General features: G+C 45.5%; 1 protein-coding gene across 4 annotated transcripts; it reads left to right on the top strand.

The window, feature by feature from the left end:
• The first annotated feature begins 29,982 nt into the window (after positions 1–29,982).
• Positions 29,983–54,005, top strand: RNF19B (ring finger protein 19B). 4 transcript variants are annotated; one of them, XM_082616376.1, is made up of 9 exons: positions 29,983–30,775; positions 42,694–42,899; positions 44,476–44,620; positions 45,988–46,150; positions 46,601–46,715; positions 47,731–47,871; positions 48,814–49,021; positions 52,033–52,164; positions 53,144–53,332. In XM_082616376.1, exons 1-9 carry the CDS (start codon positions 30,144–30,146, stop codon positions 53,163–53,165), a joined length of 1,764 nt encoding a protein of 587 aa, XP_082472502.1. In that variant the 5' UTR covers positions 29,983–30,143; the 3' UTR covers positions 53,166–53,332. The 4 variants fall into 4 exon arrangements, with proteins under 4 accessions (XP_082472502.1, XP_082472501.1, XP_082472499.1 ...); XM_082616373.1 differs by having other exon boundaries at positions 29,986–30,775; positions 53,194–54,005; XM_082616374.1 differs by having other exon boundaries at positions 29,988–30,775; positions 44,479–44,620; positions 53,194–54,005.
• Positions 54,006–67,245: the final 13,240 nt, after the last annotated feature.

Raw genomic sequence — 67,245 nt, 5'->3', positions numbered from 1 at the left:
GTTGAATGAATGAGTAAAGTCAGAGAAGTTTATTGCTACCAACTCTCACAACTAGTCTTAGCACTCTCAACTCAAGGAAATCCCAGGCTTATGTTTCTCCAGTTAAGTGACCCCTGGCAGAAGTACTGGACCTTTTTTTAAAGTTTGCAGTCCCAGAGCTGACTCTTGTGCCCATTACTGAATGAATCGCTGTGGCCAGGGGCGTGGAATATGCCAGTCAGCCAGGCCTAGGTCAGTTGATCAGCCCTTTAGATGGTGTCCAAAGAAAAGTCAGAGTTCTACGATCCAAAGGAGTGGGGATGGATGCTAAGCAGGTTAAATACAACATCAGAGTCAGCTCCCAAAGCAGTCATTCAAATCCCTGATTCTTTCCACCAGACTATAAACTTGAGGAGGGTAGGTCCACATCAGTACTGTTCATTGCTAAATCCCTAACAGCTAGCATAGCACTTGGTATGTAGCAGGGGCCTAATCAATATGTAAGTGAATAAATACATCTCTTGGTAAACAAAATTGTTCAACTAGATGGTGTTTGAATCAGAATGATTGTAGTTGCAAATAACAGAAAACTGGCTTTAAAAAGGAAATTTGTTTCTTGCAACTGAAAAGTCTAGAGGAGCGTGATGGGCATGATTTGATCAGGACTCTATATCTGCTAGTCCCCTAGCTCTGTACTCTCAGTATCATCCTCAGGCTGGCTTCTCTCATGGCAGCAAAATGGCTGCAGCAGTTCCAGACCATACCATCTGGAGCCAGAGAGAGAATATGTATCCCAGAATTTCCAGCAAGATTCACTGTGGACTGAATAAGGTCATCGGCCCACTTGTGAATCGGCCATTAGGGGCAGGGGTTATTTATTGGCTTAGCTTAGATCGTGTGCCTTACTCTTAGAACGGGGGGCAGGAGGGAGTAGAATCAGCTTCCCTGAAACCATATGTATTCCCAGTGGGTATTGAGACTTTGGAGAAAGGGAAAGCGGTCTACATCCTGGAGAGGTAACAAACAGGAATCTGACTCAATCGCTGAATTGTGTGGCATAGACAAGGGCTGCAGAAGTTAACAGAAGGCAGTGAGTGAGGGTTGCAGCAGCCAGGGAAGAGAGGCTTCACCGAGGAGGAGAAGAGACGGAACTAAACCCTGAGATGAACGATTTAAGCAATGGGGAGTAATGGGGTGGGTGAAGAGGAGGGAAGGACCTCCCATGAAGATGTGATGAGCATTTCCATGTGCCAGACTTCATGCTAAACCCTCTGTAGGCATTATCTCAATTAATCCCCACAGCGATGTGCAAGGTTAGTGTCTTCATCATCTCCATTTTACAGATGAGAAGCTGAAGCCCAGAGGACACACAGTAAGTGTTGAAGTTGGGACTTGGACCCAGCTTGTCTGGCTCTGGAGCCATGATACAGGTGAGTGAAAAGGACCAAGTCACCTGAGAACCCTGTGCACTAGTGGAGTGGCCTGACCTCAAAGGTCATCATAGAAGTAGTGAAGAGTGTAAAGCTAGGCTCCAGAGTCTCATCTCCCAGCCTGTGTTCACGCTGTCTCCTCTACCTGGAATTCCTTCTCCACCTACCTTTTCAAATCCTACTTCTTCATGGCCCAGTTCAAGGCCTGAGCCCCATAATACATGATAATGCCTAGCCATGTGAATTGCATGAGACTGTCTTCCCACTAGGCTTCTGTGAGCTCCTTACAAAAACTGCACTTCATCTTCGTTTTTGGGAGGCTTGACACAGTGAACTGCCCTTTACAGTTGCCATGGTGACCTCCTCTGACGGCTGGAGGGACATCATAGACACAGAATGATAGAGCTCTCTGATTTGCCTTATCTAATCCTCTCACTTTATAGGAAGAGAAACAGGCCAGAGAGGTTGGGACTTGCCCAAGGAAGCAGTTGAGTATAGAACCCAGGAGGCTGGGATTCCAAAATGATATGACTTGAAGAACATTGTTAGCTCTGGAGCCAGACTGAGCTCAAATCCCAGCTTCTCTGTGCCCAGGCTGTGTGAGCTGGGCAAGTCACTTTACCTCTCTGAGCTTCATTTCTCTCAGCTGTGTAGTGGGGTTGTAATGGAGCCTACCTCCCAGGGCTGTTGTGAGAAATAAATTAGACAGCCCTAATAGTTTCCAGCACAGAATCTGGCACATGATGGCTCTGCAGGAACTGAGGGCTTTTATTATAGGAGTTATGAGACATGGTGACACCAACCCCACCCAGCAGGGCCTTTGGAGTTCTCTCCTCTTCCACATCCTAGTCCACGCGTCTTCCCTTCAGAGCAGCTGAGAGACAAAAAGGAAGTCGCTGTAACTTTGGGGTGGGGGTGGGCCAGAGTCCCCTCCCTTGGGATGCTGGCTTGGGCTACTACGACCCCCTTGTAGGTCAGAGCCCTCCCCTGCCCCTTGCTGCCCCACTGGCCTGAGGCCACCCAAGCCAGGCCCTGAGCCTCCGCTGCTTTGGCCTCAGGCTGGCACAGGTGTGGGGAAGTGGCAGATCTGGGCAGGCTTGGGCTGGAGCCGGACCGGAGTTGCAGCCTGCAGCGGCAGCAGTGTGGTCCCTCACATGCTCTGCTTCAGACCAGCAGGACAATAGGAATGACAGCACTGGGCAGACACCCAGAGTGCGAGGTCCTTTGTCTCTGGGGTGGAGGTGCTCCCAGGGCCAGAGAGCACAATCCCAGGACTGGACCACCCCCACTCCCATCCAAAAGACATACCAGGTAATCCCCTTTGAGAGTCCCCACCCAACCCCTGCTCCTGCGCATATGAGCCCCTGACCCCCCCAGGTTCTGCTTCTCCCTGACTGGGGGATGGTAGACAAGTCATTTCACCCCTGTGCGCTTCCTCCCCTGTACCATGGGAATAATGATGCCTTCTTCAGAATTAAATAGAATCCCATATGTGAGAGTGTCCCATGCTAGGTCTTCACACAGTGGATGCTCAATTTCTCTTCTCCCCTCTCAGCTGTGCCGTTGCCAGGGCAGCAGGGATCAGAACCAAGGCATGATTCCTTTGAAAGCTTGCCAAGCTCTGACCACGGCTGTCTGAAGTCATGGACTCCCAACACCTGGGCTTGGTCCTGGTTCTGCCCCTTACTAGGCAGCCTTTATGTATCATTCACATTCTATGAGCCTCAGTTTCCTCATCTGCAAAATAGACACATTCATTGATTTGACAAATTTACTCTTGTCTGTACTGGGCTCTGGGGACCAAGAAACAAAGATGAATGAGACTGCTTGCCTTCAAGGACCTCATAATCTAGTAGGGGAGACCAATGTAAAATCAGCGACACATGGCAGGAGCAGTAAGAAAACAGCAGGGAGTGACCAGCTTAGCTCAGGTGGATTGGGGAAGCCCTCAGAGGAGGGGACATCTGAGTCACACCTTGAAAGATGAGTAGAAATTTGCCACGCAGCCACTGGGGACAGGTTTTATGTCAAATGTGTTTTATTATTTGGGCTGCCTTTCCCTACTAGCTCCTACCTCAGCCCACCTTGCTCATAGGGGGAAACAAAGAAATGCCCTAGAAACTCATCTCCAGGTCAAGAGTTCCTAGCACTAGGGGCAGGGGAGGCATATCACCTGCAGGGCAAAGTCTAGACTCACCAGCCTGTCACACAGAGGCCCGTGCACCTTCATCTTCCCCTTGTATTTTACACTCTGGCACAACAGAACCACTTAGAGGTCCCTGAAATCAGCACCACCCTATTTCTCCTCTCTGAGTCTCCTCCCTCTCCACACCCATCTGGCAACCTCCAGTTCATCTCCTGGAAACGTGATTGGGCCCAGAAGCCACCTAGGCACCTTTTTATTTATAAATACATGGACTCATCCTACCTCCCCAAACGACTGGCCCTCTCCAAGGACAAAAAGTAGGTCTCAGTCTCCTCTGCTCTCCCAGTGCCTAGCACGGGGATTGATCCAGAGCTGCATTTCTGGATGGATGGTTCAAAGTCCACTTTTTCAGCAAACACTGGGCTCCTGCCTCTGGCCCGCTGGTGCTGAGCAAGGCATAGAGGATACAAGAAGCACAGGGTACAGTCCAGGGAGAAACACATGTCAACAGGTAATTACAGTGTTAGGTGACATGGTGGGAACACAGGTGAGAGCAACTGTAGGTTTCCCCTGCTGTCCGAAAGCAGAGCATTCCACTGCAACCTTTCATAAGCTAAAACAGCATAAGGTAAAGAAGCAATTACCTTAGGACACAAGGATGCACAGAATAAATCAAAATAAAGCACAGATGCCCACAGACACAGTTCAAAGCTATGGCGGCTTGATGCTGAGATGCTGAGTGTAGTTCCCAGGGAAGGAGCTTGGCAGTGTTACTTCACTGCTCTGCTCAGGATGCACACTGCCTCTACAGCTGGATGCAAAACAAACGCTGAATGTTATTTTCGCTTTTTGCCTTGTAAAAGCAAAAATCCCCTATGGATTTCTCTTGGTTCGAAAAACAGGTACTAATGTAATGTAGGTCTTTTGTAAAAAGCAAAGTGGTGTAAAGCAAACTTTTGAAAAGCAGGGGATACCTGTAACTTTGGGTGCACTGGGGAAGTTTTGTGGGAGTCAACTTGGAACTGGGCCTTGAAAGTGGAGCAGGAATTTCCTGGGTGGTGAAAGAAGAAAAAAAATTGTACAAGGCACAGAGGCATGAAAAAGCACAGCATGCTCCAGGGACAGCAAGTATTCGTCATGGCTGGGGCCTGGGAGGAATGGCCGGGGGCTGGGAGATGGGGCGAGGAGAGCAGGCAGGGGCCAAGGAGCAGCACAACTTACCTTCATGCCAGGGAGTTTGGACACATACATGTCCTAGATCCAGTTATTGAAGATTTTCAAACAGGAACGGAATGATGTGGTCAGTTTGAATTTTAATGTAGAGGGGAGAAGGGATAGAGAGGCCAGGGAGGAGCCTGCTCTGTTAGTCCAGGGATTTGGGCCACTTAATAACAATGGTTAACACTCAGTGATCACTCTGTATGGGCCCCATTCTAATTACCTCATACAAGTCAACTGATTTAATTCTCCAAGGACCCTATTTTAAAGATTGAAAAACTGAGGCATAAAGAAGTTAAGTACCTTGCTTTACTTGGTAAGTGGTGAAGCCTGGATTTGCACCCTGGCTGGCACACTTCAGGGCCTGTGCTTTTAGCTTCTGTGCTATATGGGTTCTCACTATCATCATAGTAATAACAATAATGCTATGCTAACGAGTGTTTGTTGAGTGCATATTCAGTGCCAGGCTCTGCTCTGTGCACTTCGTACTCTTACCTCAGGTTTAATCAAGTTCTAATCAGGTTGGCAAGGACGATACTGTCCAGCTGGAAGGCCATCCCCAGAGCCCATAGTCCAGGCCTTGCTGTGACTGAGCCACTCAGAGGACCTGGCCACCTCCCCAAATTGCTGACAGCGACCTTTGGCAGAGGCATCCAGAGCCTCGTGCTGCAGTTGGCTGAGAGCCCAGCCAGAAGGGCTGAGCCAGTATGGAGTGGGCAGCTGCAGCGCCTGGGCCCCAGGGGCCCCCAGGAGCCCTGGCTTAAAGCCAGGACACTGTGCAAGGCTGCTACAGCCCATAAATGGGGACCAGGCATCAGGACCCCTGGGTGTGGGCCCAGCTTGGTCACTGATGTGTTATGGGATCTTGGGCAAATCCCTACCCCTCCATGGGCCTCAGTTTCCTGGAGGGTGAATGAATAAGCTTGCCCCTGTCCTTGACCTTCCTTCCTTATATGGCCTGCGATGGGCAGGGCACTGGGAGTACCACAAAGTCGTCTCTCCTGCCAGGAAAGCCAAGCCCCACGTTATTTAGGATCTCTCCTTTGTGCCAGGCCCTGTGCTGTGTACCTAAGCCACAGAGCAGGGCTGAGCTGATCCCGGCCTCCAAGTAGTTCCCAGTCAGTTGTGGGGTTGGGGCACAGATGGGAAAACCAATCACAGCCCAGTGTGGTAGGTACTGCACTGCATAGAGAGAAGGGTACCCATGGAGGGGTCTGTGGGGCTCCAAGGAGGAAGCAACTGACTCTGCCTGCAGTGACCTGGAAGGCCTCCAAATAGGAAGTCCACGGAGCTGGACTGTGTCTTGCATCTTCCAGGTGGAGAAGCGGGGGTGGTGCATTCCTGTTCAGGGAACAACCTATGCAAAGACCTGGAGGCAGAAAAGCCTGGGTCTGTTGAGGAAAGGGTGAGAGCCATGTGGCAGGCGGTGGAGATGGCAGTGTGTATGTGTTCGAGGAATGGGGCTGAACGGGCAGGTGGGAGCAGCAAGGGGCCGCATTGAGCACCAAGTTGCCAAGGCACAGCTGAAGCCTCCTCAGCCAGAAAGAGCAGGGCCCACACACAGGCTTTGTGGGCAGCTGGGAGGGCCAGGAGCCTCTGGAGTCCCAGGTGGCCCATACCACCTCCTCGCTTCCCGAGGCCAAAGGCCATCCTGCCTTCCTGTTCGGGGCACTCCATCCCCTCCAATCTGAGATAAAGCCCTTCACAGAGCTGCCCATTCATCCCAAACACCTCATCTTTGTGTGCTTCATCCTCTAGCTTCTGAGTTTCTCCAGTAGTCCAGTGAGGTAGCTGAGGCTCAAAGAAGCCAGCCTCCAGGCGATGCAGAAACAGTTACTGAGCACCTGTGGGTCAGTCACCATGTTGACCTCTGGAGAACAGGCCAGACAGGATGCCTGCAAGGAGCCCACAGTCTGGCTGGGAGGACAAATGCTAAACAGGTGAGCATGCCACTAATTAATGATTTACTGTTGTTTGGGTTGTTTAGAAATATATACATAGCTGGAGAAGTTTATAATAGGGAGCTGACCTCTCTGGGAGACAGAGAAGGCATTCCTGAGGAAGTGATGTTGCAGTCCGAGCCTGAGGATGCAGAGTTGCTGTTTTACTCAGTGAAACATCAGGGGGAAGAATGTTACCAAGTCCCAGATGACTTGTCCCAGGTCATCTGGCCACAAGGGGGATCTGACTCCAGGCCCAATGCCTCACAGTCCCCTCCCGTCAGTATTTTTCTCACATTATTCAAATGTCAACAGCAAAGAATTTCCATATCTTTGATCTTGCTGGATCCTCCCTGAGGTAGGGCCCACCTGCCCATTTAAAGGCAAACTGAAACCTAGGAAGTCCAAATGACTCACCCACTTCCACACAGCAAGTCAGAGCTAGGACAAGAACCCACATGTCTGGGCTCTGAGATACCCAGTGAGATCATGGAGGAAAATCACTTCTGTCTTTCCCAGCATTGCCTTGGACCAGACCATCCCTGGGATGACAGACACCCAAGGGACTTTCCTGGGAAACAACTTCCTTGAGGGACATGAGAGCTGCCCAAGAGGGTGCCCAGGAACCCCTTACTGGTAGCCCAGAGCTCAGAGCAAACACTCAGACCATGGTTCTTTCTGCCCTTGATGTTGCAAACAGACTGCTTTTGAATGAAATGGAGCATAAGCAAGGGCTGGACAGGCCTCTAGGTGATGTGGGCACCATCCTCAGAAAGACCTGTGAACTGTAGGAAGCTCTAAGCCCTTGAGCACTGGGCCCTCAAGCCCTGAAGTGGGATGGGTATCTTTGGACCCCAAGGGGGTCTCATTCCCATTCAGGGGACTCTGAGTCCCAGTGCGAAGACCTGTAGGCCATTACGGAGAATATCTTTTGGGGGTTCTAATGAGGGGTCTTTGGATACTGTGGACCCCGGGGAGGGGGTTCAAACAATAACAGATCACTTGTCAGAAACATGGGAACAGGTGAAGGTTTGAATATATTTGTGTGTATATATTTGCTGTGTATCTATGGAGTTGCTTCATTCCCAGAGCACTCACTCGTCGATTATCTTATGTGTTCCACATTGGCCCTAAGAGCTTCATCTTACGGAGCAAAAGAGATTGAAGATGGAGAAATAAAGAGAGCTGACCAAATCCCCACAGAGAGGGACACATGGAGAATCAGACCTGACCCTCTCCTGTGGCCTCCATCTGCCTTGCACCCTCTGCCCACCCTCCGCCCACCCTCTCCCAACCCAGCTGGCCTTGCCTTTCCAGCCTCTGCTGAGCTGCAGGCCTTAGAAGCCAAAGAACCAATCCCCACTCCCCACCTGAGTTCTCCTTTCTGAAAAAGCCTTGTCTGGGGAGGTAGGATGAACCGGAGACCTTAATCCTGGTTCTGCCTCCTTCCCTGCATTGCGGTGAGTTTAAGTGAAATCATGGATCTGAAAGTGCTTCGTAAACTGAAAAATGTTGAACCAACACAAGAAGGGGAAATCACCACTCTGCTCCGTACAGAGATGGGTGGTTTGGAGTCGTGCCTCTGAGGGGCTCACCGTCTGGCTAGACAGACACAGAGACCCACAACTTCAACATGGCATGACTAGTGTGCCGGCCAAGGGATGTGCCGGGCACTGTGAGGGCACGGACAACTCCTAAGGAAGAAGGGGAAGGCCCTGAGCGGAGGACACCTTGGAGATGGGCCCTGAGGGATGTGTGAGAGTTTACCAAGTAGACAAAAGGGAAAACATGCATTTCAAAGGCAGGAACAGCTGGTGCAAAGGCAGGGGGCCCTGGAGAGGGAATGGTGTCCAGCTAGAGCCGGAGAGTGCAGTCAGCGATGGGGCAAAGGAGCCTTGGCAAGGCAGGCCAGGGCGGGGCAAAGAAGAGCGCTGAAGTGCTTACCAAGAAGATTTGGAGTCCTTTTCAGTAAATAATGGGACTTCTAAAGCAGGCAAGTGGAACTTATGCAAGAAACGGTTATTCGGTTTTTTTTTTACAAATTTCAAAATAGAGGCTCAGCGTGAGCAAGCAAATTGCCCCTGTATTCGTCAGGAAAACAGAACTAATAGGAGATATGTATATCTCCATACTTATATGTAGGTATGCACTTATATTTTATATATATTTATATTATACCTATAAAAGATTTATTATACATATATGTATAATAAATATGCATATATATATACACACATATATATAAAAGAGATTTTTTTATAAAGAATTGGCTTATGCGATTATGGCGGCCAGTGAGCCCCAGGATCTGCAGGGTGAGTCGGCAAACTGGAGGCCCAGGAGAGTGGATGGTTTAGTTCCAGTCCAAGTCTGAAGCTATCTGGACACTCTGTGAGCTGTCAATTTGACACATAAAATTATCACAGTCTCACAGCTAAATACTGGTAGAGCTAGGGTTCCATCCCAGGACTATCTGACTCGAGAACCCGTTGCTGCGGCAGCCTCTGGGCAGACATCCAGGGCTCTCCTTCCCCAGCCTGGTCTCCAGCCTCATGCCAGCTGGAAAGAAGCAGCCAGTCACCAGCCAGGTTAGGCCATGGGCCAGTCAGATAACCCAGCAGGACTTGGGGAAGGAAGGACTAAACAACAGCCTCTCTGTTTCAGGCAAGGCTTTACAAAGGGTTTTACACCCTCTTGGGAGGCAAGGTGAGGACAAGGGGGTTGGGGCTTCAGAGAAACTGCCCAGCAGGAGCAGGACCTGCTCCGCCCTAGTCAGGCGTCTGAGCAGCTATGCCTCTCTCTCCCGTCCCTCCCACCCCCACCCCCGACCCCCACCCCGGCTCCCTGGCCTGGAGAGCCATTGTTTTCAAGATTGCTGGAACTGGAAAAGCCCCCAAACTTCCCTTCTTCAAATCAATTCCACACCATTATGCAGATGGCAAAACAGAGGTCCAAAGGGCTTTCCCACTCAGCGAATCCAGTTCTTGTCAACCCATGTTTATAGGTCTCACTGTTTTCTATTGTGTAGGGGCTTAAATGGTAAAGGGATTGGATAGGCAAGTCCAGGAGTGTGCTTAAGTGACACTTTCCCCACCAGCCTGGAGCCCCTAAGGAATAAAAATGGACCCACCTCTGGGCCTCTGGTGTGAGTACAGGGCCTAGCGTAGAGAAGGTGTGGGACTATTCAGTAGTGTCCCCACATGTTCCACAAGGTCCTGAGGTACCTGTGAGAGACACAGAGAACAGAATCTACATGAGGTTAGTATAAATGTGGGTGGTAAGAGACAAGGAGTTGAGGATGATACATCCCAGGTTCCAGGCTTCAGCTTCTGGGTACATGGGGGTATCCTTCTCTAATTTTAAGGACAGTTGGAAGAAGTGCAGATCTAGAGGGAAGATGACAAGAACAGTTGGGACCTTGAACTCATGAGTAGAGGTCTGGAGAAGGAAAAGTAAGAAGCTTGTTTGGGGAAGGCTGTTGGTGTGTCTTGGAGAGCGGGAAGAATTAGGTATGAGTGGTAGAGGGTTTCGAATGGAGGATGAGGTTAGTCCTTGATTCCCTCGGGGCAGTGGAGGGCCACTGAAGGTCGGTAAGCAGATCCTCGGAGAGATGATTCCAAAGTGCACTTCCAGCAAGCACCATAGGAATAGCACCCTCAGATTCCTCAGGGAGTAGGGGGAGATGAAGCCAGGCTGTGCCCACATCAGTGTCCACTTTCTTTCCCATTCACCTCATTTGAGCTCAGCAACCCTGAGAGTGGGGAGGGGTAAATGCACATTGGGCAGATGAGAAACTAAGACGTAGAGAGGTGAAGTGTGTGCCCAGGGTCACAGCTGGGAAGAGAATCACTTGGAGCCCATCCCCCTCCTACTTTACAGAGAAAGAACGAGAGGCCCAGAGGGGAATATCCCCATTTTGCCCATGAAGTAGAAACACAGGAAGCTTGGGTCTTCTCCAAGCTGTTCAGTAAATAGTGGTCAAGCCCTCGAACTGTCCTAGGTAATTTTTCATCTTTCCAAAGAACTGGGCCTTTCTACGGTCCCCAAGCCCAGAGTTTACAAAATATTTGTCTTGGCCACTATATATTCAGTTCTAGATAATGCCACTGCGGAGCCAGATGCAACCTTACCCTCCGTACTGAGATCCAGGGAGGGGGAACAACCTCCCATGTCACCCAGAAAATCAGGTTCTAACTCCAACTATTTCCCTGGGCTGTCCCTTGGACTGGCAGAATAGAGGCTCGACTGGTGGTGGGACCAGCCTCTGGGTGGCCATGGGAAACCTCTCTGTGGAGAGGAAGGTTCTGAGGCCCGGAGATGGCAAGGGGCTGGCCTGAGGCTCCACGAGCTAAGAACTGTTGCTGCCCTATCACACCACTTGGCGAACACCAGGTACTTTCTGGCAGTGATGGAGGATGGGCTGGGCCCCAGTGCCTGACCCACATCCCACCATGAAAGCACACCAGGAGCGAGGGGCTTTCCACCCAGATCTCTGAGAGAAGTTGCTCCATCACGCTGTCTCACCACAACCATTTCCTTCTCTAAAAACTCCCTTCGCCACAGGCTCTGAGGCCAGCCAGGCTGTCAACATGGAGGATCCAGACTAGCTTCTCTAGCTGTAGCCACACCAGGCTCAGGAATGTCCCAGGAGGCCCTCTTGCCTCTGCTACTACCACAGCCTAGGGTGTGTACAGGGTTAGCCTCAGAGTAACACGCTCCCATTGTTGCAAAGCCATCACACACCACACACAACAGCTCACTTAATCCTCACAGCCATCCCGTGGGGGTGGGAACAGTTATTATCAATGGCCCTTTTACAGGTAAAGGAAACTGAAAGCAGGAAAGAGCTCCGAGTAACGACTTTTCCCTCTGACTGAGCAATCTGCTCCTCCTAAGGGTCTGCTCAGTACTGTCGAGTATCACGTTCTGAGTTTGTTTAGCTTTCGGAGGTTATTTTGGAGGTTGCCAGGGAAAGAGTTAAGCTTCGCAATGCGCCAAAGCGGAAGGGTCCCCCGGGGTTGGGGAAACTGGAGCGGGAAAGGAGACCTGACTTAGGGAAAGTCACACGGCAAGCGAACTAACTGGCTGGGGTGAGACTTGGCGGCGGGAAGCACCTGCCAGGCTTGCACCCTGACACCAGGGCTGCCGCCTCCCATCCCTAAGGCCTCAGCTTCTCGGCTCTCTAGGCGGGGAGCCCTTCCAGAGCTCATGCCTCCGGTGGCGCCGCAGACTGTGGGAGCTGCGTCTGCGGAAACCGTTTTATCTGCAGAGATTCTCGCCCCGCTCCCTTTGGCGCGGGCAATTCCTTCAGCCCCCTCTAGCTTCCCGGACCCCCTCCAGCCCTGCCCCCGCCCCGCCCCCTGTACCCCAAGCACCAGAGGACTTGAAAGGCTCCGCACCCAGCGATGCGCCAGGTGTTAAGGGGCGGAGCCTCTCGTCCCAGCGGGGCCAGGCGGGAGCCCCGCCCCTCTACCTGAGGAGGCCCACCTTGAGAGGTGAAAGGTTCGCTCCCCATAGGAGAAAGAGGGTCTGGCTGGTGGGCGATGCCTGCTGCTACTGACTCATTCATACACTCATCCATTCACGTATTCAACCTCCCTGATGTTCATTCGTGCACTCCATCAGCAAATTCTTATCCCAGAACCTTCTAATTCTCTCACTAGACTCCCCCAGACAGCCACACTGGGTCACGCCTTTTGCTGGACTCTGGGGACACAGAAATGAACAAGGTGGACAGGGTCTCTGCTCTGGAGGAGTTTAAGAGTGTAAGGAGGGACTTCCCTGATGGTGTCGTGGTTAAGAATCCACCTGCCAATGCAGGGGTCACGGGTTCGATCCCTGGTACGGGAAAATCTCACATGCCGAAGAGCAACTGGGCCCCTGCGCCACAACTACGGAGGCCCGCCTGCCTAGAGCCCGTGATCCGCAACAAGAGAAGCCACCGCAATGAGAAGTCTGTGCACCGAAACGAAGAGTAGGCGCTGCTGACCACAACTAGAGAAAGCCCTCGCGCAGGATGAAGACCCAAGACAGCCAAAAATAAATTAATTAACTTAAAGAAAAAAGAGTGTACGGGGCACAGCAGCGTGTGTCTGATGCTATAACAGAAGGATGGGCGCAGGACAGCAACAAGACGGGGAGGGAGCCTCAAGTGTGAGAGCAGCCAGGCAAGGCTACAAAGGGGAGCGGCATCTGACCTGGATCAGGAAGGGAGCAACAGATGGCCAGGTGAAGTTAATAATAGTAACAACCCAAATATAAGCTCTTTGCAGGCACTTACCATCTGCTTTATTTCCATGACTTTTCATCTTTACTACAATCTTGGGAAGTAGATATTATCACCTTCATTTTACACATGAGGAAACTGAGGCTTCAAGAGTTTACATAAATTGTCCAAAGTGATACAACCCATAAATTTTTAAAAAGCCAGATTCTGAACCAGGTCTATCTCCAAGTTTAGACCTAGATTTAAGTTTAAAAATTCCAAATGTTAACTATAAAGGCCTGGAGGCTATACCCAAAATATTAGCAACGGTAGTCTCTTGGAGATGAGTTTACATTGTTATGCATTTGAATTATGTATGAGATGAGACGTCTGTATATGTTAGAATTCAAAATTTCCCTATGGCAGATTAGTTTTGTTTTCTCCTATTCTTTTTCTTCCCCCAGAAACGGAAATTGCTTGACTGTGGGGTTTCTTTTCTTCCTCGATTACAAAAATATAGTATCATTTTTTGAAAATCAGTCCTTTTAAAAATAACCATTTTCAGTGATTATTTTCCCTCTGTGTTTTCCTAACTTACTGCATCAAGCATGAATTACCTTTGTAATTTGAAAGTAAATGCTATTTTTTTGTGGGGGGTGGTTCGCAGGCTTCTCACTGTTGTGGCCTCTCCCGTTGCGGAGCACAGGCTCCGGACGCGCAGGCTCAGCAGCCATGGCTCACGGGCCCAACCACTCCGCATCATGTGGGATCTTCCCGGACCGGGGTACGAACCCGTGTCCCCTGCATCGGCAGGCGGACAGTAAATGCTATTTTTAAGAAATGAATTGCACACGTCAAGGACTCAATGACCTGAACCACCAGAGCTCAGGCAGTTCCTGAGAAAAAGGCTTGGGGGTATTGGTTGACCTCAGACAAGAGTGAGTCATCTCAGTGAAGTAGCTGCCAAACACTGGGCAGACAAGTAGAAACACCCCAGATTGGAGAAGGAAACCTCCCCTGCACCTCAGGGCTGGTCAGACCTCATCTGAGCCTCAGGCAAGCTGGAGAGCTGCCCTGCAGCTGGGGAGAGACCTAAGCACAGTTGAGGGATCTTGGAGGAGAGGCACCTGGGGAGAGGTCTTCACAATACACACACAATTGACGTGCAGGTATGAGCAGGGCGACCAGGGGGCTTAACTTGTCTGGAGAAATAGTGAGCAAGGAGAGGCTGGAAGACCACCTGATTAAAGGGTAGCTGTGTGGGTGATAGATCGCATTAGGAGACCTCCCTAATATGTACAGTGTTAGTCACATATGAGGGGAGAGAGATACATCCCCAACTCAGCATCTCAGAGGGAATATGCTGGAACTATCGATAGTAAACAATAGTGATAACAATAATGGGAATTGTTTGTTGAGCGCCTATTGTGTGCCAGGCTCTTTATGCCTAGCACATTATATGTAATGTATATTGTAATACATGTAATTATATACAATATATAATATAAATTATGTCAATTATTATATATGGTGTGTTATATAATATAATTATATAATATAAAATATAATGTTTATAATATAACTATATAGAGAGAGAAAGAGAGAGAGAGAGAGAGTTAGGCATAAAGAGCCTGGTGATATATATACCAATGACTTTTCAAATTTGAGCTACACTAGAATCCTCTGGAAGGCCTCTTGCCACACAGATTGCTGGGTCCCACCCCAAGAGTTTCCGATTCAGTATGTCAGGGGTGGGGCTAATTCACAGGTGATTAAACGCAGCTGGTCTGGGAACCACACTTTGAGAACCACAATATACATTTGTCACAACCGCCTTACAATAGAGGTTCTGTTATCAGCCCCATTTTACAGATCAAAAAATAAACGAAACAAGACACATCCATGTTCCTCACGGAGGTAAAATTACTGTTTACAGCTAGTAAGTGGCAGAGCCTAGATTTGAATCCAGGTTTTTCTGACTCCAAATTCCAGACTTAACCAAAACAATCAGTTCTTTTTTTCAGTTAACTAATAAATAGAAATCAAGATTCTATTGTTTGAAATTAACGTAACATTGTAAATCCACTATACTTCAATAACATTTTTTTTAAAAGATTTTCTTATCTGGTAACAAACCTGTAAATTTTTCCTTCAAGTTATTAAAGAAATAAAAATTTTGATCCTGGAAGAGGCTGGGCAGGAGTTACCAGTATTCCAGAGGTGGAGAATAAGCAAAGCCTTGCGGGGGAGGCGGGAGTGATGATTCAGTCCCTCCCTCCATGTGGGAGGGGCTTTGGATTATGCCTTGCCCAGCATTTCTCAGTTCTTACAGCTTCAGGATCTCGCGTTGGGGGCTCTCTGCTGGGGCAGTCGTTCTTCCCTTTCTTAGGATGCAATTGACCAAACATGTATTGAGCATCTTGTTCGATAGAGCAGGGTAGGCTGAATAATGGCCACCCAATGATACCAGGTCCTCATCCCCAGAACCTGTGAATGTTACCTTATACGGCAAAAGGGATTTTGCAGATGTGTTTACATCAAGAAACTTAAAATGGGGAGATCATCCTGGGTTATCAGGGTGGGTCCAATGTAGTCACAAGGGTCCTTAAAAGAGAGAAGGCAAGGACAGAGAGAGAGATTGGAAGATGCTTCGCTGCTAGCTTTGAGGATGGAGGAAGGGCCACAAGCCAAGGGATGAAGCTTTAGAAGCTGAAAAAGCAAGGAAACAGATTCTTTCCTAAAGCCTCCAGAAGAAATGCAAGCCCTGTCAACACCTTGACTTTAATCCCTGCAAGACCCATTTTAGCCCCACAGACCCATTTTGGACTTCTGATCTCCAACTATAAGATAATAAAATTGTCTTGTTTTAAGCCACTAAATTTATTGTAATTTGTTACAGAAGCTATAGGAAACTGGTATGAATATGTGCCAAAAATAGAAAACTGCCTCTAGTTGTTCCATAAATGTGTGAGCCAAAAAATACGCACACATCCACGTTCACACTCACACTGCTTCTGCCTTGTGCATGCAGGGGAGCAGGTGCATATGGTGGCCTCAGTGGCATCTGGCCTCAAAGAGTGAGAGTACCTGGAGCCACCTAGACCCACACAGACCACTTCTGGGCTTACTTCCACAAGTAAGCAAAGGTGATTCATTTCCTCAATAAACATTTACTGAGTACCTGCTCTGGGCCCAGCTCGGTGCCAGATATGGGTATGAAAGATGAACCAAACGGATCCTCATGGGGCTTCTGGTCTGGGGGTGGGACCGTAATTCATAACTATAGTGTGGGTGTCTCAGAAGGGGGTTCAGTTCTAAAGCCAGCACCCAGGAGGAAAGGATATATCATTCAAAATTACATTTGAAAGCCCTTAAATTACCTATAATGCACAATAATTCTTTTGCATGCTTGGGTCTGAGAACTCGGCTGAAGGGAATAACTAAAGGAAAGGCTGTCTTGAGATATCTGTACATTGAAGCTGCTCTGCCTTTAAGAAAAGACCCCATCTCTAGGGATGAATTAAGGTTGGGCAGAGAATTTGGGAGTGCTCCTGGCACCTGCAGGGTGATTCCAGTCTGCTTTTATATTACGCATGTATCATCTTAGTGCACATTAAAAGATTAGTTTGTTTTTATGAGGATAATACAAATTCTGGAGCTGCATCTTTGGAGGTCAGTGGTTGTAGGATAAGTTCATATTATTTAAATATGCCTTGGATATGAATCCACAGGGCAAACTGTGGGCAGTTATTATTATGGAAAAGAGCTGAACCCATGAGAAGCTATGGTTGGAAGAACACAGGGTCCCACAGAGGTCTTCCCAGAGGAAGTGACATTGAACTGACACCTGCAGGACAGGGGGACAGGTGAACATTAACCAGCAAAGACGACTGACCGGGAGAATATTCCAGGCATGCAAACTACCTCAGTAGGTGGCTAGAGTTGAGACCTCCTCTGTAGATCCAAGAGAGTGACACCCACAGTGTCCTTGCTGCCCAGAGATACCCTGGGACTCTCTGCCCTAACTCTGAGACCTTTAAGAGATCCTTGTCTGTGAACCCTAGGCACAGTTCTACTTCCTAGAAAATGCTGGGGATTTCTTAAGATTTGGGATTTCTTGTTCATGCCTGGGGCACTTTTTGTTTTCTGGAACAGTGTGGTGAGGCTTTGCAGGAGGTGGTCCTAGAATCTGTTCTGACATCAACTTGCTGTGTGATCTTGGACAAGTCAGGTCTCTCTGGGCCTTGATCTGTCCATCTGTAAAGTGGGTTGAGCCCTTCCAGCCCTGACACAGTCCCTCTGGGACTGTGGAGAAATAGCGCCCTACAGTGGTTTGAAACCCCAGACTGTGGCACCAGCTCTGAGTGGGAGTCCTGACTCCACCATTTACTGGGACCTGGGGCAAGTCATTTCACCTCTCTGAGGCTCCATTTCCTCATCTGTTTTACAGATGAGGCCTTTGTTCCCATCCCTATGGATTGTACGAGGATTAAATGAGATCAGGGACATAAAGCATTTGTTGCTGTTGCAGCTGTGGTCATTTTTTGTTACGGCTGTGAAACGGAACGAGTTAACTCTGCTGATTTCTGCAGAATGCACCACCCTCAGGGTTTACCACCAGTGCAATCTCGGCAAACAGCGTCAGAAGGTCCTCTGATGGGTGTTCAGGGAAACACCCAGAACTGGGTAGCTGCATTTGGCAGGAACTGAGGAAACTCCCCACAGGGAGTTATGACGGGTGGGCGGTGGCTGCACTAACTTGTGAGTACGAAAATGATTCCCAGACTGAGCTGCAGGAGTAGGCCTGGGATGGAGTCTGGGTAGCCTGAAATAGTTCAGGGTGGGAAGGGAAATGTCCCTTGCCCTCAGCTGGTAACCAGGGCCAGAACAGGCTGGGACAGGATGGACAGGAGGAGGACTGAGTCTTCCCTCACCTATGACCAGCCCCTGAGCCTCTGGCCCTGCCCCACTTTGATTCTGACCACCTGGTGTCTATTCATATTGCAACTTAGACAGTCTGACTGCTCCTGATACAAGGGATAGGAAACTGAGTCCCAGAAAGGGGTAGGGACTTGCCCAAGATCACACAGCGAGTCAGAACCAGAACTGAAGTCTCCAGGTCTCAGATCCAAGAATCTCTGACAGCATCCAAGAATCTCTAAGGCTATGTGACCTTAGTCAGGTCACTCCACCTCTCTGACTTGGTTCCCTCATCTGTAAGATGGGGTTCATCTTATCTACCTCTCAGGTCTGGATAAGGAGCAAATGAAAAAATGACTCAGATCCAAGACTTGGTCAAGTGAGTGAGTAGCTGGTTGTTGCCTGGCAACTGCAGCAGCCCCAGATGTTTTCTATCTCCACACTTCCATGGGAATCAGGCCACCCAGTGACAACTGGGCTCAGATCTCAGAGAGAAAAGTCTCTGGCTTATGGGGCAGTAGGGAGGAAGGCTTCTCCTTCTGAAGCACTGACCGAGGCAAGGCACAGTCAGTTCCCTTCCAGGTCCTAGAGGTCCTGCCAGGCAGCCCAAACTTGTCTATCTTTCTAGCTTAGGGACGGATTTACATGACTCCTTCTCTCTAGGCAGAGCTGAGCTGTGGGCTGTCAGCACACACATCAGCAAGTGCTAGAGGAGAAAAGCTTGCTGGGGCCTTTTCATCCCCCCTGAGAGGCACCTTAAGAGAGTAATCTGGAGACACACCTGGGCCCAAACCCTGTCTCTGCCACTCATTGGCTATGTGACCTTAGGTCACTCCACCTCTCTGAGTTGGTTGCCTCATCTGTAAAGTGGGATTCATCATTTCTACCTCTCAGGTCTGGATAAGGAGCAAATGAAAAAATGAATGTAAAGTACCAGGCCTAGAAGTGGGCACTCAGTATCAGTACTGGATCAATTAGCTTTCTCAATTGCAAACAAGTCCACTCCAGGTCATCTTGCAGAAAAGGGCCAGAGAATCAGGTTGAGAGGCTATACAGTGAAAAACAACACCCCCAGAGTGCAAGTACGCTGCACGGATAGGGCAGCATGCACCAGGGATGCTCTGCAGGCTCGCTTCCCTGACCCCACTGTTTAACGCTGCATCCTCCTTCTCCTCCTCCACCCCATCAGCACTCCCTGACCTCCTTAACCTGCTTAGCCCTTATCAGCTTCTGACATAACTTATTTATTATGTTTACAAGTTGTCTGCTTTCCCTTGTTAAGCACCATGAGAGCGCGGATCTTTGTTCTGTTCACTGAACAAAGTATGGCACATAGTAGGTGCTCAAAAATATTCGTTGAATGAATGTACATAATGTCCCTGAGGTCACACAGCTGGGAAGCAGCATGGCTGTGATTAGAATTCAATTTTAGGGCTTCCCTGGTGGCGCAGTGGGTGACAGTCCGCCTGCCGATGCAGGGGACACGGGTTCGTGCCCCGGTCCGGGAAGATCCCACATGTCGCGGAGCGGCTGGGCCCGTGAACCATGGCCGCTGAGCCTGCGCGTCCGGAGCCTGTGCTCCGCAACGGCAGAGGGCACAACAGTGAGAGGCCCGCGTACCGCAAAAAACAAACAACAAAAAACACAATTTTATTTGGTTCCAAAGCCATAGAATCTTCTTCCTAGGGATGTTAAGGAGGCTCAAATGAGTTCACATGTGTTAGCCACTTAGCACAGTGCCTGGTACAAAGGTTACTGTACCATAAATGTGGGCTGCCATCATCATCATCTCTCTTACTATTATTATTATTGAAGGGCCCCCCCTTCTCTCCTCATGGGCTCATTTTTCTAAATTCCATAATAGTTCTGTCAGCTATCTGGGGTGTGACTTCAAGCCTGGGCAGACACACTGACATGAACCTCAGGAAGGAAAAATACAGGTGTCTCCAGACAGCCCAGGTCGCAGGGAGCCCTGCCTGCCACCCCCACCCCAGGACCCAATCCTCTGTGTGGCCTGTATTGTAACTGACCTGAAATTATTCTCTCACAATGGCAAACAACACAGACTTCCTGTGTTTTGAGAAAGGGGAAGTCCAGCCAGCAATTTACCTTGAGTCATTTGTTTCACAAAGGAAGCCCCTGCAGTAGGCAGAAGGTAGCAGAAGAGAGAAAGGAGGATTCTAGGAGAGCTACCACTTCTCAGCTCCATGCTGAGCAAATCTCCTCTCTGGTCTTAATTTTCTCATTTTGGAAAATGGGACAACGATCTTTATCTCACCTGCCCCTCTGCATTGTACTAATATCAGTGAGTATGTGTGAGGAGATGGGAATACGTAAGCCCTGTGCAACCGGGAGGACTTGGAATGGCCACTAAGTCCATAAGTTAAAACTACACAGACCTGGATTCAAATCCTGCCTCCATCACTTTCTAGCTGTGCGGTCCTAGGCACGTAATGGACCCTCTCTGAGTCTTGGTTTCTTTTTCTATAAAATGGGCCCTTGGTTTCCTCAGCTGTGAAATAATAGCTTATCTCCTAAACTGGTTTTGAGGGTTAACTGAGAAATGTACATCAAGGCCAGGAAGGACCTAGGTTCAGAGCAAGCCTTCAGGAATGGTGGCTCTTGTTTTTAATCCTCGATGACTTCTCACTTACTCACCTCTCCCCTGTGTGCTGCCTTGTCCAGTCCCTGCTGTACTCAGGACAAAGCCCCTTCTGAGACTGCTTCTCATAGACCTTCTCCCACATCTATGAGGCCACAAATAACTGTTAAGATAGTTTTACTGATTACAAAAGTAATAAATCCATGCTAGAAAAAAAATTTTAAGCAAATAAGTAAAAAGAAGAAAATAGAGATTACGCATAACTTCACCACCCAGAGATAATCACTATCGATTGGGTGACTTTCCTCCCTGATTTCTTTTTAATGAATGTGTAACAGGATGTCCCTGTTGTTTTGGCAGAGGTAACAAATGCCATGAACCATGGACCACCCAGGCAGAGCATGCCGAAGGATGGAGAAACCAGTTCTACCAGCATTACCCCATCACCCACCTCCGGTCATCATGGAGTGTGTGTGTGTCTGTGAGAGAAACGGAGACAGAGATGAAGAGAGAGGAGAGGCTGGTTGGAAGCGATCTTTTTTTTTTTTAATTTTTAATTTATTTATTTTATTGATTTTTTTTTTTTTTTTTTTTTTTTTGGCTGCGTTGGGTCTTTGTTGCTGCGCGCGGGCTTTCTCTAGTTGCAGTGAGTTGGGGCTACTCTTCGTTGCAGTGCACCGGCTTCTCACTGTGCTGGCTTCTTTTGTTGCAGAGTATGGGCTCTAGGCGCACGGGCATCAGTAGTTGCAGCATGCAGGCTCAGTAGTTGTGGCTCAAGGGCTCTAGAGCACAGGCTCAGTAGTTGTGGTGCATGGGCTTAGTTGCTCCGCGGCATGTGGGATCTTCCCGGGCCAGGGCTCGAACCCATGTTCCCTGCATTGGCAGGCAGATTCTTAACCACTGCACCACCAGGGAAGCCCTGGGAGGGATTTCTTATGGGGAGGACTGTTGGTTATTGTTTGGTCCCCACTGCAAAACCCCCTCCACCCCAGAGAGGTGGACTTGAAGGGAACCACTTGGCAAGTTCGAGATGTACCTGGGGTCCACAGTCCAAAGAGAAAGGCAAGTCTAAGTCAATGGCACACTCTCCTATCACCCACACTTCACCCAGCACAGAGTTTATCACACTGAATTGGAAATGTCTGCTGAGTTGTCTGTCTCACCAGCTTGACCTAGAAATGGCTTTCAGACAGTCTGGGCCTTGTATCCCCTACCCCTGCAGAAGGCCTAGCACTTAGTTGATGCTTGATAAATGTTCTGGTGAGTTGAGTGAAGACTGAAGAAGCTGTGTAATGGAAAGCAGAAAGATCAAGGATTTTAGAACCACACAGATCTAGGTTCAAATCCTGCCTCTGCCACTTTGTCGCTGTGTTCCCCTTGAGGAAGTCACGTCATATATCTTACCTCATTTTTTTCACTTGAAAAATGAGGATAATTTGAGTTTCTGTTCTGCAGAGTTTTGAATGATCAAGCGGTGGCACAGAGTAGGTGTTCCAGCAATGATGAATGAATGAAGACACAGTAGTCTTGGAAACGCTGCACACTGACTGGGCCTCCCTGTTTGAACTGATACAGTTCTGGAATTTCTGGATCCTGGTTTCTTTCCCCTGCTCCTTTCTCAGTCATCATCATGTCATTGTCGTCATCATCATCATCATCTTTATAGCAGCAACAACAGCTGCTGGTTGAATGGAAATTTACAGAAATTCCACGACCTGGTCTCATTTAAATCTCACAATAATCCTGTGAGATCTATAATTCCCATTCCACAGACAAGAAAACTGAGGCCTAGAGAGGGTGAATGACTTGTCCAAGGGCACAAAGACCTAAGACTTGAGGTGCTGCTTTTGGCCTTCCTTAAACTAATTGATTTAACATGTACTCAGCACCCACTGTGTGCCAGGCACTTGAAATTAGCAGCTTGGCTCCTGTCCCCTTATAGATGAGTGGGAAGGACAGACATGCAAGTTAAAACAATAATTATAACTCTGCATAGTAAGTGCTGTCCAGGAAAACTCCAGAGAAGATGATTATTTCTTCTGCTGGGGGCAATCGGCTGGAGAGCGAGTCCAGTCCACTATTTTCTATCTCTGTGGCTTTGGGCAAGTTACTGCACCTCTCTGGGCTTTAATTTCTTCATCTGTAAAATGAGGATTATGATAATAATATCTCTCTCATACAATCACTGTGGGGATAACAGAGGTAATGTATGTATTTGCACAATGTCTGGCACAAGTAAGCACTTAGTAAATTATAGCTGGTTCTTTATTACTGTAACCTAGATGTCAGCCAGGGGCCTCCTGACCCCTTGAGATCATGGGATGAGCCCAAGCACTCATTCCAAAACCCTCACCAAAATTACTGCGAATTCTTGGGAGATTTGATATCTCGTGGTCCAGCTCCTGATTCAGCCTGTACTGTCTTTCATCAGCACTATGCCAAAACAGATGTAAAGCTTGGCCCCTTCAGCCATTTTCACAAACGCCCCAGTCAGGGCAGCTTCAGTGAGTACAGAAGACTTTTTTGAAGATTTCCAGGAATGGGAGACAGACGAAGAGACCACATCACAGTTACAAAAGACCTCAGGGTGAACTGAAAATACACTGGTTCCCAAGACAGCATCAGCAGCTCTTTTGCTTCCCTCTACACTGTTCCTACCCCCTCAGCTGTGGCCAGCTCCTGTCTCCTGGCCATGGATATCTGCCATTTGGCTATTGTCTCTACTCTCTCTTCCTAAGGAGCTCTCCAATTTCCCTTCCAGGCATTATCCCACTGTGTGAAGCCTTAGGGGTTGGGGGGCTGGCTTCTCCTCCCATCTCCAGTCACCCCCTCACGCTCTCCCTCACCCCCTGCAAGTCCAAGCACAACAGGGCCCCTCCCTGGCCTTCATGTAGACCCCATGAATGAGGAAATGTTTGCCATCATTCACAGCGGTTGATGCTGGTGGGTAGGTGTCCTGGCTGGCTTTCTGCTGCCTCTGCCCTCCCCCCGCCTCGGTTCCTCCCCATTTCCCAAACCCAGTCCTCCAGTTTCTGGTAGATTTTCTGAGTCCTCAGTAGCTTAAAGCGTCTAGAGTCGTTTTAAGAACAAATCAAATCCAATTCCTCTTCTTTGTTGCCTCCACAACAGCTGCCTCTGGGAGCTTCAAGACCACACCTTCACCTTAAACAGTTTTTCAAAGTATTTTCCCAGTGAAAGCTATCCTCTTTCCTAAAGAGAAGAGGTCACACACTGAGGGTCTGTGAGCTGCATCTGGTCCACAGGATGTTTAAAAAATCAAATCAATATTTAAAAAGTGAGCGATTTCACATAAAAATCTGGATTTGTGGCTTTTCCTGTACACTCACAATATCTGGTGTCATAGGACCCACAGTCCCCGCAAGAAGCATGTTGGCCTCAGTGGAGAGCAGAGTCCCTGCCCTCTAGCCAGGTTCTTCTTATGCCCCTGCCCACTGGCCCTATTTCTTTCTCCTGTTTGACCCCTGTAATCTTTCAAATTTGTGACCTTTGCTGAGAAGCATTTCAGCAGCAGTTCCCACCCCCCATCGAATTTTATTATAATAAAATTGGGTCTATGAATGTGCTAGGTTCGCAAAGGGCACCCTAGGCAAAAAGTACAGCAAGAATAGTCACTTGAGTATGAAAGTGATGGCTGTTCCTGGAGGGGCAAGAGGTCCAGAGGGACTGGGTCTCTGGTGCAAGAGAGCAGTGGGACTGAAAAGGGTTAAGCCAGGGCTTGGTTATGAAGGGCCTTAATGCTCTCCTATAGGGCTATTGGGAGCCAGTGTGGGGTTTAAAGCAGGGCGGCACATCATGAGGTGTGCCGTAACAGAAAAGTGGCTGGTTAGCTCGTGGGGCAGGATAGATTGAAACCCTCCTGTCCCCCGCTGTCCCTGCAGGAAGCCCCGCGACAGGCTGGGGCAGTGGTCCAGGAGGGCCAGGGATGCTGTGGCCTGATTGCGGGGCAGCGGCAGTAGTAATGGCTGGGAGGGATTCCGGAGGCAGCCTTGCCCTGGAGTGGGTATGCTCGACCTTGACGGAAAACATTGCGTGCGCTGCGGCTGCAGCTCACTCGCCTCCCCGCCCCTCCCCCGCGCCGCAGCGGACTGCGGCGGAATCCCGGCCCCTCGCCGGAGCCCACTCTCGCGCGGCTGCGGCACGCGAGGGGCGGGGGCGGGAGATCAGGGGTGGCAGGATGGCGGGGATGCCAGTCTCCCCCAGAAGGCGAGGAGGGGAGGAGATGGGGAGGCTGGTCACGTGGCGCCGCCACTAGGCACAGTCCGATTGGCAAGTCCCGCAGCGGAGCCACCCGGGCTGCTTGGGTTTCCAGGCACGAAGCAGGCCCCTCCCCTCGTTCGAGGGCTCCGGGATGCGCTGGTCTCTTGCGGAGGAGGTTAGGGTGGGGATGCTGCTCCCTCCTCAGGGTGTAAAGCGGCCTGCTGCCTGGCTGCTCGCCACGGTCTTCACTGCATCTTGGGAGGTCTGATTATTGTCTCCGTGAGCACATCCCTTCTCTGCTTCTCTCCCTCCTTCCCAACATCTGCCCCTCTTACTACCATGCTAGCTGGAGGCCAGCTTTGTTTAGGCTGGCTGAAGCAGGTTTCTGTTACTGGCCGCAATGTTGCAATTTGGGGTAAATCAATTAACCTGGCTGGAGGCGGTGAAGATTAAAACAGAAATCCCACAGACACTTCCAGCCTCCACACATCCAAACCGACATTTTTCTCTCTCCAAACTGCGCCTTCTTTTTGTCTTCATCTCTGTTTCAGGCAAGAAGCCCAAAAGCCATCTCTGTCTCACTGTCCTCCATCAAATCTATGACAAAAACCTATTAAATTTACCTCCAAAATAGTTCTTAAAACTCAGTACCCAGTATTTTTCCTTAATATTTATCCTGATTTGTAACTATGTTTATTTGTGATTGTTTTTGTACAGTTTTTCCCACTGGACTGTAAGTGAGCTCCATGAGAACAGGGACCTTATCTATTCTGCTCATTGCTGTATCACCAGCACCGTACCAGGCACACAGTAGGTGCTTAATAAGTGTTAACTGAATGAACAGATGCGCAGCAAGTACTGTACTAGGTGTGGAAAAGGGGCTCAGATTTTAAGATGAAACACACAGCTCTAGCCTCAAGAAGTCATCCATCCAACAAACCCACCCTGAGACCTTCTCTACACCAGGTGCTGGGGGGGGAACCAGTGCACAAGATGAGTAAGACTGCATTTCTACCTTCCCCCTACATCTGGGGAAGGGGGACCACACATGACTAACCTAGACAGTAAGACTCTGTGGTATTGGGGAGTCAGGGGTGGTGGTCCATACCAACCTCTAGAGTCAGAAGAGTTCAGGATTTGAAATCTGATGATTGACCTCCCGAGCCAGCTTTGCTGCCTTCTGGCTGTGTGACCACAAGTCTCTTCTCTCTCTGAGGCTTCACCTCCTCATCCCCTTAAAAATGGGGATAACAATATCATCTCAAAGGGCTGAGAGATATGAAAGCACCAAGTGCCAGGTTTTATGACCATGTTGGGTATAGGTGGATGACCGTACCTTCTAGTTTGCCTGGAACAGACTGATCAGATACCTGTTGAACCAGGACAATTGATAATAGCATTCTCTTTCATTCTCAAAGGTGTCCTGGGTTTGGACAGTAAATCATGTGGTCATCCTAGTAATAGGTGTGACACTGGTGTTATCTACATCGTGCCCTGGGGACACAAGAGAGGGAGGGAGGTGAGTCTGAAAGTAGAAAGGGAGGTGGTGACCATGGAAATGAACCTGGAATTATGCATGGGATTACAAGCAGAGGGACTAGCATTTGCAAAGAAGCACGATGCATGGAAGGAGATGAGGCTGGCAGTGGGAACTGTAGAAAGTTTTTTGAGGAGGGGTTGACATGAGCAGATGATTTCACAAAAGACACCAATTGAGGGGAGCTGGGGCCAAAGTCCAGGCAAGAGAGATGATGAGGCCTGAACCAGGGTGAGGTTCCACAAGCACTTTGGAGTAAATAAGACTTGGATATGGGGCTCGGAGGACAGGTCAGAGGCAGGAGGACTTCCAGGTGGATGGGGAGGCCATTCACTGAGGCAGGCAGGGAGGGGGAAGGGCCAGGAAACCTAGGAGATAGGAGGCCACCCAGATCAGACTGACTAGGCCAGTGGCATTCACCATTCCTGATCCAGAGGGAATAATTAGGGGTAACAACAGGTAGATCACTCCTGAGGCCAGAGGAAGGAGCTGGGGCCCAGCAGTATTCAGGTGACATCTGATTAAAATTAGCTTTCAAAGCAACCTGGAAAGGCAAGAGAAAGCTCAAAAGTAGAGCCTCAAGTAAAGAAAGAGTAGGCTTTACAGGCCACCTTCATTGTACATATGGCTCTCCTTGATCAGAATGTTCCCACAGTGCCCTACTACTTAACAGAATAAAGGCTGAAGTTCTCAGGCTGGCATTCAAGGCTCCTGGTGACCTGGCCCCAACCTACCTCTGGTGAAAATTTCATATTTTACCTGCTCATGTTTGACCCCTCCCTTCTTGTGAAAACATAAGAATTGCCCTTTCCCCTGGTCCAACCATACGTTCCAGGTGGGGACTTTCAATCATGGCATCCCATCCCCCATGACCAAGGGCCCAGTAGCTGTAGTATTTGTCTCAGAGGTTTACATGAGCCCCAAATCACTTTTTTGGCCTAGGCTAGTTTACGTTGCACTTCTTTTCCTTGCATCCAATGGAGTCATAATACAGAAACTTTCCATTTTCTCTTCTCTCACACATGCTTTCAAACATTCTCTATTCCTGTCACACCCTGTTGCTCACACTTCCTCAGGCTGATCCAGCCTTTGTACCCCTATGCCTTTCTTTCAGGCTCCCTCAGTTCGGAATGTCCTTTCTCTTTCTTACAACTTGTCAACTCTAACTCATCCTTTGAGACCCAATCCAAAGGGCTCTTCTTCAGGACAGCCATCCCTCACCACCTCAGCAAGGCTTACCATGCCCTCCTCTGGCCTGTCGCAGCTTTTTGTACATGACCTTATCACTTGGTATCCCAATGACCTGCTTTCTTGTCTGCAATCCCTATTGGACTGTGCTTCATCTCTATGACCATAGTGCCTGGCAAAGAGCCTTCCACAAAGTAAGTATAATAAATGTTTACTGAATGAGTGAATAGACAAGTGAGAATCCTTCTCTCTCATGTCATCTCCCTGAGTCACTGCTCAACTTGTATCAAGTGGAGACACAGAGGAAAAAGTGGGAGGAATTGCTTTAGTCTCTTGATTCACGGGTGATGGATTCAGGAGAAAAAACCCAGTAGAAATGGGGCCATAGCAAAGTCCAGTGGCATTTATGAGAGGTCAGTTTTCTGCCAAAGCACTGATGGTGGCAGCTTTGAGCTGAGGCAGTTTGTTTGGCAACCAGAGCCAAGAAAAGCAAACATTCGGTGCATTGAGCTTTTCAGCAAGCTAGGATTCTGACAGCTGTTTCTGTCAGCTGCACAGGAGGAGGCATCTCAAAGCCAGCTGGGTCTGCCTGGAATCAGGGGTCCCCACCTCCTTCAGCACAAACTGACCCAAGGAACAAGGCAGACTTCTCCCCCATCTTTCATCCCTACCACAGGCACACACCTCCTTGAAGGGGGCTCTGCAACCGCTCAGGACATTGGGCACCGAGAACAAAGTCAACAGTGATTATAGGGAACTGTGGCTGAGACAACATCACTTACTAAATAGTCCATGCCTCCCCCCCCTACATTTCCCAGCTTCCTTTGCAATTAAATTGGGCCTGTATGACATTTTCTGCCTAATAGTCTGTGAGTGGAAGTAACACGTGTCATTTCCAGGCTGAAGTATTGAACTGATGGTGCACAACCCTCCAGCTCTCTTTCCCCCATTGAGGCAATCCTGAAAGCCTTGGGTTGGGGTGGTAGAGCCCAGACTTCTGAGTGACCCAGAGACAGCCTTGCCTCATAGCAGGCTTTGTATGAGTGGGGAAAATATATCAATGTGTTAAGGCATTGAGATATGAGTTGTTACCACAACAAAGCCTAGCCTACTCTGACCAATATACAGAAATTAATTGTTGTTTAGCCATCCAGCATCAAATCTCCTTCCTCCTTGAGGAGAAACATTTCTCCTCCTTATGGGACTCTTTGGTATTGCCAAATCCAGCGGTCATTTCTCTGTTATCTTTCTTCATTTCTCAGCAGGATTTGTCACAATTGACCACTCCCCCCTGGAAACATTTTATCTAGGTGTCTGTGACATCATGCCGGCTTGAGTTTTCTCCTGTCTCACAGCCCCTGCTTCTCAGTTTCCTTTGCTGGCTCCTCTTCCACTGTTTTACCTCATGAGTCTGAACTTTCTCAGGGTTTGTTCCTGGGGAACTTTCTCATGGTTTTAAATACCACCCATGAAAAAGACAGCTGGTTACCTTCCAGTACTCATTCCACCATTCTTTATTAATAACAGAGCACCTATTTTTAGGGGCACATTGTGCCCAGTTAGAAAACTACATGTCCCAGTATGGCCATGTGACGATGCTTTGGCTAATGAGATGTAAGCACAAACGTGCCAGACTTTCCAAGTAGTCTTCTTAAAAGGAAAATATTGTACCTTTCTTCCCTTTTCCCTCCCCACTGTCTGGAATGTGGACCATAATGAGGTGATCTTAAGGTTAGAAACCAAGTGCTGAGGATGGCAGAGCAGCCTTGAACTGTCTACTTTGCGACTTAGTTTTCACAGAGAGAGAAATAAATTTCTATCGTAAGTCATTTTTTTTCTTTTGTTATTTGCAACTGAGTATAATCCTAACTGATACATTCCCATTGCCGTTAAAGTGGCTTGCTTGCCTCGCATTTGTAAGTCTGAATCCAGATCTTCCCCCGGTCAGAGCAGTGGGGAACCAGCAAAAGAAAGGCACTTTCAGGCAAAAAAAATGCTGGGCCTCCTTCCACAAATTGTAAATAACGAAGCTACCGGGAGGTAAGAGTGGGAGGTGGGCCTAGGAATAGTTTATTAGCTCACAGAGACCACGGATTGTTAGATTAAGGGATTTGGACTTTGTTCTAGAATTCTCTTGCAGATAGGGGGACCCCGTCTGTCTTATCTAGTAATGCCTCCACTTAACAGATGCTCAATGAATATATTCTTTATTAATTAAAGCTTAATAAACAACAACAAAAGAAGTGCTGGAAGGTGGACCAGCTCGGAGTCACCATCTGATTTACCCTTATCTGCTTTTTACAGATGGAGTAACTGAAGTATCATTTGCTGCAAGTGGCAATCGGCCCATCCTTGAGGAAAGGCAAACCGAAAACTCCACCTTGCGGATGATGGGGGTCAGAGAGAAGGTATTGTAGCAGTTGGGTTACCGTCTCCTCAAGATGGAGGTCCTGGAATCACCTGACCCCGAGGAGGCGGAGCTCCGCTCTAGCACGCCCAGCACGCCCCACCCCGCTCGGCCCCGCCCAGCGCCCCCATCCGGGCGGGGCGGCGCGGGCTGTGAGTTGTCTTCGCGAGGCGCCTGCGCAGTGGGCAGCGGCGCGCGGGGCGGAGGCTTTATAACCGCTTAGTCGCTACCCCTCGGTTTCTGTCTCTGGGAGGGCGGTTGAGGCGGCGGCGGCGGTTGGGACGCCGGCTGAGGGGGCGCTGAGGCGTGAGCTGTGGCGGCGCTGGGCGCCCCTCTCTCCTCGGCCTCTGGGGGCCATGGGCTCCGAGAAAGACTCCGAGTCGCCGCGGTCTACATCCCTACACGCGGCTGCGCCCGACCCCAAGTGCCGCAGCGGCGGCCGGCGCCGGCGCCTCACCTTCCACAGCGTCTTCTCCGCCTCGGCCCGCGGTCGCCACGCCCGGGCCAAGCCGCAGGCCGAGCCGCCAACCCCGGCCGCGCCGCCGCCGCCCGCCCCGGCCCCTGCCGCGGCCCAGGCCCCGCAGCCTGAGGCGCTGCCCGCCGAGCCGGCCGCCGAGGCCGAGGAGAAGGCCGCGGCGATGGCGGGGCCCGGGTTAGACGATGAGGAGGCGGCGGAGGGCGGCGGCTCGGGCCCGGAGGAGGTGGAGTGTCCGTTGTGCCTGGTGCGGCTGCCGCCCGAGCGGGCCCCGCGCCTCCTCAGTTGTCCGCACCGCTCGTGCCGGGACTGCCTCCGCCACTACCTGCGCCTGGAGATCAGCGAGAGCCGGGTCCCCATCAGCTGCCCCGAGTGCAGCGAGCGACTGAACCCGCACGACATCCGCCTGCTGCTCGCCGACCCACCACTCATGCACAAGTACGAGGAGTTCATGCTGCGCCGCTACCTGGCCTCGGACCCCGACTGCCGCTGGTGCCCGGCCCCGGACTGCGGGTGAGAGCGGGGGCGTGGCCCGGGGGCGGTGGCCGCGGCCGAGGGGACCTGGGGCCTGGGGCCGGTCACCGCGTGTGACCGGCCCCAGGGGCCGTCCTCTGCGCACCATGTGTGTGTGTGTCCCAGCGTGGAGGGAGAGGTGAGGGATGACCAGGGGGAGGGAGAGCCAGGCGGCAACTGCGGCGAGCCGGTAAGCGCTAACCATCCGCACGCCCAGAAGAGTAGGGTAAACGCACCCAACACCCCACCACTGCCCGAGGGCTTGAAGTGGGGGCTGAGCAGCCGGTGAGAAGGGAGCTGTCCATCAAGTCAGGAGGCAGGGAGAGGCCGTTTTTGGTCGGGTGAATGCCCCTCTGTCCAGAGGTAGGGGATATGTCTTAATGAGGATGGGGAGGGGATACCTGGCAAAGGATGGAATAAGAATATCTTTCTGAGGGGGCAGCGCTTTGGAGGGGTGTGTCCATTTGGCTAGGGGCATACTTTGCAGCGTTTCAGGAGAAGGGGTGTTCTTTCTGCCCACCACTGCTGAAAGTTGGAATGCAGGTGACTGAAATGGCACTAACGGGAAAGGACAGCTCCCAGGCAGCGCTCTGGGGGCACCCTGGGCATTGTGGTGTGTCTTCTGTGCCACGCTATTGGGGGGCCCCCTGTGGTTCTTACACTGCTGTCTTGGGCAGGGTGCAGAGTGGACAGACCCTTTCTTTGTCCAGAGAAGCAACGGGGCACTGAAAAGGATGCCCAGAGGTTGACATGGTAGGAGAAAATGTGTTTCCCAGCTCCTCTGATCTTGAGTTTTTGACGATGCACCATGTATGCCGGCTATTTAAGGTCAGTGAGAAAATAGGCAGTAGATGCAGAGACATAATACTACCAGATTTCACCATCTGAAGCATTCAGTGGACACCGCCCCCTACCCCTGACCCTTACCTTTTAAAATCTGATTGTGTTACTGTCAGTACATCCCATGAACGATTGCGTGCAGCAAAGAGGGGCGTCAGACTGTGCCGTTACCTGCTCTGCGACCTTGGACAGATCATTTTATTCTTGTGTGTCATGCTTTGAGGACAAAAAGATGCTAGGGACTCCTAGTAAAAAGCTGAGTGTTCGTTTCTTTCAAAGGAGTTAAGAAAGGCTCTTAATTGTAGCCTGTTTATCAAGGCTGTTTTAAGATTTCCATGATTCTGCTATTTGTCTCCTTCAAAAGAAGCCGACTTAGAGTGTCTAGGGGAGTAAGATGAGTTATTTTCTTCTATTTTTCTGTTCTGACAAACTTGTTTAGAGAAGGATGTGTTATTAAGCTCACTGAGTTGAGGTTTCTAAATTACTTTGAAGTGTTGTGGTCAAAGGTTGGGGCATTTAACTATGGTAGGTCACTTTCACTTTCAGTTAATAAGTGTCAGAAAGAACCTCATAGGCTCTTGGAAAAGTTTGCTTATATCTGGAGATCTGGTGATCTACCTAGCCTTAAGAGGTTAATTTACATGGTATTGAAATTTTACAGACACTATTGATCTATTTTCTGAACCAAAGGAATATTTACTTAAGAGAACACTGCTTGGTTAACTTTGGAATAGTATATTAACTCCTTTTTCAGATGTGAATTTCCTTGAATTTTAACTGAGAAATGTGGCATCACTGATTATATTTCTGGAAAAGTTCTCTTTTTGTTTTTATTTCTCTGAAGTCAATCTCTGTCTTTGCTCACATCAATAAAAATGGACAGGAATTAATTTACAATCTTGATGATGACAACTCTAAACCATTACTGATTTGGAAGTTATTAAAAAATTAGGCCATTTCTTATTTTAGCCAAGTATTGGATTACTACCATCCAGAGGTTTTTTTTAATTAGTTAAAAAACTATAACAAGTTTAATATAATCTTTAAATGTGTTATCTGTTGGTTTAAAGAAGGTGAAGTCTGGGAAAAGCAAGCAGGCTAGCATCTGAGTATCTATGTGTCAGGCATACATAATTTAATTTGATCCCTGCAACATTGTAAGATAGATTTGATCTTGTTTTACAGATAAGGAAACTGAAGTTTAAATGAATTGAGTGACTTGTTTAGGGTCATATAACTAGTGGGTGGTGGAATCAGGCTTGGAACACTGGTCTTAACTCCAACCAAGGCCAGTATTCTTTTCTCTCAAAGAATAAAAAGCTTTAAAAAAGCATAGGCTTATCAGCATTATTGGGGATGCTACTGTTTGGGTCATTTCATCAAGTGTGGCCTAAGGACAATGTTGAGAGAGCCAAAAATGCTAGAATCTGGTTTCTCTTCTGATTTTACCTACTTTAATTTTCTTACCTGAAATAGGCCTAATCCTTTCCTTACTTGAGAGGCCTAATGGATATTTTCAGAGTGTTTTGATAATTCAGTTGAAGGTGTTAGATAAACAGGGAGTAACTTTAAATTTCTATCACTTCCCAAATAGGTGGGGATGTGGCCAGTGGTTTTGCCCCCTCTTTTTAATGTCATGAGAAAAATAGCTTGTTTTGTTTTGTTTTGTTTTAATCAAACTGTTCTATTCTTCTGGGTCAGGTAAAAATCATGGATGAGGACTAGAAGAGAAGCCTAAGACCCCAGTTGTGTCTTCTCATACCTGACCATCTTTACTGCCTGCAGATTAAGTTCCTGCCAGCCAAATTTATCAAGTTCTTTTTTGCTCTCTGTGTGTATATGTGTGTATTTGGCAGGGTGAGGGGAGCATATAAGTGATCTGATCGTTAGTTTTACTGTGATTACTCATGATAATAAGAACACTATATGTTAAACGATTCATTATTTGTTTATAAAATATTTGTGGAACAGAGAAAAAAATCTTGAATTTTTCTTTTTTCATACTTAAATACAATTTTATTTTATTCATAAATAAGGGAACTGATTTCTATGGGAAAACACTCACATTATTATTAATATTATTAAGTACAATATTACCAAGTGCAATTTTTTTTTTTTTTTTTTTTTTTTTTTTTTTTTTTTGCTGTGCGAGACTGTGGGATCTTAGTTCCCAGACCAGGGATGGAACCCGGGCCCACGGCAGTGAAAGCACCGAGTCTTAATCATTGGATTCCCAGGGAATTCCCACCAAGTGTAATCTTTAAAACATACTTTCAAATGAAATAAAATTAACTCAGAATACAGATAAATGACATTTTTATAGTCCTTTATAATCTTCAGACTGTAACTTCATTCAGAAATAATTTCATTTTAGTTTCATACAGGTAGATGGTGGTAAACTCATTTTATAAAAGAGAAGCCAGTTCAGAAAAGTTTAAGTGTGGGACCCAGTGTCTCACAGCTGATAAATGGTACAGTTGATATGCTACCCCTTAGAGTCTCTACTTAAGCACAAGGTCTTTTCATAAGCCTCCAAATCATGTAAACATGTAATGTTTTCCTCTCAAGTGCCCTGTTGCCTATCTTTAAACCCCTTCAGAATCTGTAGAAGACTGAGGGGTGAGCAAAGGAGACGACAGAATATTTCCTGGCATACAGGGGGCAGATCTTCTGTACAGGTGAACAGGAGATAAGGCTGTCTTGACCTAAATTCTTTGTGCAGGTCCACCACTCCAGCCTCTCATTGCTGCCTCTGTCTCCTGCAGAGACCCCCATCCCACCTGACCCCAGAAGGTAGTATCACTTATTGGCCCTCCTAGATAACTGGGCTGGATTATCCCATAAACAGGAAGCTTCTGATTGTCTCTTAACACTTTTATGAGGGAAGAGCAAGCTCCCTGAGTAAGACAGATTTCTCAGTCAGTGAGGGAGGATTTTTCCTTTCTGAAGCCTTCCTGAACCTCTTCTCTCTCTCCTTTTCTTAAAAAATATAATTAATTAATTTATTTTTTTAAAGGTGGAGATGGGGAGCTTTTTAAAAAAAAAGTTCATTTATTTTGGCTGCTCCGGGTCTTAGTTGCAGCACGTGGGATCTTCGTTGCAGCATGCAGGCTTCTTTGTTGCGACATGTGGACTTCTTAGTTGCAGCATGCATGTGGGATCTAGTTCCCCAACCAGGGATCGAACCCGGGCCCCCTGCATTGGGAGCGTGGAGTCTTACCCACTGGACCACCAGGGGAGTCCCCTGGACCTCTTTTCTTAATTTAGCTCTGTACCTTCATTTTCATAACTCTTTATTCCCCCTACAAGTTGGCCCCTCGCCATTTACATCATCCTACAGCCCAATATGTCTTTTTCATATTTGCCAGAGTACTCATTCTAAAGTGGAGCATTTTATATCATTGCCCTGCTTAAAACTGCTCATACCTGACCTACAAGATGACTTCTTATGTCTTTAAGAACTTATTCTTTATATGATCTATCCTTATTATTTAAGACCCTTTATGGTCTCTAACCATCTTTTGATCTTATTTTCTATTTTTCACCAACATCAATATTTCCCAAGGTATAGGCATTACTATTGAAAAGAAAAATGTTTTATGATTGAATAAGCTTGGGAAATGTTGGATTGAACAAAATAAAGCAACTCTATTTCTGAACCCCTTAGACCCTTTAAAAAATACTAATATACACTGTAAATCTTGTTAATGCTAATATGCAAATCTTCAGTCTGGTATAATTTCAGTAAACTGAGATCACCAGAAAACATGTTTTGTTTTGTTTTGTTTCGATGACGTCTTTAAAGCATACCTGAAACTTTCCCTATTTGCAGTTTTCTAAATTCCTTTAATAGTTATTCTGTCCTGCCTTCTGTTACTGTCCTTATTTAACACTAAATCTTGTGCTCTGAGTAAATTGAGAGCTCCTCTAGACTAGGATATCTACATTCCAACTTTTTCTACAACTCTGAACAAAATCTTTCAATTAGGTCCCAGAAGAATGGGATGAATAGTTAAATTTTTGATACGGGAGATAAAGAATACAAACACCACAGTTTTGAGAGGAGAAACAGATAAGAGGAGGGTGTGCAAGAAGAGGACAGACAAGTAATCATTAAACAGACACTTAACAAAATCATATGGTGTTGAAACTTAGGTGAGTACTGGGTATTACAAAAAGGACTTAGACATGGGCCTCTTGACAGGGACTTTGGCCTGGTAGAGGAGACAGATAGGTAAGTAGGAAGATAATTATAAATGCAATGTAATATATACTAAAGAAAATACAGGTGTTCTTAGAAGATGGATGAAAGGTTTTGCATGATGGTGTCAATAAAGACTTCGTGGAGGAGATGATATTTGATCAGGACTTGAAGAATATGAGTAGAAATTTATACCAGACAAAGATGAGGGTAGAGAAAAAGGTGTCTTAAGCCAGAATGTTATGAGCAAATGCATGGAGGTATAAAAATTCAAGACTAAGTCTGGAGTCTCGCTTGGTTAGCCTCTGGATATACAATATGGGGAACATGATCTGGGAAGTGACTTGAGATCCATCTGAAAAGGTAGATTGGATTCAGATTTATAGGTCTATCTATGCCATGCAAAGAAGTGTAAGTTTGAAGGACTTTTTTCTTTTTTGTTGAAGGATTTTAAGCAAAAGAGTAACATCATGATAGATAAACTTCTGGAACTGGAATTTGGATTGGAGTAGGGAATAAAGAGACTGCAGTCTCTTGCAGTTGTCTGGTCAAGAGATGACATGGGTTTGAACTAGCACAGTAAAAAGGAAGATAGTAATAGTATGGCTCATTGTGACAACTTGGCCCATGTTTTCCACCCTTATATATGCTCAGAGTCTGTTTGTAAATGATTATATGGCCTGGAACGATGAAGTATAGACATAATATAGGAACGCATTTCTTTAACTCCCAGGGTTTGTTGGAGCATAATCAAATTCATACTATTGGGAATGTTTCCCACAGGGCTGGAGTAAGGTAATGCTGTGGTCTAGCTTGTCACACATTATAATGTTTCTCAAGATAGGAAATTAACAAAATTAATAAAAGTTGTATGAACTTAACGGGGGGAGGAAAGGATGCTTCTGTGTTCTTAGCATCATGCAATTTCCTACACCTTCCATTTAGCTTCTCATTAGCAGAACTGAATGCTCTGTTCAGCTAAGAAGGCAGAGTAGGAGAGAGAGGCTCCAGTGTAGGACATGGAAGAGAGGGAACAAGATAGTCAAGGCAGTTTTGGTCTCAAGGATGAAGGGTTTTTCTTGACTGCCTGGGGTAGAAGATTGCCCTATTCAGAATTGAGGAGTTTGCTCAGCAAAGGGGCTTAAACAGGATTTTAGGATTAAGTTATAGTACTTGACATAAAGAAAGCCAATAGATACATGGATAAGTTTAAAAGATTGCTTTAGGAAAAAGTAATGGCCCAGGGGAAGAGCTAAATGACCCGGGGAAAGTAAAAAACCCAAACAGGAGAGGGTCTCTGTCATTCATTCAACACAGTTATTTTAAGCATGAATCAGTGTGCTAGACCCTGGAGATTAAAAGATGGTTGATACTTTTCCTTGTGTAGTCTGGTTGGGGAAGCATACATATAAACAGATAATTACAATATAAGGTGTTAAGTATTGTAAAGTAATTATGCACAGACACAGAGTGGGCAACCAACTGCCTGGAGAGGTTAAGTGGATTTTATAGAGAGGATGACATTTGAGCTGGTTCTTAAATGGATAAGTATTTGCCAGGACAAGAAGTAAGGAGAAGGCATTTCGAGGCTGAAAGGAATAGAATATGCGAAGGCCAAGAAGTAGGACAAAACGCGCTGTTTATCTATACCATAACTTTTGGGACAAAATCTCAAATGCAGTTTGTTTGTTTTTAATAAATTTATTTATTTATTTATGGCTGTGTTGGGTCTTCGTTGCTGCACACGGGCCCTCTCCAGCTGCGGCGAGCCGGGGATACTCTTTGTTGCAGTGCATGGGCTTCTCATTGCGGTGGCTTCTCTTGTTGTGGAGCACGGGCTCTAGGCCTGCGGGCTTCAGTAGTTGTGGCGCGCAGGCTCAGTAGTTGTGGCTCGTGGGCTCTAGAGCGCAGGCTCAGTAGTTGTGGCGCGTGGACTCAGTTGCTCCATGGCATGTGGGATCTTCCCAGACCAGGGCTCGAACCCGTGTCCCCTGCACTGGCAGGCAGATTCTTAACCACCGCACCACCAGGGAAGTCCTCAACTGCAGTTTTAAAACATGTTCAGTTTTGGTTTTTTTAATAGAAATTTATTTTTTATTATTTATTTATTTTATTTATTTTTGGCTGCATTGGGTCTTCATTGCTGCACGCGGGATTTCTCTAGCTGCGACGAGCGGGGGCTACTCTTTGTTGCGGTGCACAGGCTTCTCATTGCGGTGGCTTCTCTTGTTGTGGAGCACAGACTCTAGGCGCGTGGGCTTCAGTAGTTGCGGCACTTGGGCTCAGTAGTTGTGGCTCACGGGCTCTAGAGTACAGGCTCAGTAGTTGTGGCACACGGGCTTAGTTGCTCTGCGGCATGTGGGATCTTCCCAGACCAGGGCTCAAACCCGTGTCCCCTGCATTGGCAGGCGGATTCTTAACCACTGCGCCACCAGGGAAGTCCCAAAACATGTTTAGTTTTAAAACATGTTTAATTTTAAAACATGTTTAGTTTTAAGACTCGAAGACTGCAAGCACCTATACTTCCATTTTAGGGATAGAATCTAAGGTTTGGAGATTTTAATTAGCTCAGTGTCGTGCAGTACGAGTCAGGGGCAAGGAGCCCAGACCAGGCACCCAAAAACAGGAATGCCAAGTCTCGTGCCCTGAGTAATTCTCTGTCACGGTAATAGGTTGCTGGGGGTTCTTGAGTATTTGGGGTTATTTTACTTCCTTGGAACCAAATTCCACACCCAAAATTGACATTGTCAATACTATCAAATGTTCTTTGAAAAAAAAGAAGAATCTGTTAATAAATATTTACTCCCACCATGTGAGGTAGGAATGGATCATGAAATGCTCAAGGTTTCCTGACTGGCAGTCTATCCAATATGTATTGTCAGAAGTTGACTTAATACTTTTCTGAGATCATCCAGTACCTTTCTCATTTAACACAAAATAGCAAGCAAGTCACTTTCTTCAGGAGAAACGTTTTTTTTCTTTAGTAGTTATTTTACAACTAGGTGGGATAAATTTGCTCAGAACTCCTACAGGATATGAATCATTTGCATTCATACATTGACCTCTTCTCACTTTGCTCTTTCTGAGAAGAGTTTTAATACAGCCTGTATTATGTAACATAGATGATACCTTGTCATCGGTAATTTCAGTGTCATTCTCAAATCAGCTTGCAGAATCTATGATGAACCTGAGAACTTAAGTTGCTATCGTGAACATCTAATGTACAATCAAATAAGCAAACAAACCATAGAATAAATCTAAGAAAATGTTATTAGTCTTTTGTTTAAGCTGTTTGAGGTCTTTGACTATTGGAGTAGAACATGGAATAGGTGACAAAGCCCCAATGGCAACACCTAAGCCTGAAATCACTGACCTGTCTAAAAATTGTTTGAACTTTCACAACTGCTGTCCTCCATTCTTCATTTGTTTGTTTAAATTACTTTTTTTTAAAAAAAAAAAAGAATTATTTTGAACAGGTGTCTACTTGTTAGTCTGTGCATTTAGTTGAAATTTTTAGAATTAGTCAGAAAGGCTAATAGTTTGTAAATATATTGGATTGTTTGTAGGAAAGTAATTCTTGGTAAATAAACATGAATTATAAGAAGCAGTTGATACTGGTGCTGATAAATTCTGAATTGTCCATCTTTACTAAGAATATGTGTCAGAAGGGATTGGGGGGAGATATGGCCATATTCTATGTTAATTCATAAGATAGATGAGTGGTATTCTTCGATTCTGGAACCTGTCAAGAAAGAAGAGATTTCAAGGTATACATTCAAATTGGGGAAAAAATTTTTTTGGAAAGATAAAATGAGCTTTCAGTAGAAGTTGATCACGAACCCATCTATGTTCATTGTCTCTCAGTCTGCCATCAGACCAGCTTCACTATGAAACTTAAAAATGAAAAAGTATTGAAATCATAAAACTCCTAAAAGAAAACATACGCAGAACACTCTTTGACATAAATCATAGCAATATTTTTTTGATCTGTCTCCTAAAGCAGAGGAAATAAAAGCAAAACTAAATGGGACCTAATAAAACTTAAATGCTTTTGCACAGCAAAGGAAACCATTGACAAAGCAAAAAGACAAACTACCGAATGAGGGAAAATATTTGCTAATGATATGACTGATAAGAGGTTAATACCCAGAATATATAAGCAGGGAGAGGGTGTGGAGAAAAGGGAACCCTCTTGCACTGTTGGTGGGAATGTAAATTGATACAGCCACTATGGAGAACAGTATGGAGTTTCCTTAAAAAACTAAAAATAGGGCTTACCTGGTGGTACAGTGGTTAAGAGTCCACCTGCCAATGCAGGGGACATGGGTTCAAGCCCTGGTCCGGGAAGATCCCACATGCCGCGGAGCAACTAAGCCCATGCTCCACAACTACTGAGCCTGCACTCTAGAGCCCGCGAGCCACAACTGCTGAGCCCGCATGCCACAACTACTGAAACCCGTGTGCTTCTCTGCAACAAGAGAAGCCACCGCAGTAAGCCCGCGCACTGCAACGAAGAGTAGTACCCGATCGCCGCAACTAGAGAAAGCCCGCACGCAGCAATGACGACCCAATGCAGCCAAAAAAAAAAACAACTAAAAACTAAAAATAGAACTACCATATGACCTAGTAATCCCACTACTGGGCATATACCCTGAGAAAACCATAATTCAAAAAGAGACATGTACCACAATGTTCATTGCAGCACTATTTACAATAGCCAGGACATGGAAGCAACCTAGGTGTCCATCGACAGATGAATGGATAAAGAAGATGTGGCACATATATACAATGGAATATTACCCGGCCGTAAAAAGAAATAAAACTGAGTTATTTGTAGTGAGGTGGATGGACCTAGAGTCTGTCATACAGAGTGAAGTAAGTCAGAAAGAGAAAGACAAATACTGTATGCTAACACATATATATGGAATCTCAAAAAAAAATGGTTCTGATGAACCTAGGGGTGGGACAGGAATAAAGATGCAGATGTAGAGAATGGACTGGAGGACACAGGGAGGGGGAAGGGTAAGCTGGGATGAAGTGAAAGAGTAGCACTGACATATATACGCTACCAAATGTAAAATAGATAGCTAGTGGGAAGCAGCTGCATAGCACAGGGAGATGAGCTCAGTGCTTTGTGATCACCTAGAGGGGTGGGATAGGGAGGGTGGGAGGGAGGCACAAGAGGGAGGGGATATGGAGATATATGTATACATATAACTGATTTATTTTGTTATACAGCAGAAACTAACACAACATTGTAAAGCAATTATACTCCAATAAAGATGTTAAAAAAATTTTTTTAATAAAACAAAAACAAAATATATAAGCAGTTCATACAAATCAACATCAAAAAAATTTTAAAAATGATCCAATTGAAAAATGGGCAGAAGACCTGAATAGACATTTCTCCAAAGAAGACATACAGATGGCTAACAGGCACATGAAAAGATGTTCAACATCATTAATCATCAGAGAAATGCAAATTAAAACCACAATGAGACATCACCTCACACCTGTCAGAATGGCTATCATCAAAAAGTCCACAAAAAATGTTGGCAAGGATGTGGAGAAAAGGGAGCCCTCATACACCATTGGTGGCAATGTAAATTGGTACAGCCATTATGAAAAACAGTATAAGGTTTCTCAAAAAATTAAAAATAGAACTACCCTATGACCCAGCAATTCCACTCCTGGGTATTTATCTGAAAAAAGAAAAAAAAGACCAACACAAATTCGAAAAGATACATGCCCCCCAGTGGCAGCATTATTTACAATTGCCAAGATATGGAAACAACCTTAAATGTCCATCAACAGATGAGTAGATTAAAAAGATATGGTATATATACACAATGGAATACTACTCAGCCATTAAAAAAATGATATTTTGCCGTTTGCAACAACATGGATGAACCTGGAGGGTATTATGCTCAGTGAAATAAGTCAGACAGAGAAAAAAAAATACTGGATGATATCACTTATATGTGGAATCTAAAAAATAAAACAAACTAGTGAATATAATAAAAAAGAAACAGAGACACAGAAATAGAGAACAAATTAGTGGTTACCAGTGGGGTGAGGGAAGGAGTAAGGGACAGGATAGGGGTAGGGGATTAAGAGGTACAAACTACTATGTATAAAATAAATAAGTTACAAGGATATATAGTACAACAGAGGGAATATAGCCAATATTTTATAACTATAAATGGAGTATAACCGTTAAAAATTGTGAATTACTGTGTCGTACACCTGAAATTTATATAATGTTGTACATCAACTAACCTGCAATTTTAAAAAAGTATACTTGCTTTAGTTTTTGCTATTGTACTTTATTTTACAAATGTTCTATCCTTTAAACAAATTCTAATTTCTCTAAATATATCAAATCATCAAAAGGAAATAATTTTGTACCCTTATTTATGAAACTTGCTGGGACAAACTGCTCCTAAAGCATCTTAAACTATGACTGAATACATGCTAGAAATTCAGGCTGGACTTCCTTGGAAGTCCAGTGGTTAAGACTCCACACTTCCACTGCAGGGAGCACAGGTTCGAACCCTGATTGGGGAACTAAGATCCTGCATGCTATGCAGTGGGGCCAAAAAAAAAAAAAAAAAAAAAAAATTCAGGCTAAGTATGATATTTTCCCCTACTTTTTCAGGAGATAAATGATATGTGTTTTTAGAATCTCAAGAAACAATTTACTTTCTCACACAGAATGTTTTACAGTTTGTTAGGTGTGCTTGTGCATGTGTTATTTGTTATATGTGTTTTCTTTCCTCTGCATCGTATTAAGTGGTGGGGGTACCACACAGTGTTACCCCACTGGGACTGATGCATGTCTTAACTTACTTATATCTCTTCCTATTTCCTTACCCAGGTATGCTGTTATTGCCTATGGCTGTGCCAGCTGCCCAAAGCTGACCTGTGAGAGGGAAGGCTGCCAGACTGAGTTCTGTTACCACTGCAAGCAAATATGGCATCCAAATCAGACATGCGATATGGCCCGTCAGCAGAGGGCGCAGACATTGCGTGTTCGGACCAAGCACACTTCAGGTCTCAGTTATGGGCAAGAATCTGGACCAGGTATGAGTTGGCATTGTCTCATTTGTCTCTTTATTGGTATTTCATAATGTGGGCCCAAAGCTGGGAGAGATTACCTTTCTGTATAACTCAAGGATTAGAGAGCAGAGACTATTTGGTTTTTGTTTGTTTGTTTTTATAAATTTATTTTTATTTATATTATTTATTTTGGGCTGCATTGGGTCTTCGTTGCTGCACTCGGGCTTTCTCTAGTTGCAGAGAGCAGGGGCTACTCTTCGTTGCGGTGCATGGCCTTCTCATTTCAGTGGCTTCTCTTGTTGCGGAGCACAGGCTCTAGGCATGTGGGCTTCAGTAGTTATGGCACACGGGCTCAGTAGTTGTGGCTCACAGGTTCTAGAGCGCAGGCTCAGTAGTTGTGGCGCACGGGCTTAGTTGCTCCGCGGCATGTGGGATCTTCCCGTACCAGGGCTTGAACCTGTATCCCCTGCACTGGCAGGCGGATTCTTAAGCACTGCGCCACTAGGGAAGTCCCAAGTGCAGAAACTATTTGGTAATACTTTCAACACTGTATTTGGTATGTAGCTTCTCTCTCTGACCATTTATAGGTTGTTCAACCCAGGTGAAATTGGAATAAAGCAAAACTGAATTCTGTACTTTCTACCTTCTTAGTAATATGTCTCAGATCGGAGAGCAGTTGGGTCCTTCAGCTAGGGGCTTTTTCAGAACTTTCACTGTGAGCAGAAAGACGTTTAGTATTAAAACTGTACTGTTTTCCTACTAGCTTTAAGTACATCACTGGTTTGGGAAGTAGGGTACAGATTTAAGGGAAGGAAATAATATTAGTATGGATTAATGATTAACCTTAAAAGGAGGACTATCACACATTCAGTTCCAACCTTGACATGTCAGAGTGAACCTCTTTTAAAATGTCAGTGGTTTTATTGCCTTTTATAAGTGTGCTTTATTTCACTGATGTCATTTGAGAGAAGCTAGTAGGAAAGATTTTACCATTCACTTTTTCCTGGCACAGTATAATCTCCTAAATTCTCTTTGTAATAGGATAGTTCCTAGCTTGCTGTGAAAATTACCAGGTGTATGCTACATAGCATACTCAATTGTTTGTAGGTTTTGAATTTTAAAGTATTATGGGAAGGTACTGTGAATTATGTTAACAGCAAATCACAGTGATACTTGTACCTGAGAAATGAGTTTCCTGAACTAAAATTTTTCAAGACTTAAAGCCAAATGCGGGCTGCAGACTATTCTTCCTGTAGGACTGTGTTTTTAATTCTGCCAGCCTGTTGGCTGCTGAAATTCCATTTTTCTTGGAACCATCTTTCTCTCTAGGGAAGTCTCCTTGCTCAGAGTGTGGCTGTAGTGCTGTGTAAGATGCCAGATTGGGGAATAGGCAGCTCTGTATGAGACAGGATCCATTTTATGAAATTTCCTGAGGTCTAGACATAGCCAGCCTTCCAGTGAAGTGGGTTGCACAATTTGGAATCCTCAGTCAAGAATTCTTGACTGCCTCTTCATTTCTTGCACATACTCCTAGGAATAATAAAATCAAACGAGGTTTAACTAGGGATATTTTTCTACCCATTCTTTCTCCCCCACTTAGCAGATGACATCAAGCCATGCCCACGATGCAGTGCTTACATTATCAAGATGAATGATGGAAGCTGTAATCATATGACCTGTGCAGTGTGTGGCTGTGAATTCTGTTGGCTTTGTATGAAGGAGATCTCAGACTTGCATTACCTCAGGTGAGATGAGAAAGTGTCTATTGTTTTTATAGTCTTGTTCTCTTACTGATTTAGGGAAAAGGATGTCAAAGAAACATCGTTGTCTGTCCTCTCATTACAGCATAAGGAAGCTGTAAAAAGTTCCTCTGAAACACCCTTCCAATCATGTTTTTCTCCAGCTCAGCAACTTCCAGTGACTGTTTTCCATTACCTTCCAGACAGAGTTCAGTTTCCCTAGCATGGCTTTTAAGATTTTCTGCAGTCTGGCCCCGATATACCTTTTTCCATTTTGCTTTCATAAATGCTATGTCCCAGATTATCTGTGTCTCTTCTGTGTTATCTTACCTCCATACTTCTTCATGTTCTTTCCTTCACCTGGAATGCTTTCTAATCACCTCACGCCCCAGCAACCCCCTTTTATCTCAACTGTTCAGTTCTCATTCAGCCTTCAAGGGCCACTTTAAATGCCATTCCATCTCTGATGCCTTCCCCCAGTTTTTTCTGCCTCATTCTTCTTTACTGACATTCTTTAAATGTTCTATAAACATCATCATGACTTTTACTTCATTTATGTGTCTAATTTTGTTGAACTATATTAAGAGTCTTCAGGCCAGTATTACCTTTTTACAGTTCCTTGGATGTAGTAGTCATTAAAATATTGTCCTGAAGGAGTTAATATTTACAAACTTAACATTCATTGTGTGGATGAAACATTTTCATTTCCAATTTAGCAAACATTTGATTACTTACAGTATACCAATTATTGGGGGCACAGGGGTGCGTAAGACATGATCCCTACTTTCAAAATTACTTACTCTATCTAGTAGAGAAGACAGTACAAAGGGAGTGGGCAAAAGTGGTTGGACTCAGAAGGGCTGAGTGTAAAAGTAGCCAAACTCAGAGTATGAAACTGTCATAAAGGGTATGATGAAGTCTTTTTATATCCTGTCCCAGGAAGGTGGTTTGCAGTATCTACATATGCCGAGAAAACTATGCAAATCAGAGAGAGTTCATTAGCTGCAGGACACAGTATGTCTAGATGAGATGTCAAGTGCATAGACTATGCAGGATCCCACGTAGTATCACTCAGAGAAGTAGGTTCAGTTTGGTGCGTTACAGAGGACAGAGTGCAGCAGAAAAGAACGGAAAAGAGGTTTCAAGTCTGGAGGCCTGCCTTTACGATAAAAGGAAAAAAAAGTAAAGAGCCAGAACTCTAATAGTCTAGCCTTGTCCTTTACTCCCCCCCATGTAATAAATTCATTTCTTGTAACCTCTTGTAACCATTAATCACTCCTATAGAAAAGAAGGCTCTTGCTCTTATCAAGCTCTCTGATGACAATAGCTGCATTTGTAATATTGACATTAACTTCAGCATGTTTCCTCTGTAGCCCCTCTGGCTGTACATTCTGGGGGAAGAAACCATGGAGCCGTAAGAAGAAAATTCTTTGGCAGCTGGGCACATTGATTGGTGCTCCGGTGGGGATATCCCTCATTGCTGGCATTGCCATTCCTGCCATGGTCATTGGCATTCCTGTTTATGTTGGCAGGAAGGTAAGATATGTTGAGTTCTGTGCATGTTCCATCTTCAGGTTTGTTGGTAAAGGTTTGAAGGAAATGGGGAGGAGCTTATGTTTCAGAGCTGCCTGAAAACCAGCTGGTTCTTAAATAAAAAGAATTTCTTAAATGGATTTTCATAAATCCCCAAGAGATCTGAAAGTTCTTATTAACATCCCGGGCCTGGTTTGTCTCAGTGACTTAAAGGTAAAATGCTTACTTCACTCCCCTGAGTTACTTTGTCTCTTCTTATATTAACTTTTTCTGTATTCGTTTATATCATCCTGGTCTGAGTTAGATTAAAATGTGAGAAAGATGTCTCTTTGACATGGGGCAATATGTTTTAATATAGGTAACTTATAAGGGAATATTCACTTATCCTTTTTCTCCCTAGCAAAAAGATTGATGTCCTAACCTGCTGACCTGGATTTTCTTTCTTATTCTTAGATTCATAGCAGGTATGAGGGAAGGAAAACCTCCAAACATAAGAGGAATTTGGCTATCACAGGAGGAGTGACTTTGTCGGTCATTGCATCCCCAGTTATTGCTGCAGTTAGTGTTGGTAAGAAGCTAGCCAGGACCATGACGCCTCCCCTTACACGACCCACTCCCATCAGCTTTCTGGCCCCGCAGTTCTGCCAGCTGGCCAGATGTTTCACCCTGGATGCTCCTGCATTTTATGTCAGACCTACCTTGGGAGTTTATTAGGCACCATTATTATTATCAGCCACACTAAGTATCAGAGTTTGGGATCTTTCATTCGTAAGTTAGTGCCTAGAACTCCATCTGGCACATAAAAAAGATTGAATTAAAAAATATTACTTTAAGGCCTAGTTTTTCACCTTTCCTCTTCTTTCTCCATTTGCCACAGAACCCACAAAGCAAAATTACTTTTGATTTGCTTAATGCCTCACAGTATTTAGGGAGGCATGAGGGTCTGTTTTAGAATAATAATAATATAATATTTTCTGAGACTCTCCATGTGCCAGGAGCAGGTCTGAGTCTTTTGCCTGTATTAATTTATCTAATCCTCACAGCAGCCCAGTTGTAACAGAAAGGTGCAGTAATTTGCCCAAGGTCACTTAGCTGGGACATGAATTAAGGCAGTCTGACTTCAGAGTCTGGGCTTCTAACAACTAAGCCATTCTGCCTTCCACAGCAGCAAGATTTTGGAATTAACACTCTGGGGGGATCCTAAACCCTAGGAGTCGCTTATTTAATGTTTGATTATTGATTGGTTCTTGGATTAGCACTTCAGCAGTGAATGGAAGGGGGAAAATGAAAACAATATATATTTACTGTGCTGAGCACTGTACATACATTGATCATTGGCAACCTAAGGAAGATATGTCCAAGGTTATAACAGCTGGTAAATTGGAGACAGGATTCTAATCCAGGCCTTTCTGATTCCAAGTCCAGTCATCATTCTGTTGGACCAGGCTGCCTCTTTAGCATAGCTATCTTCTGTCTTTCCTTGGCCCTTTATAAAGTGGTTTGTCTGTGTTCAGCCCTGGGAAGGAGAATTCAGGGCAGCTGCAACCTGATGGCCTGCTGACATGTTTCCTTATCTTCCCCAGGTATTGGTGTCCCTATTATGCTGGCTTATGTTTATGGGGTTGTGCCCATTTCTCTCTGTCGTGGAGGTGGCTGTGGAGTTAGTACGGCCAATGGAAAGGGAGTGAAAATTGAATTTGATGAAGATGATGGCCCAATCACAGGTAAAAGGAGAATTTTAATTTCCCTTTGAATTTATGGAACACAAGATAAAAGTCAGTAAAATTCAGCACATTTTACAGAGAGATTGACATTGGATTACATTGGCTAATGAGCTTTATAGGAGGTAAAGTATTTTTAGCTTTTCATTTCTTTTTTCCAGAGTTATTAGGTTAATTCCCCTGGTACTTGCCTCTGTGTGGCAGGTACAAACTAGTAGGACTCCAAGTAACTCTAAGTATGCTGGTAATAGTAAATTACATAATTATAATTATAATAAAGTCTTATATCTGCATGGTACTTTATAATTTTCAGAAGACTTACACAGTTATTATTTTCACTTGGCTTTTACAACAGCTCTGAAGAGAGAGGGCCAGGGCTGTTATTATCCCCAATTAATCGGAACTTATTTAAGCCTTTGTCTCAACATCTGTTAAATGGGTTTAAGAGCTTTTGCGGAGCTGGAACTATAGCAAGTCTTCTGGCTTATACTTTGATGTTGTTTCCACTTTACCATATTAACTAACCTGGGACACAAGAGATCCCCAAAGGTCTTTCAAGCTTCCTACTAGAGTCAGCACATGACCTAAGTGTATTTTGAAATTTTCATGTTTAATTAGATGACATCTATAGTGTAATGGAAAGAATAGGAGACTTAGAATCAGATTGTAGTTTCGTGTGACTAGCCACAGACCAGGCATTTAGTTCTAAGCTTTTGTTTCCTCACCTAAAATTGGGGCTATTCCTAGTTATTGGGAAGATTACATGTGAGCATATGTTAAAACACCAGATATGTGGTGGCTGCCTGTAGTAGCTATTCATAAAGTTAATAAACGAGTATTTTTCTACATGAATATTCTCTGCTCTGAAGAGTCATTGCAGGAAAATGCCAGACTCTGTTTTGATGCTGTGCTATCATCAATTGAGATGTTTGGTTCCATCCCCAGTGGCAGATGCCTGGCGAGCCCTCAAGAATCCCAGCATTGGGGAAAGTAGCATTGAAGGTCTAACTAGCGTATTGAGCACCAGTGGAAGCCCTACGGATGGACTCAGTGTTATGCAAGGTCCATACAGCGAAACGGCCAGCTTTGCAGCCCTCTCAGGGGGCACACTGAGTGGTGGCATTCTTTCCAGTGGCAAGGGAAAATACAGCAGGTAAGCAATTTCTGACAGAACCAGTTGGAATTATAAGAAGTAACATATCATATTGAGCCATTTCTCTGTGCCAGACATGTCTCATATAGCATCTCATTTTGATTTAATCATCAATGGTGTTTTTTTGTTTTGTTTTGTTTTGTTTTAACTTTTACAATTAGAAAATAGGCTAGAAAGGTTAAGCGACTTAAAAGTTCTGTGTTTCTTCCCACTGCACCATAGTGGCTCCATGTAAAGAATAATTTTTTTTTAACACAATAATCCTGTGTTCCTGGCCAATCTCTCTCTCTGTTTTTGTTTTTGTTTTGTTTTTTAAAAATGTTTATTTATTTAGGCTGCGCCAGGTCTTAGCTGCAGCACACGGGATCTTTAGTTGCAGCATGTGAACTCTTAGTTGCGGCATGCATGTGGGATCTAGTTCCCTGACCAGGGATCGAACCTGGGCCCCCTGCATTGGGAGCACAGAGTCTTAGCCACTGGACCACTAGGGAAGTCCCAATAAAGGATAATCTTGACTTCAGATCCTCCCTCTACTACGTTAGGCTGCCTCCATCAGGAAGGGGAAGTATGCATTTTTATAGAATTCCCAAGACTGTGTCCTCCGTTAGGCTTATCACTGGCTTTTAGTTGAACAGCATTTATACTGTATCTTGTTGGCTTATTGGTGCTGTGATCCTTAAAACCTTCCTATTCTGATTCCCATTTGATAGATAAGGTAAATCAATTCTATAAACTTGTGTTGAGAATATGTAAAGCTTTATGACTAAAAAGGTTATGACTTGGTTGGTCGTTGTACCAGTTAGAAAAAACAGAACATATTCAGAGGAGCATAGCAGATGTTACATGAGAAGCAGTTATTTGAACGCACTGGAGAAGAGAGCCCTGGGGAGGGGTAAAGGTGCTACAAAACCAGGTAGGGAGGTAGGGGAGATGCTTGCCTTCAGATATCTGAAGGGCCTTGAACTGGAAAAAAGGATTAAGAGTTCTGCCTCATGCCAAGAGATAGATTAAGACGATTTGGCAGAAGCTAGAGGGAAACTAATTTTGTTTCATTATAGAGACTATAGGAAAAATCTATATAAAGTCCAAAGAAGGGATGGATTACGTTAGTAGATACGGACCTGTCTATCCCTGGAAGTGTTTAAAGTGAGACCAGAGGGCCATTTGGCTATTAGAAGGAGTCAAGCAACAGATGGCAGATGGACTGGATCCCACACCTGAGTGCTTGTCAGTTACCTGGGAGCCTTTTAAAAATAGATGTCAGCACCCTATCCCAGAATTAATAAATTAAAATCTCCCAGCTTCTCTTCTAATCTCCTAGGGATCTGTGGGGGGTTTTTTTGTTTTTTTTTTTTGCGGTACGCGGGCCTCTCACTGTTGTGGCCTCTCCCGCCGCGGAGCACAGGCTCCGGACGCGCAGGCTCAGCGGCCATGGCTCACGGGCCCAGCCGCTCCGCAGCATGTGGGATCCTCCTGGACCGGGGCACGAACCCCTGTCCCCTGCATCGGCAGGCGAACTCTCAACCACTGCGCCACCAGGGAAGCCCCCGGGATCTGTGTTTTGAAAAGGTTCCCCAGGTGATTTTAGCATAGCCATTGCACAGACTAGCATCTGCGAACCACCTAAGGTGATAGATGTCCTTTGTGAAAGGCCTCTTCCAATTCTAACTGTGATTCTATGGCAGAGCTGAAACTAGGACCCAGGTCTCTGACTCAATGTACTTTCCATTGCACTGCCTCATTTTCCTGAGCCATGGCACATTTTTGAAGGGCATCTAAGGCTGGAGCAGCAGAGCAACGACTCAGGCAGCAGGATGGAGGTTGATTGAACGTGCAGCTGCAGGCTGCTGCTGACCTGTCTGCATTTCATGACTCTGGTTGTCTCTTGTTAGGGGATCCCGCCAGCACATGCTGGAGAATTCACTGCTGTGCTTTCTTAAAACCAACACCCCTGTAAATAAGCAGACATAATTGGAGACTGACTTGCTGAAACTGCAACTTAGCCAGTCCAGCTGTTCCAGTACTGTGAAAGCCATTTATAGGAAGTGAATGAGTCAGATGGGTTTGGCTGTGAAACCCATTATGAGGAAATACTTAAGTGTGCAACCAAATGATATTGGAGTCAAGAAAGGAAAAGCTATGGGTCCTCTGAGACACCACTGGGAAAGTTTGCTGCTCTTGTCGGAGGTTGACTCTTATTATGTCCTTTAAGCTTATAGGCTGGGGGTAATTTGATTGCTAAATGTTTAAGTTCCTAGTATGTGCAAGACATGGAGGGTAAAGTGTGAATGAGGTGTGGTCTCTCCTTTTTTGGAGCTCACAGATGACTGGGAAAGAGATGCATAAATTGATTTAATAAATAGGTAGGTGCTGTGGGAGCACTTCGCAGGAAGTGACTGGTTTGATAGAAGAATGAAGGGAGATGATACTTCCTTTGTTGTTAAGGACTGAGTATGAGTTTGTCACATAGAGAAGGGAAACTTCCAGAGAGAGGGACTAGCATATGCAAAGTCATAGAGGTATAAGATGTGTATAGGTGTGTAAGGAAAGAAAAAAATTCAGTGTGATTATGATTTAGGACCTATGGTGAGAGATGGAACTGGAGAGAGAGCTTGGAGGCAAATCAGTAGACCTTAAATGCCTGTTGGCAAGAGGGAGCCAAGAGAGGGCTGTTAGAGTGATCAGGTTTTTGTCCACGTTGGCACTGATCTGGAAGTTGTTTGACTTGGACTTAGGGCTACTGGAAAGAGAGCCCAATTGCAGTTACCCACTGGGGAGCTGTTGAGGGCCTGAAGTTAAACAGTAGCAGTGGGGATGGAAAGGAGGGGACGATTTCAATAGATAAATTTAAGAGAGAAGATGTGTGGGCATCTGTTTGAGCTATTTGACATTTGGAGAAGATCAGATCAACTCAATTAGCAAGAGAATAATGGAAGAGGTATGTGCCAGGAAGCAGACTGTCTTGGAATACCCAGGTCTCGCATTAACTTAAACGTCCCCTCTTTACACAGGTTAGAAGTCCAAGCCGATGTCCAAAAGGAAATTTTCCCCAAAGACACAGCCAGTCTTGGTGCAATTAGTGACAACGCAAGCACTCGTGCTATGGCCGGTTCCATAATCAGTTCCTACAACCCACAGGACAGGTATGTGAACAGTCAGAAGCCTAGGAGAGGTTGCATTTTTTTGGTTGGGTTTTCGCCCTAGAAGCTCAATGCCTCATGTTAGGGCTCTGTGTACCATCTAGTGTGATACATAGTGTGTATACCCTGTGAATTCATCGAGCAAGTTCTTGGTATGGGAGTATTTGGCATCTCTTGATTGATTTTTCTTGTTAGCACTTGATTTTTAGAGGTTCTTTCTTTCTTCCTTTTCTATTTCCTTTTTTTTCCTTTTCTTTTCTTGGCTGTTGCAACAGTGTAATTATTCACGTGGAACTGAAGAGCTAGATTGGTGTCCATTGATGTATGTATGTGGCTCTATGGTTTCTGCTCTCATGTTGCTCTTTGCTTGATGTGGCTCCTGTAGGCTATTTATATTTGAGAAGCTAGTGTATCTGGTATGGTGTGACTGCAGCACTCCCTACTGGAGAGATTCTGGTTTCTTCTAATTGTGGCAGAGAAGTAAAAAGTTGTGACTCTTCTTTCACTTTCATATTTTGAGTAAGATAGTGTGAGGCTCCGAACCTTAGTTGAATTTTGGAAGCTCATTTTTAGTTGTTTAAAGAAATTGGCAGAATAACTAATAAGGACCTACTGTATAGCACAGGGAACTCTTCTCAATACTCTGTAATGACCTATATGGGAAAAGAATCTAAAAAAGAGTGGATATATGTATACATATGTATAACTGATTCATTTTGCTGTACAGCGGAAGCTAACACAACATTGTAAATCAACTATATATACTCCAATGAAAATTTAAAAATAAAGAAATACAGAAATTGGCAGAGATGTTTGTGTTTGTGTGTGTATTTTAAATCAACAAAAAGATCTAATTGTTCTTCTGCATCTTATTTAAGTGTTAGGTTAAATTTTATTTTCTCTAAAAGTGAGCTCTATTCTACTATTTACCTACATTTTCGGACTTTCTAATCCTGAACCCACAAACTGCTTTTACCAACAGGTATAGCATGACCCATGCATGATTCAGCAAAGTGGATTTTGTCTCCACAGAGAATGCAACAATATGGAAATCCAAGTGGACATTGAAGCCAAACCAAGCCACTATCAGCTGGTGAGTGGAAGCAGCACGGAGGACTCACTCCATGTTCACGCACAGATGGTGGAGAATGAAGAAGGTGGTGGTGGCGGTGGCAGCAATGAAGAGGATCCCCCCTGCAAACACCAAAGCTGTGAACAGAAAGACTGCCAGGCCAGCAGACCTTGGGACATCAGCCTGGCCCAGCCCGAGAGCATCCGCAGTGACCTGGAGAGCTCTGATACGCAGTCTGATGATGTGCCAGACATCACCTCGGATGAGTGTGGCTCCCCTCACTCCCAAGCTGCAGCCTGCCCCTCAACACCCAGAGCCCCAGGTGCACCGAGCCCAAGTGCCCATATGAACCTCTCTGCCCCAGCTGAGGGGACGACTGTCTTGAAGCCGGAAGATGCAGAAGCCAGAGTATGAAGTGGAATAAATGCTCCTGTTCTGAGAAGCACACTTGTAACTGCATCTTTTGGAATCTTTTTGGGGGGGCAGGGATTTACATATTTTATTTCAAAGATTCTCTGGTCACAGGTTTTCCCCAGGGAAATTCTGAGAAATTTGCAATTTCTTACCAGAGGAAACATGGAAACTTTACCCTTAGTTCCACCCCCATCCCCTTTGCCCCCCCACCCTTTTTTAGTTTTAATTTATTGGTTAAACTGTTGGTGGCAATCTGTGAGGTGTGTCAAAGAGTGTACAGATGTATGTGTGTATATTGTATGTATACTAACATATTACTGAAGGACACATTTTAATAAAGATTTCTGTCGTAATTCAACTCCTCTCATTTTCCTTGGCTTGGATAGTTCTCCAGAGCCAAGTGTTTGAAACAGACCACTACATCTTTAACAGTCTCTAGATCTAAGCTTTCCTAATCCCAGGAAAGAAGGATGGTATTCTAACCAGACTGCAGTGGAGTCATCTGTAAACCAATGACTCCTAGTATGACAGGAAGCAAAGCCAAGCTTGATTTGGACTGTGTAGTCAGACTGAAGAATTAGCTGAGTCAACCAGATAGAGAAGCTGGAGATTAAAATGAGCCTTGTTTGCCCTCTAGAGGCAGCTGTGCAGTTTTCCTTATTTACCCCTTTCTGCATTATAGTCACTATTAGAAACGTGCTTCAGAGGAGGGAAGGGGTATCAGTTCCAGTGGCTCTTCAGAAATTCCAGTGAATGTTGCATGGTTATAAGTTGGGGAACAGAGTATTCTTACTGGATAAAGAAATGTACCCGTTCTGCATAATCACCAAGCAATATCCTAGGTGTTTGTTATGCTCCCAGGTACACATTCCCTGTTCCAAAAAACTCTCTAGTTTTGCCAATCTAGTTTAAGTAAGAGGGACTAAAGAATCTGACTAGGATTTGTAATGAAAGGAGAGAGGAGGCATGCCATCAAAATCACAACATATTTAATTTTATCTGATCTTATAATTTTGTCAGAATTGAGCTAAGTTAGTGCTACTTGGGGTTTTGGCTCTGTCTAGAATAATGGCCTTAGAAATCAAAGCTCATACATAGTATAGCAGAAAAATTAAAAGATTTATGAAACCTGATCTGAGATTCCAAATCTGGCAGTAATTTACTCTGTGACTGTGTGAGTCAATTACTCTCTCATGCCGCCAATATCCCCAACTCAGACAGTATTTAAGGAGCTTCCAGTGCCAAACTTCTCTGTCACTTTAGCCCTGGGCCCAGAGGAAGAATTGAAAACATCCTTTCCCTGAGGACCAGATGGCTTTCTGTTTCCTTTCACAGATGCACCTGCTCTTTGTCTTCTTGGCCTGTGCTTTACTACGATGAGGATGATGAGTCTGGACAACAGCCATCTTGGAAGCTTCTTATCTCTTGGGCACTGCAACCAGACTTAGCACATTGCCCTGCACCTGGGACAGGAGGTGCTGTTAGTGGACTTTGGGTCTCTAGAAGAATGACCAAGAGGGTGTCTTTGTGTGAAAAAGGGAACTTGTTGGGAAAAGGGGCAGACTGTATGGAAATCTCTGAAATGCAAATTATCAACTCAAGACTTGTATTTCTCTTGAAGCAGCATGAAGAGAGCAATTAACTTGGATAAAATCAAGGAAGTCTTTTGGAGGGGCAGGAGTTGCAGCCAAACCTGTATTTTTATCTAGGCTCCAGTTCTTACTGCTGCAAGAGTTGGGCTACTTACTCTGAGTGTGTTTACACTTAGCCAAAATGGGGATCATAATCCTAATTATGGAGTTGTAAAGATTAAGTGAGACGGCGTACTGAAAACGCTTTTGTTAAAGGCCCATATTTTTTTTTCTCCTGCAGGAATAAGAAGAAATAAGGGAGATTATGGGTGCCATCCAAAAAAAGCCCAGAGCTCTAGACCAGAGGCTATGAAAAACTAAGCTTATTCTAATCCTTTGCAACACTGTTGTATCTCCTAGACATTAGATGAAAAGGCCCGTCAGCACCACCTGGAGGAGAACATGAGTAATGCATGGGAAAAGTTGATTCTCAGTTTAGAAAATGGGGAAAGTTTAATTTCTTACTGGTACAGCATTCATTCTGAAATACCTACTACGTTTCAGGTATAGGGTGCAGCAATAAGGAAAACACAAAATTCCTGTTCCTGTGAAAGTCACACTCTAGTGGGAAAAGACGATCAGATGTATAATCTGGATGAGGATAAGTGTGATGAAGAAAAGCAGGGAAAGTGGAAAAGAGAGCTGCTTTAGGTGGGTACTGTGGGCCTCTATGATAAAGGTACATTTTATTAGAGTCTTGATGGAGTGAGAGAGAACCATGTGGATTTCTAGAGCAAGAACATACCAGACATGAAAAATAAAGTACGAAGGCCCTTTGGTGGAGCATCCTTAGTCTGTTTAAACACACACACACAGGGCTTCCCTGGTGGCGCAATGGTTGAGAGTCCGCCTGCCAACAGGGGACACGGGTTCGTGCCCCGGTCCGGGAAGATCCTACATGCCGCGGAGCGGCTAGGCCCGTGAGCCATGGCCGCTGAGCCTGCGCGTCCGGAGCCTGTGCTCCGCAATGGGAGAGGCCACAACAGTGAGAGGCCCGCGTACCGTGCAAAAAAACAAACAAACAAAAAACACATACACAGCATAGAGGCCTAAATGGCTGGAACAGAGTGGACCAAGGAGGAGAGTAGTAGATTGAAGGTTGAAGGTTGAAGGTTGAAGAGGTGGCTGAGGACAAGATTGTGTAGATTATCAAAACAACTCTGAAGACAATGACATTTTAGGTTACTCTGAGGTCAGGAAGAGAGGTAATCTTCAAAGCCAGACAGATGGGGTGTTGTGTTCAACTTTAAAAGTGGCTAAAACTGGGAGAGGGCATGTCTGGTCACCAGTCCTACTTAGATGGGCCAATGGAAAGAAATTTGTGGAAGTGCTAAATGGGTACTTACTCATTCTGACCTCTTTCTAATGTACTGTCTTATACTCTAGAGGCTGGAAAGTTAAAACTACATGTCTCACACTTCCTTGAAACCAAGGTTCTGAATGTAATTTATTTTGCCAGATGCACAAACAAGGATATGGAAGGAGGAAATGATTCAGGGGTCATCTTCAGCAACTTTGTTGTTCCTGCAAAAGTATAGAGCCCTTAGGTTTCCCTCCAGTGGTATTCCAATATCCATCAATAGTTGTGTGGATGTTGAAGGGACTCCTGATCCATAAATAACCATTAGTGATACATGTTCTTGTAGTCAGCCTATGCTGGCCTCCTGGTTCCTCGTCTTCCTGATGGTGGCAGAGGTAGTGGCTCCCATAGTGGACCAATCTGGGAGTTTTTCCTGGCGGTCCAGCCTAAAGCCCACTTGCCCAGCTTTCTAACTCCTTTGTAAGCACCTAATTTACATGTATTGAATTCTTTTCTACTTAAAATAGGTGGAAGGGTTTTGTTTCCTGCAGTTACTGAACCCTAACTGATACAGTATTTGGTTCCAAATTTGGTTATAGACAGTAGGCCCTCAAAGATGGGATTCTTGATTAGTTATGACTAAGTTGGATTTGAAGGAAATGAGAATCTAGTTGCCATTGAAAATGGTAAGGTAGTAGGCAAAGATGACTTACATCTGTGGTCGCATTAAATGCATTGTCTTTTGGATAAAAGACTTTGATAGACCAAGTGGCTGCCACAACAGACCATCGTGTAAGAAATGAAGAGTTAAATGGTGGTGGCTTATGCTAGAGAGATTAAAGAAAGAAAATGAAAGGCTCAGGAGTTTATAATTTTCAGCTCAAAGCTGTCTCTTGTAGCCACAAGGCTGATGTACATGAAAATCAAGGAAAGATTCTGGATTGTTGAATTACAACATAAGTTAAATTCTTAGCTTACCAGGTCTCTTATATGAAAGTTAGGACGTTGTTTAGGAAAGAGTAAGATGTGAAATGGCGACATGTGATTAGATTTGGGTAAATCCTAGTGTTCTGAACCCACAGACTCCACTTAGCTTCTCTTACCAGCAGAAGCAGCCCTCCTCACTCCTCCCCGCCTTGATAGGGCTGGTCCTGTCTTCCCCCATTGATAGGGCTGGTCCTGCCCTCCCCCCGTTGATAGGGCTGGTCCTATCCTCCCCCTGTTGATAGGGCTGGTCCTGTCTTCCCCCATTGATAGGGCTGGTCCTGTCCTCCCCCCGTTGATAGGGCTGGTCCTAACCTCCCCCCCCCCCCCCCCGTTGATAGGGCTGGTCCTATCCTCCCCCCGTTGATAGGGCTGGTCCTGTGTCCCCCCCCCCCCCCGTTGATAGGGCAACTTACCTGCGGTAGTTGCCTTGAAAGGGAAGGCTTTTGTGTCCCTTCTCATGTCCCACCCACTACCCCTTATTGCTACCAAATCTGTGACTAGAGTCAGATCCCAGTATGCTTCAGAAAGGCAACCACAAAATCTGACCTGAGAGAAAGAAAGGTTACAGAATTGTGAGATTTTGCTAATTTGAATCAGCAGAAACCTGAGGAATGTGTGTGGACTGGATTCTAAAGGTATTAGACCAGGAAGAAGAGAACAATTTTGTTTTCATTTGGGTTGAACTTATTCATATGGACATTCTAGAGATTCTGGAATCAGTATACTGACTTTAGCAGCTAAGAGTAGCTTTTAGCTGGTTGGTTGGATGAAACCTGGACTTAACAGTGGTCTACACTCAAATTGAAATGCTAAAAATTCCTTAGTATAGCATTAGAAGATGAATCCAGAAACATGAAGATAGAAGTGTTGGTATAGATTTATCATATGTGTGACCTACTCATCTCCTAATTTTGCCCTCTAAAATTGCTCAGAGGACATTCCTTTCACAAAGGAATCAGAAAGTACATAGATAAAGGGAACACCTTACCTTGAAAGTGCTGTAATGTATATCCTCTATAGTCGGAAGTGAAGCTAAGAGATGCTGCCATTGAAATAGAATCCCTGATATCAGTCGGTATGATGGAGATCCTGGAGTGGCAGGGGCCAAGGGGCAGTACCAAGGCAACAGAGCAGGAATACTTGGTTTGTATACACAAAGCAAATCTCCAGGTCTGGCAAAGTGAGGCCTGTTTTAAGTCACCAAAATGGAGAGTTATGGACACTCACTAAATTCTCAGACCCAAAGCCCTTGAGTAAAGGAATGCTGAGTACCCTGGAGAAAGCACCCAGCAATATTACCATAACTAAATTGTAAATTTTCTAATCTTCCCCAAAGGAATCTTAAGTCAATTAACTATGTTCCTGTGCTTAGGGAAATGGAAATACCCAGGCCTTTAGGGAATACTTGGAAACTGACCCTAAGCCAGTACTAATCTCAAGGGACCTAAAAGGTCTTTGTGGATCACTAGTTAAAAATAGAGGCCTTTGGGGTGTTATGGGTTGAAAATTCATATGTTGGAGTCCTAATCCCCAATACCTCAGAATGTTACCTTATTTGGAAATTGGGTTGTTGCAGATGTAATTAAGATGAGGTTATACCAGAGTAGGGTGGGCCCCTAATCCAATACGATTGGTGCCATATAAAAAGGGGAAATTTGGACAAAGAGTCACTCATACAGGGAGAATGCCATGTGAAGATGAAGACAGAGATCGGGGTGATGCAGCAGAAGCCAATGAATGCCAAAGATTGCCAGCAAACCATCAGAAGCTAGGGGAGAGGCATGGAACAGATTCTCCCTTACAGCCCTCAGCAGGAACCAACCCTATCAACACCTTGATCTTGGACTTCTAGTCTCCAGAACTGTGAGACAATAAATTTGTAATGCTTAAGCCAGCCAATTTGTGGTACTTTGTTATGGCATACCTAGCAAACTAATACACAGGGATCATGTAACTTAAAAGGAATCTTGGCCTGTATCTATCTCACATATTCATCCTGTGGTTATTTCCCAGTTCCTGTAAGCACAGTTGTAATAGATGTATTTGGCACCTGGCAGAATCTTCACATTGACCGGTAGAGTGAAAGCTATTGTGGTAAGAAGAGCAGAGGAAAGCCCCTTGCACAGTCCTACACCAGAATCATAAGCCAGAAGAAATAGTGCATCCCTGAGGGCATGATAAATATTACCGCCACCATCCAAGACTGAGAAGTTCCACAGTGGTGATCCCTATCATATCTACATTTAAATTATTTGCCCGGTAGAAGACATGACATGTAGCTGTTATTTCAGATATAATCACTTTGAAGCAAGTCAACACCTGCCCCAGCACCTGCAGCCATGCAACTACTGACCTGGAATATGCTTTTTTTCTGTAGCCCAAATAGCAGAAAACATGAAAAGCAGATTACTTTTACCTGTCGAGGTCAACAGTACCACTTACTGTCCTACCACTGGGTGGTATCACCTCTCCAGCTCTGCTGAAATCTAATGTGCAGGCACTTCAATCATTTCATATTTCCCAGAACATCACTCTGTATGTGATGGCATGTTTTTGGACATAATAAGCAAGAAGTAGCAGGTATCTAAATGCCTTGGTAAAACACGTGTTCTGGAGGATAGGGGATAGCCCCTGTGGAAGCTTAAGGGAATTTTCAGCTCCATGAAATTTTTCGGGATCCAGAGCAGGAGTCTGGAGGATGGCAGTTTATCTAACGTGACTGATGAGCTGTTGCACTGTACACCCCCCACCACTAAGAAAAATCCTGAGCATTTGGTGGATTTCTTGATTTGGGAGGTAGTGTACCCCGTTTGATTATGCTGCACTGACCCAATTTCCAAGTAACCCACAAGGGCTACTAGCTTTGATGGGCCCAGAGAAAGAGAATGGTCACCAGTTGGTACAGGCTGCAATGTAAGCAGTTGGAATTTTATGACCTAGCAGATCCAGTGGTGTGCAAAATCCCTTGGCAAATGAGGCTACTGTACACACACTGTGGCAAACATCCATAAGAGAAAAACAGCACAGGGCCATCAGATTTCGGAGCCAAGCCAGGCTATTTTTGGCAATGGCAATTCTTTTGAGAAGCTGATGTTGGCTTACAGCTGAGCCCTGCTCCATGCTCTGGAGGGACCAGCTGGGCACTTAATATCAGATCAGATCCCTCCCATCACAGAGAAGGCAGGGATTTGTCCTCACTGGAAAAGACACACAAGATATGAATTGTTTCCATGTATGCCAAGCCTAAAATATTCATAAAGAATCAACTTTAAATGAGAAAAATAACAATTATCAAGCCAAAGACATCCATCCCCCCATTATTCTAAATTTGACTATATGTTCACTTTGAGAAGCATAGTGGTTAAGAGGACAGACAGCAGAGCCAGAATGCCTGAGTAGGAATTCTAACTCCACCATTTATTTAAGTAGCTTATAACCTTGGGCAAATTATTTAACCTTTCTGTCTCCGTTTCTTCATTTGGGGCTATGAGGATTAAATGAATGCACATGACAGTGCCTGGCCTGTAGTAAGAGCTATATATATTAGCTAGTATCATCCTTTTCATTTATTATTATCATGCTTATCATCATCATCATTGTTCCTATCCATGAACTTACTGAATGTCTATTCATCATGTAGTATTCCACACAACACTGCGTCTCATCAAGTGAGGCAATGGGCTAAGACCCATGGGATCATCCAAAGCAGCTGGCCTCACACAACAGTCAAATGGCACTATTGGAAGACAGTGTCTCATGCAGTGGAAGTTCTGTCCTATAGGATGAGGTATACGTTCTGAAACAGTGACCTGTATATAACCCATTCACAAAAGTTTTGCTTCTTGCCCCTGTGACTTTGGCCTTTGTTAGTTTAGAAGTCTCAAGACCCAGAGGAGAAGTACTTCCACCAGGACACATAACGAGTCCATTGAACTGGAAGTTTTTTGGCCAGTTTGGGCTCCTCATCCACTGAACCAATAGCCTAAAAGGGGGCAGTTGTGTTAGATGGAGAGATTGATCCTGATTATCAAGGGAGATAGGTTTGTTGTTGCTCAATGGGAGCAGGAAGGAGTGTGTCTGGAACTTAAAGGGTGCTCTGGGCTACTTCTAGTACTGCTGTATGCAGGAGTCAAGGTTAAAAGGCTATTCCAGGGAAGGCTTAATTCCTTTAGGAATGAAGATTTGGGTCACCACACCAGATAAAGAGCCTCATCCGGCTGAGGTACTGGCTGTGAAAATGAACTTCATAAGTAGCAGAGAAAGATATTTATGAATCTAAATAATTCCTGAAAGGTGGAGAGATGAGGACTATATTAGCGTTTCATATTTTTCCCTTGCTCTGGTATGTATATATTTATAGATATTATCCCATTTCTTCCCCTCCCACATTTTCCCTAGTATCATAAAGTGTGTTGGTAAGTTGATCAGTTAATCATTAGGTTACAGGTTGTTGAGACAGGATCGTAACTGAACTGGAATGAATATCACCCAGAGCTGGATACATGACTAATGAGATTTTGGATCTCTCCTTTTAGGGAGGGTGAAATTGTGTAGATGTGGTGAATTGCTTGTCAGCATCCATTCCAATCTCTTTCTCATAGTGCCAAGGCCAGAGTTAAATGCTACACTTCCCAGAATCCCTTGCAGTTAACATTCTGCATGCAAATTAGGGTTTATAAATTGCATCCATTTATATAAGAGTTGGGAGGAGAAAGTAAGGCAAAGGCCATCTCCCAGCTGTGTGGTGGTTGCTTCATGTTTGTGGCAACCTTGAGTTACTTCAGCAGCATTCCAATGTCCAAGCACTAGTTTCATGAGGTTGAAAAGCAGTGGTGGCAACAGCAGAGGTAGATTTCTGATCCCTGGTCCTTAGATTGCAGCCACATGGTGTGTGTGTTTTTTAACCATCTTATTTCTTTATGGAGATATAACTCACATAACATGAAATTCACCATTTTACTTTTTTTTTTTTGGCCGCACCGTGCGGCATGCAGGACCTTACTTCCCTGACCAGGGATCGAACCTGTGCCCCCATGCAGTGGAAGCACAGAGTCTTAACCACTGGACTGCTAGGGAAGTCCTGAAATTCACCATTTTAAAGTGTGCAACTCAGTAGATTTTAGATATATTCACAAAGTTGTGCAGCTATCACTACTGTCTAATTCCAGATGATTGCCATCCCCCCCCGAAAGAAACCTATTATCAGTCAGTCGCATTTCCCCCCTCCCTCCAGCCCTGACAACCACTAATCTACTTTCTCTATGAAATTTGCCTATTCTGGACATTTTGTATAATCATACAAAATGACTTTTGTATATGACCTCTTTCACTCGGCATAAGGTTTTCAAGGTTCATCCACATTGTAGCATGTATCAGTATTTCATTCCTTTTTTTTTTTTGGATGAATAATTAATATTCCATTGAATATTGTAAGGATTTTGTATGGATATACTACATTTTGTTTATCCATTTGTCAGTTGGTGGATATTTAGATTGTTTCCACTTTTTGGCTATTGTGATTAATGCTGCTATGAATATTGGTATACAGATATCTTCAAGCCCCTGGTTTCAGTTCTTTTGGGTATATACCCCAGAAGCGGAGTTACTGGATCATATGGAAATTTTATGTTTAATTTTTTGAGGAACTACCATCCTCTTTCCATAGAGGCTATACCATTTTACCTACCAGCAATACACAAGGGTACCAATTTCTCCACATCCTTGTCAACACTTGCTATTGTGTCTTTTTCGTTATAGTCATCCTACGGGGCATAAAGTGGTACCTCATTGTGGCTTTGATTTACATTTCCCTAATGACTAATGATGTTGAGCATCATTTTCATGTACTCTTTGGCTATTTGTATATCTTCTTTGAAGAAATATCTAGTCAAATCCTTTGCTCATTTTTAAATTGGGTTGTCTTTTTTATGGTTGAGTTCTAAAGACTTCTTTATATGTTCTGGTTATAAGTCCCTTAACAGATATATGATTTGCAAATACTTTCTCGCATTCCGTGGGTTGTCTTTTTACTTGGTGTGTTCTTTTTTTTTTTTTTTTTTTTTTTGCGGTATGTGGGTCTCTCACTGTTGTGGCCTCTCCCGTTGCGGAGCACAGGCTCCGGACGCACAGGCCCAGCGGCCATGGCTCATGGGTCCAGCCACTCCGTGGCATGTGGGATCTTCCCAGACCGGGGCACGAACCCGTTTCCCCTGCATCGGCAGGCGGACTCTCAACCACTGCACCACCAGGGAAGCCCTGGTGTGTTCTTTAATGCAAGAATTCTAGTAGCAGCCTCCTGACTCATCACCTTCATGATTGTGCCAGTTAGCAGCTATTCTGGGGTCTTGTTCTGGAAGTCATTCCTGGAGCCCACTCCTCCAGCCCTCCCAACTATTTTGTTTAAACCTCTGATTCCCTGTATCAAATCCTTTTCTGCTTAAAATAGAGTGGTTTCTGTTTCCTGCAACTGATCCCTGACTAGTAAACAGCACAACTTGAAAACTTCGAGCAAGAATGTGACATGTCATTTTGCTAGAGCTGATGTGCAGCCCAACTATAATAATAATAAATTCCTGGAAAGTCAAATTTGAACACACCTTTGCCAGTCCCTTCATTTGTCAAATGAAGGAAGGAAATGGAGACACAGTGAGGAAGACACAAAAACCATGATGCTGAGGACCTGCACCTCCCTCTCCCATCTCCCAGGGCCAGCAGACCTTAGCTGATCTTGCTTCATGAAATCAGCGGGATCTAGGTCACGTAAATCCAATGAGGCCAGCCCTGCCAACCTTACTGCAGCTGATTGGACACAGGATTTAGGCCCAAGCCAAATGCTGCTGTGAACAACATGGATGTGATGGAGGCCACGCACCCGTGTGAGGCCGTCTGCAATGAGAGAGGTAAGTGCTAGGAGCACATCCAGAGCATGTTGCCAGATCATTGTTCCTGTTCTCCAGGGACCTGCTTGGGGCCCCTGAGATGGCTTCCCCTGATACCCCACATCCTCTGAGTCCATACCATGGCCCCCATTCCTGAAAGTCATCTGAGCACCTGAAGAAGCTAGGAACATACCCAGCCATGGCCACTGATTTTCTGGAGATTGAAGCCTGGTCAAAAAAGAAGCAGGCTGCAAACCCAGATCTGGAATTCATGCTCTTCCCACTCCAATATGGCTGTCCCTCATGCAGACATGAGGGAAAGGGCTTCATGAGTGGAGGGTGACAAAGAGAGAAGACTGCTGGTTCTTTGTGGCTGAATTATCAGGCCTGAGTTGTCATCACAAGGATCCAGCAAGGGCAGGATAACCACCCCTCCTCTTACTTTTGTGCGTCTGCCTTTGTGAGTGGCTTGGGATATAGTTCCAGCTCTGGATACTGCTTTGTCATTCCTTAGGCACCAACCTTTGAGGAAATCCACTCATTGCTCACTATATGTGGACAGCTGCTCTGTTCAGGCTCTGTGTCAGGGCACAGAAACTGACACCCAGAGACAGACCCAGGCCCTGGAGATGGAAAATCACCAATGAAGAAAACACTTCTTGAAATCATAGATGTGAATGAAAGGGAAATTGGCCTTCTCTTTTCATAAACCTTTAACCAGTGAGTGCAGGAAAGGAGCAGCCAGGAAAAGGAGGAGGAGAACCAGGAATGAAGGAAATGATGGGGTGAGGATTTCAGGAAGGAAAGCAGAGTTAGCTGACATGTGAGACAGGTCAAGCTGGCCAAGGGCAGGATTTGTCACAGGGGAAGTAACTGGTAACTTTGGAAAGAGCAGTTTCAAAAGATGGCAGCAATAGAAAACTGATTTCGTTTAGTTGAGGTGTGAGTGAAAAGTAAGGAGGTACTGCTAAGAAGAGGAGTTCTGTTTTTGTTTTGTTTTGTTTTGTTTTTTAAGTACAAGAGATTCAAGCATGTTTGGAGGCTCAGGAGAAAATAGGGTAGAAATGGAGAGAGTGACAATATAAGAGAAAGGATGCTATTAGATGGTGCTTTGTCTTTAGGAAAATAGAGGGATGGGATCAAGGGCACAGGCAGAGGGGTTGGCTGTGGACATGAGAAGGAACCCCTCTGCTCTCAGCTTGGAGGGAGGTGGAGACCACCAGGAGATCTAGTCTCCTTCCCCAAAAGGGATAAACTTCACCATGAGAAGATATAAAATGCCTGCCACAGAACAGATGGTTGATAAATATCAAGCCTTTCCTCCCTTCCCTGGCGGTGCAGTTTCAGTCCCCTGAGGCCACATGTGACGTCACTCTGGGATGTTTCAAGGCTAAAGAACACAGCTCCAACTGGAGAAATTAAAGGCAATCCCAAGCTTTTCTGCAGTTCCAGGGGAGTAGAGACTGCTTTCTCCTGAGGTTCCAAAGCTGGGAAGTTGTAAGCATGGATCTTCCACTGCATGGGCAGAGACTGCCTGATACTGAAACCAGCACAGACGAAGGCAGAGCTGAGAAATGGAGAGGAGACAAGAGACAGAGGCACCTCTGAGCATATACCAGAGGACACTGGGTTTTTTTTTGTTATTGTTGTTGTCGTAGTTTGGCCACGCCACATGGCTGGTGGGATCTCAGGTCCCCGACCAGGGATTGAACCGGGGCCACAGCAGTGAAAGCACCGAATCCTAACCACTAGACCACCAGGGAGCTCCCTATGTGACATTAATGCCAGGATCTAACCATGCCTAAGGCCCCCAAACTTTCCCAGAACGTCATCCAACAAATTCCTTCCCGCTACCCAAAGCCCATTTCTGTTAGGATTCTGTCACCTGCAACTGAAGTTCTGACTACTATGAGAAGTGGGGTGTTGCCAGTGGTGTCCCTGACACGTGGAAATGGCTGAGTTGAGGTGAGGTACAGAACAGTGAGGATTTTCCAACTGTTGGGAAAATCCTGGGATTTTCCATTCCCAGGAGGCTAGGAGGTCAGCATTCCCTGAGATGCAGCTTCAAGGCCAGGGTCTCCTGAAGCTCAGACCATGTACCTGACATAGGTGGGATGTTAAGGGGACTTGATAAAAATTTGTCAGAGGGTTGTGTGTGTTGGCTATTTTCCCAAGCCTTGATTTCAGAGTCAAAGGCATAAATTTTGCAGAAAGAATAATGAAGAATAAAAGCTAACATTTCTGAGGCACTCATCACGTGCCAGGCTCTCAGTGCTTTACGCATATGAACTCATTTAATCTTCACAATAACACAAAGAAATGGGTACCATTGTTATTCCCCATTTTACATTTGAGGAACTGAGGCATGAAAGAATTTGCCCAAGATCACAAAGCTAGACAGGGTTAGAGCTATGACTTGAATCCAGGCAACATGACCTCTGAGCTTATGTACCTACAGCTTTGCTAAGAGAGATAGCCCGTAGCCAGCAATCCAAGCTGATGCAGAGTCTGACGGTCACATGCTTTGCAAGATTGAAAAAGCTCATCTGTTCACGTCAAAGCTAAAGTGAGTGGGAATAAAGGCAGGGAGGTAGGAAGCACAACCTCTCCCAAACCCTTCCTACCTGTTCCCACTAAGAGGACAGTGACCCCATGTAAAGAGCCTTCCAGTGGGATGCAGCCTAGTGGTCAGGGGCAGCCAGCTGTGCCTTCCCCCCATGCCTGGTGTTCACAATTGCTTCAAGGCAGAGGTGAAGCTGGAGGCCCTGAGCTGAGGACTGGGAGGTCCTGTTGCTAAGACCC

Source organism: Mesoplodon mirus (genome assembly GCF_964341445.2).
Source record: "Mesoplodon mirus genome assembly, chromosome: 3".
NCBI lineage: Eukaryota > Metazoa > Chordata > Mammalia > Artiodactyla > Ziphiidae > Mesoplodon > Mesoplodon mirus.
This window is presented reverse-complemented; position numbering and strand designations above follow the sequence as displayed.

Excerpts from the sequence above, each read along its gene's own strand:
- RNF19B (XM_082616373.1), top strand. The coding sequence starts at position 30,144 with ATGGGCTCCGAGAAAGACTCCGAGTCGCCGCGGTCTACATCCCTACAC. Across the intron at positions 30,776-42,693 it reads TGCCCGGCCCCGGACTGCGG|GTATGCTGTTATTGCCTATG; the intron begins GTGAGAGCGGGG and ends TTCCTTACCCAG. Across the intron at positions 46,151-46,600 it reads CTGTTTATGTTGGCAGGAAG|ATTCATAGCAGGTATGAGGG; the intron begins GTAAGATATGTT and ends TCTTATTCTTAG.